At 40.0% G+C, this 72,089-nt stretch overlaps 1 protein-coding gene across 1 annotated transcript; it reads left to right on the top strand.

Moving 5' to 3' along the window:
• The first annotated feature begins 30,229 nt into the window (after positions 1 to 30,229).
• LOC134402240 (heparan sulfate glucosamine 3-O-sulfotransferase 1-like) lies at positions 30,230 to 68,466 on the top strand. Its single transcript, XM_063131605.1, has 2 exons — positions 30,230 to 30,346; positions 67,411 to 68,466. The coding sequence occupies exon 2, from the start codon at positions 67,537 to 67,539 to the stop codon at positions 68,464 to 68,466; it is 930 nt and encodes a 309-aa protein (XP_062987675.1). The 5' UTR covers positions 30,230 to 30,346; positions 67,411 to 67,536.
• Positions 68,467 to 72,089: the final 3,623 nt, after the last annotated feature.

The raw sequence follows: 72,089 nt of genomic DNA, 5'->3' as shown, positions 1-72,089 counted from the left end.
CTGACTTCATGGGAGTAACATAAAAAAACAAAAATCCTGTGAATATCCAATGCTCTAAAGAAATCCTTCTCTTATAGAGAAGAACTTGATATTTACCTCTGATAAATACCTCTGTGATAAATAACTGTTGTCATGGCCGGATTAATTTCTGGTTAGGGTTAGTTTCACGGCTATTATCCGCCCCTGAAGGAGTGGCGGACCTATTAAGATGGTACGCCCTCGAAGGCTGATGGATCTTCTTGGATTCCATATAGCCTTAGAGGGTTCTATGGCTGGTATTGTCGACGATCCTGTTGAAGCCCTGGTCAATAGATGGAATCAAGACCTAACTAGGGCTATCAACATGATCGCCCCCAAATGTCCTCTCCATGCGCTTCTAACCAGGCACCCTGGTATACGGAAGATCTCAGGGAGCTAAAGCAGGAAGGACGACAACTGGAGTGCCAATAGCGGAAAACTTGACTTATATCTGACAAGACATGACATAGAGAGCATCTTCGTTCTTATGGGGTGGCAATACATGCAGCGAAGAAAGCTTTCTTCTCTGCACGCATTGCGTCTGCAAATTTGCATCCAGCAGAACTGTTCAAGGTGGTGAGGGGTCTAACTCAGGCACCTTCCCCCGAACCTGATTTTAGAGCCTTCAGTAGTTTGCTGTGATGCATTTAACTATTATTTCACAGATAAAAACTTTTGGATAAGAGCTGGCTTAGATGCTATCATTATAGCAGAAGCTGACAATGGAGTGTCCAGCAACTTCGCGAGTAGGATTACACTGGATCAGTTTCAGTTGGTGAGTACCAAGGATGTGGACAAGCTGCTTGGCCAAGTGAGGAGGACAACTTGCCCTCTCGATCCCTGTCCTTGGCTGGTCCCCCCAGGAAGGAGATGCAGTTAGATGACATCTACAGCATATTATTAATGCATCTCTCAGGGAGGGGAGTTTTCCAACATGTTTAAAAGAAGCGGTAGTATGTCCGCTTCTAAAAAAGCCCTCCCTGGATCTTATTAACTACAGACCAGTATCAAACCTTCTATTTTTGGGCAAGGTGATCAAGAGGGCAGTTGCCTTCCAGCTCCAAGCAGTTTTGGATGATACAGATTTCCTAGACCCATTTCAACTCAGCCTCAGAGCAGGATACGGAGTTGAGACAGCTATGGTCACCTTAGGGGATGATCTACGCCTGAGTATTGACAGGGTGTGTGTGTCCCTACTGGTACTTCTTGGCCTCTCAGCAGCTTTCAATACCATTGAAAATGTTATCCTTCTGGAACGCCTGAGAGGATTGGGAATCAGAGGCACTGTGTTCCAGTGGTTCCGATCCTATCTCTCGGGGAGGTTCCAGATAGTGATACTTGGGGATAGCTGCTCCTCAAAGAAGGAAATATTGTATTGCGTACCACAAGGCGCCATCCTATCCCCAATGCTGTTTAACTTTTACATGAAACTACTGGGAGAGATCATCCGGAGGCATAGAGCGAGGTGCTATCAGTATGCTGATGACACCCAAATATTGTCTCTATGCCTTCAACAACAGCGTCAGCTAGTGATAGTGTGTCTCCTCTGAATGAATGCTTGAAGGTGGTAACGGGCTGGATGAGGAAAAACAAACTGAAGCTGAATCCAGACAAGACGGAGGTGCTTACTGCCAAAGCCCCCAACCTGGGTTTGGAGGTGTGTCAACCAGTTCTGGATGGGGTTACGCTCCTCCTGAAAGACTGCATTTGCAGCTTGGGGGTGCTCCTGGATCCGTCACTCCAAATGACAGCCCAGATAGATACAATGGCCAGGAGAGCCTACTATCAGCTTCAGCTGAAACGCCAGCTGTGCCCCTTCCTAGAGTTGGAAGACCTAAAGATGGTGGTGCACGCACTGGTAATTTCGAGGCTTGACTTCTGCAATGCAGGGCTTTCTTTACTCCTAGTCCAGAAATTTCAACTAGTTCAAAATATGGCAACCAGTTTGGTCACCGGTATATCTAGGGGTGACCATATTATACCAGCTTTAAAATCACTACACTGGCTGCCAATTAGCTTCCGGGCGAAGTATAAAGTGTTACATGGTTTGGGTCCAAGTTACCTGTGGGATCACCTTCTCCCATACAATCTGCCCTGCACACTCGGGTCCTCTGGGAAGAATTTACTCCAGTCAACAAAAACAAGGTTGACAACCATTACCCAGAGGACCTTTTCTTTTGCGGCTCCCAGATTGTGGAATGGCCTGCTGGGAGGGATTTGTCAACTTAAGAATCTTCTGGAATTTAAGAAAGCCATAAAGACTGATCTCTTCTGGCAGGCCTACCCAGCTGAATTTTAAGATGCCTTTTAATAATGTGCTGCTTTTTAATAATGTATTAGTTTTATATGTTATAATCAATTATATGTGTTTTATGGTGTTTTGCATTTGTACCCCGCCTCGATCCAGAGGGAGAGGCAGGTAACAATAAATAAAATTATTATTATTATTATTTTGCTAGAAGTGCCATCACACAGGGGGAAATCGTTGCTTCTCCACCCACATGTTTGTCCCTCATTTCTTCCTCTTTTGAAAGAGGAAGTAAACAATGTGCACATGGCCCCCTAGTGGGTCGTTTTAATCACACTGCTACTCCTGCAGGAGAGAGCAGCAACTTTTGTCTTTATTTTAAATTGGACTTATTGGGGTGCTTTTTTGTGGCGCAAAGAAGGCTAGAAGGGGCGGGAGGCAGACATCGTCATGAGAGGGACCCAAGAAAATCCGTGAGCGCCCATTAACGATCATGCAATAAAACACCCGTCTGATAGAGCTCTAGGTTTAACACACACACACACACACACACACACACACAGGAAGAGTGGAATAATGGAACTCACTTTTATATAGGAGAATGATTAATCATACATTACTGTAAGAATTGTTTGGGTGCAGATGGGGAAAGGGAAATTAAATAAAATTAGAGAAGAACAAGATACATTTAAAGCTGATTTTGAAGTAATTTGATCTACCCACACACACAGCATACAGAACTGACAGGGATCACAGCACCATACCAGAAGCTTTTAAAAAATCTTCTATACCACCTACGTTACAGATCTGAGATGCTCCTGCTTGTTATGCAAGAGCAACCTAAATCCTCTAACGTCTTGAACGTTGACTGTTTTCCCTATAAATATATATGTGTCACATTTAATAAAACAATACATATTATAGCTATTAAAACAAATTGGAATATACTTGTATTAATATATAGCAACGACAAACATAAACGCCTAAGGAATTCCTAAAGTTGGCCTTTTCTGCTCCCCAGACACATTATAGAACTGTTCTTAGAGCTTTGAAGCTAAAACCTTTAGTACAGCAATGGAACTGGCTCATCTGCGTCTGGTAATGAGTGCCACAAAAACTCCATCTCCTCCCCTTTTCCCTAAACTGGCATTGCCTTTCTTTTTGAAACACATTCACTCCGCTCACCCATACCAAGCAAAGCATAGGTTTTCCCAAGATCTGATCTCACATTGGTGAACCATATATGTGAACATTCCAACGTGGTTGGGGCTGATTGTGTGTGTGCTTGTTTATCAAGGCTTCCATGTGACTGGAGTGCTGTTCTTGATGTAATGGCCTAAATTACTTGGTCTCTACACTTCCTTTTGCCCAATATCAATACTTCAGACTGATCAAGAATGCCCACTAGATAATGCCATATGAGCAACAGCTTGGAATGATGTGGCTTTCTTATTAGCTGCTCCAAGATTGTGGAAGAGCAGCCAGCCCTGGACTTGTCTGTGAAGGAGACCAGTGCTAGCTTCTTACAGAATATAAAATGTGTAAACATGAATAGTTCAAACAGATAGGACAGAGTGTGCTCTCTCTACGCCACAAGCAGGGCACCTCAGAGGTTGAAGTAACCGTACTTTAATGGCAAGATATGGAGTCACTGCAGCAATAAGGTAATGTTAGACATCATTGTTCCTCCCTTGTAAAAATTAGGGGAATGTGCATAGCAGTGAGAAGGAAAGAGTTGCCTAGGAAAACCTTCTACCGCTCTGCCGAATTCAAGTGAAGCCTGTCTGAAGAACTGTCATCTAACCAAGGAACTTCTAGCATTAAATTGCTGGCAACTATTATTGATGGGACTTGGAGCATCACTCACTCACGGATCAGAGAATGTGCTCTGTGTTGGTGCGTGGGTACATAGCTGAACTGTAACTATCTCCATCAGAGGCCTTAGCTAGATGGGGCAAAATCCCGGGGCGATCCCTGGGATCGTCCCTGTGCATCCACATGATTCCTCCCTTGCCCCGGGATATCACCCTACACTTTAGGCCCACTTTTTCTGCAGTCTCTGGATCATCCCGAGACTGCGGAATGTGTGGGCAGGCTTCGTGGATTGTCCCGGTTCCTTGTGAGGAGCTGGGACCCCTTGAGGAGCTCTGCGCCCATTGGGGGTGGGGTGGGGAGGGGGGAAATTAAGTTTATTTTTTTTTAAAAAAACCTACCTTACTGTGCATGAGCATTCGTGCACTCTTCTTCTTTAAGGAAAATTTTAAAATGGCGGCCACGACATCCTTGCCTTCCAACATCATCACGCACCGTGTGTAAACAGAGTGAGAGATCTTGCAATAAAAATATCGCAAGATCTTCACACCTCTGTCTCGCTAGACCAGTAGGTCTAGCTAAGGCCACAGTTGTCCAAAAACAATGGATTTTTTAAAGTCTGTCCTGATATTGCTGGTTAAAGTTGAGTATGTGGGGATTATGTTAATGTACCTTATTTTATGTTTTACGTTTTAAAAAGTGGGGGAGGAGGAGATGCCTGTTGTGAGTCAATGGGATGGAGTACAAAATGAAATGCATTCATTTAAATAAGAGAAAGGAAAAAAGTTTTCATAATATAATTTAGCCCTCCCTAAATGAGCCAAGGTCCCTTGCCGACAAGCCTAACATTTTTTAGAAACCAATAACAGTCAGAGTAGAATGTGACAAAAAGATGTCATTCCAGAATTATCCATACTCTGACATACATGTGAAGATCTCTGATAATTAAACAAATGAATGATTCAGAATTTAAATTAGCATATTTTGAAGGGCTGCACTTCTTTTCACTCTGTCTTTGACACTTTCTCGTAAGCAGTAGGACCAAACACCTTCTCAGGATTGTTCCCTCATAACATCAGTACTGGATGTAATTTGTTCAGGGATCAAAGCATGGCATTAAGTACAGGATCTCATGCCTAGCCCTTGAGAAAAATAATACACAGTGTCCTCCATGATGGCCAAAGGGAAATGCAAAACTTAGTAGTTTTTCAAGTGATGCAGTATAGCAGGGTATGAAGAATTGTTCCCCATGAATTCTATTCTTCTACATTCAGGAGCTAATTCTTCTTAATTTCTGTGGACCTACCACAAAGCTCATTACATTCATGGATTTCGTTTGAATTGATTTTGTTGTGTGTTGGATAAGCATTCCTTACATTCTGTAAATGCCCCTTCTCTACCCACCCTTATTATTACTCATTAAAGCATAATAAATTCTCAGATTCTTTGAATAATTCATATTTTAATGAAAATGTATTTATCACTTCTAGCAGTTGTAAGCTCAGCATAGTGCTAATCCTCTTTCATATAAAAGTATTAGACCAGTTTGATCCATCTTGACTGCAAAGTAACCATATTCATCCAAATGACCTTGAGTGCTCATCTGATGGCAACTGTAAGGATTCCTTTTCTCATGCAAGTTCTAGCTTGCTTGGGTGCATCTTCCATTAGCTCTCATCTACACATCTGGCATCTCTGCCCTACCTGACATAACTGTCATGTTTCTGCTTTGAATTATTCTACCAAAGTGGCCAATCAGAAATAAACTAATGCAGCAGGAATGTTGTAGCATGAGCTAATCCACATGTGGACAGAGATGGGTTAGATATCTGGTGTTGGTTGGGTGCACATTTCAGTTATGAAATCAACTTGCAGGTTTGTACCACTAATATTAATAAATTTGAGTTACCAAATTCCCATAAAAATCCATTATCAGCAGAGATTAATAGAAGGTTTTGTGGATATCATATTGCAGTTTATATAAGTAAGATGACTGGCTTTGCTATTGCTTCCTTGTAGAAAGATCTATCTTTGGACCAAGGTGACAAATAGTAGATTGGAATAAAGTTCAGGTGGCATTTATATATGCTTCCATACTTGCAGTGATTTAGACTGGATTCCTCTTGTAACTCAGGATAAATGGCTCTCACCTTTTCATTTTTATCAGGCTACAGTTGTTGTTTTAATAGCATAGCTTTCTCACTGGCACATGACTTCAGATGTGTTCAGACAACACAATAGGCAATGCTGAGGTATTAATCAATTCAGCAGTTGTTTATCTAGGGGGTACTCCCCACGCAATATGATAATAATCAACTGTGGTGTGGATTAGGATCAGCGCTGAGTTAACTATTAGTCCACGCTGAGTTGACTCACTCCTCCCCTGCCCTTTCTTCCTCCCTCGGCCCTCCCACTAGTATCCCATCAGTCGTTGCTGCTGAAAATCTATCCTGCTGGCTGGTCTAGAGTGGCAGCCCCTGCTTTGACTGCTCTTGCCTTGAGACTCTGCAGCTGACGAAATAAGCAATGGTGCCCAAGGAAATAACAATGGTAACCTCCACACCACACAATAACCAACAGTGGTTCAAATAGCCAACTCTGCACTGGATTGGTTATTTGTGTTGGTTATTTCAGCCAAATAATCAACCATTGGTTAAAAAACTCCCACACAGCCGAATAACACATTATGAGGTAAATAATGAACCATTGACTATTTAAACCATTATTGGTTATCGTATTGTCTGGACCCTGTCTTCATCTGTTCGCTCTTGGTATAGCTTCTCAAACACTTGGGTCAGGAACTTGGAGTCTCTCTTGGAATGGCTCCTTTTCTCTTCCCTGCTTTACAGGACTTGGTGATCTCATTCTGTAATGATGGTCAAATCTGCTTTTCTTCTTCTGACTTATTTTATCACCTGCCCAGTTCCATTGTTTCCTTGCTTCTACCCTGAGGATTTATTGTGCCAATCCTCACTATTTGTGCCAATGTCTTTTTTTTTTTAATCCCCTTAAGTGCCTATTTTCAGCACACCATTTCCTTATTATCCCTGGTGGTGTCCAGACTGTGCTTCTGTTACCACCTGATCTTTCCCATCCTGTGCTTACTATCCAATTGTCATCCCCTTGCGAGTTGCCTTTTAGATGTAGATTATGACCACTCCAATGGGAGACTGTGCCATTCCGTTGTATACAGCAAGCAGAGACTGCTGATAAATAGATGTTAAATAAAGGGAATAGGTGTTTGCCATGTGATGAGCAAAAGGAAATTCTCCCGAGTCACTTCAGTGACCAAGCTACCCCTTGCCAAGCATGAATGAAAGTTTTTATTCTGGAGAATCACAGAATAAGAGTAATTGAGTAGTGCTGGTTCTTGTATACTTTCTTTCTTGGCTTAAAGGGTGATAAATGAAATTGAGGGATGTCCCAAACATTGAGTCTTCTTGCTATAATCAGGTTAGCTGAAGTATAAAAAGATATGCTATGGGAGAGCATAGCACTGGCAAAGCTTCTTGATGATAGCATGTCTGCTGGCAAGGATTCATCCCAAAATACAGGATTTTGAAAGCAGATTGTCAGTGCCTGCTTTCAGGGAAATGTGCCTGGAACAGTGTTGCAGGGACAGTGGGCATATAATCAGAGGCAAAGGAAAATTCCCTTTCAGAAAAGAAGCTTCTAATCCTTGATTAGCTGTCTAGCAAGGTTGCAGACAGTTAATCTGTTGCCACCATTAAGAATTATGTTGGCTCTGACCTTCCATTTTCCTTTAGGGTAACTAGAACCATGAAGTTTGGCATGTCACACAAAGCTACATCCCTGGCCAAAGCAGCAACACCAGCCACAGTTTCCTTGAGGGATATGAATGGTTCATTAGAGAATTGCATTTCTGCATTCAGTACACTTTACAGCATCATTCCCTTCAATGTTTTTAGGTTGTAATTTATTTGTACACAACACGTTTAGTTTTATTTATTGTGCGTGGTCAACGCTAAGGAAAAATCATCATCACATGGTTGCATCATCTGGATCCAGCACAAACAACACTCTCCCCCGTCCCCAACTAATGAGCATCTACTCAGCAATCCAGCATACCACTGATCCAATTATGTTTAAAGGACTAGAGAGGAAATTTTGCCTTCAGTTACTCTTCTTAAAATATCGGAGACTTATACTCACTATAAAATTGGCATGTCTCAGTGATATAAGCTGGTTGGTTTTCTGATGTGTCTCAACTGCCTCTATGAAATCCGAGTGATCTGCAGTTGAAATGAAATCTAAAAGGCCACAAATCTCTACTTTGCTTTCTTCTTCTTTTTTAATGATGGCTTAATCTCAGATTGTGCCTTTCTTTATTGTAACTTGTTCTAAGATGACATACATGATGAAAACCAAAATCCACATCTCCCTGTAGCTTAATAACACATTTTAAAATAGAGATTAGCAAAACAGTACAAAATTTGAAGGGCATGCTGTAATTGTCTGAATCTTATTCTGTAATGTGTCACTAGGTTAGAAACATTTGAAGTGTGGGTTGGTGTAAGAGTGACGGGCTTGACATTATCAATCATTAAGAAATATTCAGTATCTGCAGGTTACTGCTATGGCGGTGGAATTTTTCTAAAATAACAATCATATAAAGAAAAGAACTAAACAATGATTTATCTCTGATATTAGCTGGCAGAATTTATACAGAAAGATTTCAGTGAATGTTGGCAGTGTTTTTAATTATAGTTTTTTTGTTTTTGTTTGTTTGGTTTTTACAAATACACATTTTCAACCTCTCCACCCTATCCCTTTTACTTTAATTGTCTCATTGTCCAAGAAAAGGACATAAATACAGATACTAACTATAATTATACTAAGTTATAATATTTTCTCTTATTAGTTCTGTCTAACTTGATTCTCTTTCCAGAATTATTTGTTTGTACTGCTTTCCTTTACTTTTGAAGGCTAGTTAACACAGGAATGTTAATATGATGGCTGTTGTTTCAGGTGGTGTCAGGTCTTGGCCTAGCTCCAAGGGGAAACTGGCATGTCAGCTAAGGCTATTGATGTTGTGCTAGCATCAAGTACACTAATGTAATGTAATTTATGTTAGCAGTTGGTCCCAGTTGGATAGTACCCAATGTAACTTGGCTCCCTGCCATAAAGTAGGTCAATCCCAATCATCCTATACAACCTACAATGCAGTATACCAAAACAGAGAGTGAGTAACCTGTGACAGATACCTACAGAGCAAATAACAAAAGGCAGCAAGACACAAACAGACCAGAAGTTGCCATGTAGGTTTCTGCCATCTTACGCACTTTGCATGCAGCATAACTCTATCTGGCGATATACACTTCTGTATACTCTAAATCATGTTTTATATACTACAAAATGAAAATTCATATCGTATCATTTGTTAGGGCAGTTGTCAGAAGCATAACCATTTTGGTTTAGATAATTCATTTTGAAAAGTGAATTCCTAGCTTTCGTGGTTGGCAAGAAACTGAAAAATGTGTGAAGTTTGTGCCCTAAGCAATTCTTCCCTCAAATGCAGCACTTGGGATATAAAATGTCACAAACACAAGACAGACAATAAGTTAAATACAAATTTGATTGTAGCTTTAATCTATTGATATGCACTTCTTCAATTTTATACATACTTTCTGACACTCTGTGTCTTCTGGTGTGGAACTGTAGCTACATGGCATCTTCAGGATTTTTTCCACGATGGGAAAAAGTAACAGAAGATGTGGGAAGGCTGAACTGGGACCCACAAATGATATGAGGCCAATGTGCGTGTGCTGCCATAATCCAGCCCAGTACAATGTGTCACAAGCACAAAATAAAAGCTTGAAATACATGCAATGCCAATAACTATGGGACATGATCTCATCTGTAGACTGAAAATCAACTCACAAAACATATAATGTACATATATGTAGCATGTTACCAAGGAATGAATTGAATATTTGTAAAAAAATTAAATGTTTACCCGCTTTACAGATGGAGTATACCAGTCAGGCTACAATGTGGCCGTTTATACACCTGCATTTTTCCCAGGATAATCCCTGTGCATCCAAATGCCTCACAGGGGATCACAGGAGCAGGCAGGGATGATCCCTCCATTTTCCTGGGATAACCTGTAGGTGTAGAAAGGGCCTTAGATTCAAAGATAGTGAGTGAATCATGACATAAAAGGAGTCAAAATATTTAAGGAGCAGTATATCAGTAAAGAAAAGTAAACTAAGAAGCCACAAGTTACAACTCAGGTTCACACACATGGATTTGGTCAAGGAGTCGAGCATGTAATTCCAGAGGCAGGATTGTTAGGGCTAGTGAATCTGCCCCAAACTTCTTATTTCATTGGTGCATCATTTTAATGGAGACTTCTCCTATTATATATACACACACACGCTGCCAAAACACTAGCACTCAACTGCAAAATTCCAGTAACAATAATCCAGCCAGGAAGGATTTAAAATGGAATGAAATGTTTTGTTAGGGTCATAATGAGGAATGGCTATACAAATTAGGGATGCAGAAATTAATGGTTTTAAAATGGTCTGATGTTAAAATGTTAAAATCCTAGTTTTCTGAATTCTTTTCTATGGGGCAGCAACAATTTCATCACCAGGAAAGATAAACAAAAAAACAAGAAGTTCCTTCTCCATAGTGGATGTATCAGTCATTGTTTGTGACTTCATTCATTGGCTAAAAACATTGAAAAGCAAGAGCAGGTTCATTTCACACAAAATGATTGGGCACAATAAGAGCCCGCACATGTTGCCTTGTGTCTCAATTTTTGCAAGGGCTAAAAATTTGCTTTTGAAAGCTGGAAATCTGGGGATTATGGTTCATTCAAGAGAAGTCTGTTCCCCTTGCCTCCCTGTAAACACCCATGAAGAGATTATTCCTCAGAAATATAGGGCATGGCTAAACCTCCCAGCGTTCCGAGAGGGAGGGCCACATGGGCCACACGACGTCCTGGGCATCGGGCCCATCATGGCAGCCATTTTTTTTAAAAAAATAAGAATTGCTGGAGTGCACGAGCACTCCAGCAAAAAATAAAAGGTAAATAAAAAACCTTCTGACCCCATTCCCCCCATCCCACCCTGATGGACACGGAGATCCTGAGAACTCTGTGCCCGGATCCTCACGTTTACTTGCAAGGAGTCGGGATGAAACCAGGATGGCAGCCCACACCTCCCGCGATCTCGGGATGATTCCTAGACCATGGGAAAAGTAGGGATTAAAGCCATCCCGGTTATCCCGGGGAAATGGAGGGATCATCCCTCCATGCCCCCAGGATCCCCTGTGCGTCATGTGGATGCACAGGGATGATCCCAGGGCGATCCCCGGGATAAAGCATTGTCTAGACATACCCTCAGTCTGCTAGGTCACCAGAACAACATGGCATCTGCTCAAGATATTCTTTAACTCATATTTTTGCCAGTCCTTACTTCATTTTTAATTGTGTTCTTATAAGCAGTAAAATTTGGGACATACTGATGTCTATGTACATATATGCAAAATCAAGATGATCAGGCCTTTCTGGTTGCTGTCAAAATTAGGAATCCTCCATTGCAAATGAAAATCTGGGCTTTGATGTACATGGAGTCCAACGGATCCTTATTAGTAGTAAAAATTGGGCATGTTTATCTTTCTCCCTTGACATGAAACAACAGATCTATATGACAAGTTGATGTATAGAAAGAAAAGAAATCCGGCTACAAAAGACTTGACAGCATCAGATATGGGAAAGGAGAGCTAGGAGTGTAAGTGAGGAGGAGGAGGAGGAAGAAGAGGGCTGATATGTGTAGGATTTTCCCTTTCACATGCCTTTCTGAAATATTCATATTGCAGAAAAGCAAGATTTTGTGGCAGCCAGTATTATACTTGCACAATATAAATTTAATTTACTGATATACAGTAAAACTACAATTGTGTCATCTCTCTTAAAATATAATATGTGCAATTTTAATTTAACAGTATTTGTTGGATTTTAATATCCATGCAATTATATGAATAATTTATACAAGTGTTTAAATGCAGTCAGACAAACCTCTGATGCTTTTACATTTTCTTCTAACTTTGATCTTTGAAGGAAACTAATAATAACATTGTTTTTGAAACACCTTGCTTTTAAAAGAAAAAGAAAATCTAAAGCAAGCATCAAAGACTGGAAAATATTTGTTTGTTCACATAACAGCATGAAAATGTTGCTCAATTTACTGCAAAAATACTAAACATACCTTTCAGGTGATGCTAGTTTAAAATATGTCCATTAAGTAAGCATAGAAATTTTATTTATTTGTTTATTTATTTATTTATTGCATTTATATCTCACCATTTTTCCTCCTTAAGGAACCCAAGGTGGCGTATATAATCCTTGTCCACTCATTTTTATCCTCACAACAAAAACCTTGTGAGGTAGGTTGGGCTGAAGGTCTGCGACTGGCCCAAAGTTACCCAGTGACCTTTCATGGCTGAATGGGGACAAGAACCCAGATCTCCTGACTCCCGGTCCAACACTCGAACTACTACACCACACTGGCTCTCTATAAAAGAAAACAGGAAGTATCAAGTCAAATCCAAGATGAAGCACATTAGAATTCAAAATTAAGTTCTTTCAATATTGGATTGAAGTCCATAGGATAGAAATTTGTAATTATTAGCTCAGCATCAAATCTGAGCAACCCAAACACAAAACCTGGGTTTTCAAGAGGGCTTGCTTGAGAAAAATAAGCCATACTGCATGGTTAACAAGCCATCCTTTGGAAAAAGCACTGTATTGAGATAGCACAATAACGCATGGTACAACAACAACCCTCACTCAACTACTGAGTGTGGGTTAGTGTCACGTGTGAACCCAGGCTGTATTTTTCTACTGCATGTGTACTCACATTTGCCACCACATAATATATAAGAAGCAGTGGCAATTCCTGTGGAAGTCATTCTGTTTTCCTAGATGCCTGGAAACAGCATAAATACCTATTTTGCATTCTTAGCAACAGTCATCAGGTGGAGTTGTCATATGTCCATTATGCAATATCATTATACAATATCTTTTCTCCAGGTGTTAAATGCTGGAAAATGTGACCTAAATCGAAATAGACTGGGAAGAACTGTTTCCTCATTTACCAAGACAAGTAATTCAAAATTAGTGGTAAGAGTGACAAGAAGTAAGCATTTTCAGGATGTTCCGAAATAAAGTTGTAGAGGAATAAATGTGTCAGCCATATTAAATTTTCAAGAAAGATCCTTGTACAAGATATTGGGTTCTTGCCAACTCCTGCTTATGATCTTTCCTTTAACAAAAAAAGTGTTTTCCCCTTACTTTTCATTCTTACGCAACACCTTCAGCTGAATTCCTCTCTGTACCTTTGTGCCAAAGTTTGCCCTAAGGTTACATAAAAGGCAAATGTATTCCAACCTGACATTTTCCTTGATTGCAAGCTGGAATTAAGAGCCTAACTAAACATTTCATGCAAATGCATGTAGCAAAACCCCAATGGCCCTTTTCGGATAGATGGTGAGAGAAACTAATTTTGAAGGGGGCAATCTGTAAAAGAAAAGTAGGTGCGTGGGTGGGTGGAGGAGGATGGTGTGATCCAGAACCAGTGTCAGAGATTGGCATTGTTCAGCACCTGCTGAGACCATGCGCCAGCAGGGGGCCAACTGCCAATCCCTGAGGCTCCCTGTTCCTTCTCTTCTCTGTTGTCCCTGTTTCTTTACCTTCCCTCTCTGAGCAAACAAGCAATGACAGGAGCAAAAAGAAGGAACAACTGCTGCTGCTCATCTTTCGCTATGGGTAGCAGTGTGCATTGGGCCCAGAGGAGAGGGTCAGTGAGTAAGAGCAGCAAGGAGTTGGTCCCACTTGAGGCCATCTTCCCCTTGTAATCTGGAGCTGGCTTGGGCATGCGCGCTTGTTTCTAAAAGAACGGTTACAAAATGAAATGAATACACATCCATTTGTTTCGAATATAAGGGTGGAAATGAACAAAAATCCTTTTGTTTCATTTATTCCATTCTTTTTCTCATATGAGTAACTCCTGAAAACTGACAAGAGACATTGTGTTGAATAGGTAAGCAAATTAATAGTATTGTTATATCCTGTAGGGAGGGGAGAATTTTGGAGTGCTCTGAAAGTGGCTTGTCATGAAAACTAAGCACAAAGCAATGAGAAACGTAGAAGATGTCCCTCCCTTTAAAATTTGTTGTAAAATGGAGACCATTTTGCCTGATTTCTCTGACACTTGGCAGATCTAATGCCTTAGGGCATGAGTGCAGTACTTCAGATCCAGGGGTCTTGCCTTTGCCCTAGCACCTTTCCCCCAGCCACCGATTATTTGGTGGGTTTCCGGCTTTAGTACACTTGTTGCCCTATTCTAAAAGGTTGAAATGCCTCTCCAATGGCTTAGTTACTGGCTGTAAGTGCTGTAAGCAAAAATATGCTGGTAATATGGGCCTGCCTCTTTTGCCTTCAGCACTGCCCATTGCTGGAAGGCAGCACCCAAGAGCTTCTCTGAAATGGAATTTGGCCCTCAGAGTGAAAGGGGTTCTGCATCCCTGCCTTACGGGCAATAGTACAGCACCAGAAAATATCATGGCATTTGGGTGGAACATTCTAAAGTTATAGGCATCAGAAAACAGGGTCTCCATTGTAGTCAGTGTAGAAACAAAACAAATAAGAAACAATAGTGAAAGAAAGAGCAAAACATGAGATTATGGCCCTTTCTACACCTGCCATTTTCCCCAAGATCATCCCTGTACGTCCAAATAACGCACAGGGGATCTCGGGAGCAGGCAAGGATGATCCCTCCATTTTCCCGGGATAACCGAGACCTCAGTTATCCCAGTTTTACCCACAGTCCCAGGACATTACTGAGGATCACGGGTGGTGTGGGTGCCTGTCCTCTTCCCTCCTCTTCACAAGTAGCTGGGGTCAGCAGAGGGAAGGACTCGGGCTGGGGGAAGTCCAGGTACATCAGGGGGCAGGGGGGTTGTTTCTTTTTTACTTACTTTTTCACTGGCGCACAAGTGTGCTCTGGCTCCTGATTATTATTATTATTAAAAAAATGGTGGGCGTGACAGGCGTGACGTCCCTCTTCCCTTCTAGGATGTCACATTTCGGTTTAGATGCCCAGGGACGATCCTGGAAGCAGGTAAGTCTGGGATTGTGCCCCTCCCTCCCCAAAGATTCTTAGGTATAGAAAGGGACTGTGTCAAATGGAAAATGAAGCAAATGGGGTTCCCAAAACCAAAAGAATAACTGAAATAAAAACAAAATTATTTAACTTGCATGTTCCTTGAGCTAGCACCATTAAATACTTTCCTTGCTGCTGTTTCTCCACCAGAAATCTTCAGTCAAGCTGCTAAAGCGCAAGCAGGGAGTGGGACTCATGGAGCTTGTTTGTATTTACATAAAGCCCCTCCAGGTGTACCTGCATAGGGCTTATGTGGTTGCAAAGATGTGTTTGTAAACTTTCATTTGAAACTCTGTAGGGGGGAAAGCAACTGGGCAGCTAGTGGCATTCTGAGACTCAAAGTAAATAATTTGGAAGATTTAGCTAGCAGTTAGGTCTTACTTACTCTAAAGCAAGGGTGGGCAACATCTGGGAGTTGGGATGCATTTCCCCCTCCCAAACCATCTGGGAGCTTCACTGCCACTGAATTTGCTGTCATGGTTGTGCCAATTTTGTATTGAAACAAGGGACTCCGGATACCTGCACACACCTTGTTTGCAAGTAGAATCACACTTCTGGAAGGCTTCCAGAAGAGCAATTCTGCATGCTAACAAGATACGTGCAACCCAAGAATCTCGTTTCAATACAAAAGCAACAAAAGCACCATAATTTTGGCCACAGTAATTGTAGCAGCAATAGGGGAAGAGGAGAAGAGCTAGTGCACGCCGTCGCCCCTAGCTAGACGTAAACACGCGACGCGGCAAGGGAAAGCCCCGTTGCGTGCTCCAGTTTTTCCTCTCTTAAAGGGCCATGTGCGCAGGAGCGCACCCACAAAAAAGGTAAGTGTTTATTAAAAAAATAAAGGGTTCCCCGCTCCCCCTGATTCCCCCCCCCATGATGTCTGATGCCCCCCCTGCCCGCTTGCTCGCCCGTCCTCCCCCGTCCGCCATGCCCATCTTTTTTACAAGGGGCGTTACTTCATAAACCACAGTGTGGAGGAAAACTTTGTGTTCTAATTTCTCATTTAACAGGAACCTACCACTAGCACCACTTTTCTTAGTATGCATACACATTCCAAAACACCCTTGGTATGTGATCTATGTAACTATATACCATAGATGTGCATATTCCTTTCCCTACATATTATGTAAAGTACTTTAGGAGACCTTGCTAGACCTTTTATGCCTTACATTTTCTTAAGTAAGGCATTTAACAGAGTACCCAAAGTGCTTTCAGCTTGAGGCATTTTTTTCTCACAAAAGACAACATTCAGTACCCATTTGGGGGTTTGTAATTCCAAGACTATTGCCTTTATTTTGACAATTCCTCTATTTCTTCCTTGGTTTGTGTGCTGTGTAAAAAGTGTGATGTCGTACCATAGCCTTCTTCTTAAACATATAGTGTGGATTTAAAAGAAATCAACTTCTAAATTTAAAAGAATTTAAAAGAAATCAACATTGTTGACTAGAATGTTACCATGGGGGAATTTCTGGGCCATCTTTGAGCATCATTTGGTAGAAAGTACAAATTTAACAAACAAATCTTTATCAAGAACAGCTTTAGTAGTTGCAACTGTAACAAATGAGAAAAAGTGTTTTTTAAAAAGATGTGACTGCTAAATGGAATTCAAAGGCCCAAAAGATCATATCACCAAATAATTTAAGTCACAAGAGGCAAGCAACACACAGTGTAAACTTGCTAATCATGGGCATTGTAGCTGTTGTGGGAGATCATTGTGCAGACTCCTTTTTGTCTTAAGTCAGGATCCTAAAAAATATAGTGGTGCCTTCAATCATGACTTAGAATCGGTAGCGACATCAGCACAATCTTGTAAGTTTTTTCTGTAAGCTTTCCACTTCTTGAACCTGTTGGGGTCCTTGAGGGACCAGCAGTAATAACAGCACCAGGGCCCCAAGGGCAGGAGGAGGCAGGTAACTGTCAAGGTAAGTGTAGGACAGAGGCAAGTGGCATGGTTTAAGACAGGCAGGTGTCAGATTCCCGAAGTGGAAGTTAGGGCACAAGTGGACCAAAGTCACGTGATGCAATTGAAGGAGGGGGGGGAGTAATGTTCCAGAGGAAGCATCTATTGTTTTTGTGTAAAGGGCTGCATGTGAAGCAGGAGCTCAATCCAGAGCAGCCTGGGAAGTGGCATGGGGTGTTGTTGGGGGAAGGGGGAATCAATGGAAATTGCCTCTCCCCCACTTCTGCCAGTAAGAGCTTCTATTGGATCAGAATCCCTTCTATGAATAGAAGGAATTCTTTCCATTTGTAAAAGGATCTGAGCCTCTGTGCTTAATTTGTAAGAAGACTTAAAAATAAGGGTGCTAAAATATATATAATAAACTTGGCTGAGAGGAAAAGGGTATTAATATTGGGTGAGACATGGCTAGTTAGAATCCCCTTAGATCAGGAAGTTAAGGCAGTATTTTAAAGAATACTGAAAGCAGTATTCTGAAAGCAGTGAAAGCAGCCAGTATTTTAAAGAAGTAGCAAGCAGCTATGTCTTTTGTTCACTGCAGTTTAAGAGCAGGAGGTCTGATCCAGATTGGGGCTTTAGCCTGGGGTAGGGGGCTTTAGCCCTCCCCCACTGCAGTTCCAATCCATTGCTCCTGTGCCTGAAATTTATATTACCAAGTAATGACCCATTTGGCTTAAAGGAACACTATTTGGCAATATAAATTGCAGACAATGGGCCTTAATCTGGATTGTGACAATATTGAGGGGAAAGGGTTAAAGCCAGTTGATACAGTCCTGTCCAGATTGGGGGTCCTGCATTTACACTAGAGTAAAAAAATAACAAAAGATGGAGCTGCTAGATAAGTCTTTAAAGTAATGTCTGTTTGGGGTCAGATTTATTTAACAAGAAGGTAGGTTTATTAACAAACACACAGAACATACAATAACCATCAAGGAAATTAAAAAGAGCAAAAGGGTTCTAAATAAATATACCTGCCCTGTCTTAAATGATAGACAGGTAGATTATATGTTATGTAGCTACAGCAAGATACATAGCCAAAGGCAGTAGTTTTGAGTTGCTCTTAGATGTCTTGACAGAAGATGCTGTGTACAATCCAGGGCATGAAGTCCCATCCAACTCCAGACAGAAGACCTTTAGCAACGTCTTGAGTTTATATTAATAATAAATGTGGATGTGCAATTGAAGTCATGACATAGCCTGATGGGATGATTCCTTAGTATAGGAAATTTGTCAGGGTAAGCCTGGGCTTCTCAGGACAACTCATGTAGGCTTATTTTAACCAATGCATATTCAGTGTTTGAGGTGGAACACAAAACAACAACTGGTAGCTACGTGACACATTCCTCCTAAAAGTTGGGGCGGGGCAGATTGACCCATTCAAATTCAGGTTTGGAGAGGAATATATGTATTTTCTATAATTTCACATTTTATACTCCATGGCATGCACAACTTATGATAATTGGCCGTTTTCACATAATGGTCATGGCATTATGTATAGACTTAAGTACTTTTCTTCATTTTTATTCATTTTCTGATACACATTTTGCAAAGGGCAATAGTAGTCAAGAAATATTCCATTCAGCAATTAAGGGAAGTTTACCATTAACAAATACTTTTCAGAGATGGAATGGCATATGTTACACTTTTCTTGACACTTTCTCTAGATTAACCGTATTGAAAGAAAGTAATTAACTGACTACAGTTTGCAACATGATGTGCTTATACATTCTACATTTACCAGCTTCTTTACGTTGCATACTAGGATAAAAACTCTTTTGTCATTTCCCATTAATTGCAAACATAAATTATACATTTTCATGTGGATGACACCCAGCTCTACCTCTCCTTTTCATCAAACCCAGGTGAGGCAGTGGCTGTTCTGAATCAGTGCCTGAGCACAGTAATGGACTGGATGAGGGCCAACAGACTGAGACTTAATCCAGACAAGATGCGGGTACTGTTAGCAGGTGGTTCATCTGTCCAGCTAGGTGATGTTCACCCTGTTCTGGAGGGGGTTACACTCCCCCTAAAGGATCGGGTTTGTAGTTTGGGGTGCACTTGGATCCAAAACTGTCATTTGAGGTGCAAGTGAACTCAGTGGCAAGGAGCACCTTTTATCAATTTATGCTGATTACCAACTGTGCCCTTATCTGGACAGAGATAGCCTAGCTACAGTTATCCATGCTCCGATAACCTCATCTGGATTATTGCAATGTGTTATATGTGGAGCTGCCTTTGAAAATGGTCCGGAAACTTCAGCTGGTACAAAACAGGGCAGCACATTTGCTAACATGGACTGGCCAACAAGACCATATCACACCAGTCCTTTTTCAGCTTCACTGGCTGCCAGTCCAGGTCCAGGTCCGATTCAAAGTGCTGGTATTAACATTCAAAGCACTAAACAGCTTGGGACCAGGCTATCTGAAGGAACACCTCCTCCCATATGTACCCTAAGATCATCCTCAGGGGTCCTTCTCCATGAGCCCCTACCAAAGGAAGTGAGGTGAGTGGCTACCAGGAGGAGGGCCTTCTCTGCTGTGGCACCCCAGCTGTGGAATGAGCTCCCTAGAGAGGTTTGCCTGGCACCTACGTTATATTTTTTAAGATGCCAGGTGAAGACCTTTTTATTTTCTCAGTATTTTAACAGTTTATCAACTTAATTTTTTTTAACATTGCTGTATTTTAAATCTGTATTAATCTATGCATTGCTGCTTCATTTTATCTGGTTGTGCTTTATATTGTATTTTATACTGTGTTTTTATTCTGTTGTTTGTTTTATATTTTGAATGGTTGTCATGGTTTTAATTTTTGTGAACTGCCCAGAGAGCTTCGGCTGTTGGGCAGTATAGAAATGCAATAAATAGAATCATAGAATAGTAGATTTGGAAGGGGCCTATAAGGCCATCGAGTCCAACCCCCTGCTTAATGCAGGAATCCACCTTAAAGCATACTTGATAGGTGGTTGTCCAGCTGCCTCTTGAATGCCTAGTGTGGGAGAGCCCATAACCTCCCTAGGTAACTGGTTCCATTGTCGTACTGCTCTTAACAGTCAGGAAGTTTTAATAAATAAAGCACAAATTAGGAAAAGCTTCTCATTATATTAAATAATGTGAAATGTCATTTATATCCTAGCTTTCCTCCAGAGTCCTCAGAAAAGTGTACATGGTTCTTCTTTCTCTGCCCCACCTCCCCATTTTATACTCTCAACAACCCTGTGAGGTAGGTTAGGCTATGAAAGAGAGAGTGGCCCAAGATCACCCTTTTAATCTCCTCTGTACTTCTTCTGCACTTTGCAGATGATGTTAACATATCTTACAGGTATGTTGTTAGAATGATTGAGCTAATGTTTACGATCTGTGTTGAACATTTGAAAGTGCTAGATAAATATTCTAAGTTTCCATCTGTTCAGGAAGAGAAAGAGGGTTTTACCCTTAAAGGCACCATAAAATAATTTTGAATAAATAAATAAATATGTCTTCATTGGCTGTTGAGATGTGCAAATTATCTCTGTGAAGTTCACCAGGCAGCATAAACCCTCAGAGCAATCCAACACAACTGTTCCTGACTCCAGATATCAATAAAAATAAAACAACATGAATAGTCATGGCAATCCTCATAGAGTCCTGTTCTGCCCACAAGCTGTTGTTTCATTTTACTACACCCACCATTGTGTGTCAAGTTAATTTTGTCACTGAATGGCTCTTCATTTGTTTCTCAAAGACAATTGCTGATGGTTCTGGAGTTTGAGTCTTTATTCTTCACACTCTAATGGTATTGGTCTGATTCAGAGAATTCCCTGCAAAAAATGCTTTATATATAGAAATGAAATTACACTAGATCATTATGTATTTTCTTAGGACAGTATCCAATGCTGCTGCCATGCTAGCATGAACAATAACTATTGCAATGGCAAGCAAGTGCAACTAAAAACAAACCAAAACAGTAACTCCTGGAATGGGACAAATCAACGGATCTCACAAAAAGGACCTCTGCTGACTTGTCCCATTCCAGAAGCAGTAGGTTTGGCTTGTTGCCTGGGTTGGGCTAACAATCTCTACCTTCCTGTTTCACTAGTGGCAATTCCCACTCACAGTGTATTTAGAGCAGGTAGATTGCCAACACTGGATACTGCTCTTTGCCTGCTTGATTCAGTTTTGTCAGATTTTGGAATCACAGGAATCCAATATTAGTCTAACTTAAGACCCATTCATTTCAATGGGTCTATTCTAAGTAGAGTTAAGACTGGCTAAAACCAATTTAAAATATTTTTATTTTCAAAACAAAACGAACTTAAACACAATACAAGAAAAAGAAAAGAGAGGAAAAAACTTATACAAAGTTAAAAAAAACATAATTTTCTCCACAGCCCAAATATATAACCCTATTTTTTCTTAATCTACCATTACAAAAATCCTGATTCCCTTCTTTCTTTTATCTTAATTTTTTCTTTTGAATCATTGAATCCACTTGTTCTTGCAAAAAGTCTATAAACGGTCTCCATTCCATTAAAAACATAGATGTTGAGTTTTCTCTAATTATTGACATAAGTTTTGCCAAAACCCATGGAATATTTCTCAATTTGCTCTTCTCTAGGCTCGCTCACATGGTGATGATGTGAAAATGGAGTGCCTTTGTGGCGCCCTTTGTCTCATGTTCTTTCTTTTTAAAAAAAAAAAACAAATCCAGAGAAAGAGGCCTTAGCTAGACCTACCTCATAGTCCGCGACAGAGGAGGGAAGATCTCGCATTGTGATTAACACGAGATCCCTCCTCTGTTTACACATGAGGCACGACGACCTCAGGAGGAGAGGTGTCGCGTCCACCATTTTTTATTTTTAAAGACACAGGAACGCATGAACAGTTGTGCGCAAAGGTAGGTGCTTTTTAAAATTTGAATTACTTCTCCTGCTCTCCCCCACCCCCAATGGGCGCAGCTCCTGGCTCCTCGCGCTGAGCTGGGTCAACTCACGGCAACGGGCCACACGTTCTGTGGTCTCGGGCTCAGCCTGAGGCCACGGAAAAACCAAACCTGAAGTGTAGGGCTTTATCCCGGGGCAAAGTTCACCCTGGGATAAAGCCCCATCTAGCTAAGGCCAGAGTTTCGTATAGATAAAGACTGGGTTCACACAACATGCCAACACACGCAGTTGAGTGTGGGTTGTTGTTGAACCATGTGTTGTCTGAACGCAGTGTGTTTTCCACAGGGTGGCTTGTTAACCATGCAGTGTGTCATGTTAACCACCCTGAACAACCAACAACTTATGGTTTCTCACATCGGTGTGTTCGAGAATAATCAGCCACTGACTTGTCCCATTCAGGAAATAAGCGTTTCTGTTCATTTCCAGAGTTGCTGTCAGAAGCGCTAGATCGTGTAGTGTTCTTGTGATGGGTTCTGCTAGCTCAACAGAAATGTGGGAGCACAGCAGCAGTATTGGATATTGCTCCTAGTATGTATATTTTGTTATGACTTGTATTGACTAAATCAAACTGAAAAAGTGTGCCATGTTGATTTTGCATACTGTATAAATACCTGAAAAGTTTTCCCACTAGCAGAGAGTGGCTGAACTAAAATATTTGATTAGGAAAAATAATTAATGAAGTGCTCTTGAGGTGATTTAATTAGATGTTCCACCGAATTCAAAGCTTTAAGTGAAATTATTTTTATTGCAGTACTTACAAATATCTTGCAAATAACAACATAAATAGCATACACTTCCCTTATATTATTTAGATTTTCATTTTTTTAAAATGAATTCAGGGAAAAAATGTTAATGTACAAATAGTAACATGCATGAAGAATTGTGTACATATATATGGTAGTGATAGTGAACTGGAAAAAAAAGTAAATTGCAATTTTTAGATTGTATGTGCATGCATTCATTAAATATTATAAATTTTATAAAATGTGTGTGTGGAAAATATCAGCCCAGAGCACTAATAGATAGCTAGGGGTAACAATGAGACATGTTGTATTTTGTGTTATAACTTTATGCCCAATGCTGTGTGTCCGCCACCCCAACAAATCTCTATTGAAGTCTGGGATTCATTCTGGCATTTAAGCTCACATAAGCCTCCTGTCTCTTGGATTTTAGTTATTTGAGATCATAGACTGTAGGAGTTGATTAGGAAGTTTGAAAGCTCTGGGCTCAGCATGGAAGGGAGTGAATAGGCTAAAAGGCACATATGAAACTGACACAGAAAATTCAGTTTCTGCACATTCTGTCCTGCATTAACATTCACAACTGACAAAACTAGCAAGAGAGAGCCTCAAAGGCAATTTTTATTACTGACTTCAAGCAACAGCATGAAACCTGGTTAGACTATTCAGATTTTCTTGTGTTTCGAGTTGCCCCAAGACTGACTCTGAATGGAAGTAATGTTTCAACTTTGCTGGTCCAACCTCTTCTTACGTCATATGCACTCTCAAATCACCTGGGACTGCACTTACATAGATGATGTTAACACAGAGATTAAGGTTGCAGTAGAATTTCCTACTACACTGAATGACAGGGTAAAATTAAGAGCTGAGGTACATGATCATTGAAATTACATGATCCAGCTTTTGATGGCAGGCAGCTAGTAAAGTGAGACTGGGGGTTGCATGTTAGTATCATTCATTTTATTAAATTTCTGTACCACCCAATCCTCTTTAAAATACAATATTATACAAAGTATACATAGTATACAATAGTATACAATCGTTTAAATAGACAGAACACATAAATACACACACACACACACCAGTTTTAAACAATCAACAATAAGAAAATCCAGGACCTGATTAAAACCTGAATGTTTCAGCCTATTAAAAAACAAGATTCTTGCATATAGAAAATGTATATAATAAGAAATTGTGTTATGGCCTAGCCTTCTTGGTTATATGCTGGGGTGGGGCTCTGGGACCGATTCATGTGAAACAAGTATCTTATGTGGGAGAGGACAGTGCACTACAGGTGTTGAATTGCAGCTTGAACTGCTGCAGCACATTTATTTATTTATTTATTTATTTATTTATTTATTTATTATTGCTGAAGTTCCCTGGGCAGTTTGACTCTCCAGATCATATATCAACTCCATTTTTATATTATTTCAATGGTCTTGAATCAGGCAAACTGTCAGACATAATACTCTGTTCTTGAAAGAACCAGCCATGTTGATTGGGGAATGCTGGGAGTTGTAGGACATTTTTTCTGTCTAAACATGCATAGGATTGCACCCTAAGATAATTTTTAATTAGGATGATGCAATTAAAACTGTCACTGGTAAATTCCCTTAGAGTTTATTTTTTTTATGATTTGTTAATACCATTGTACAGTCACAAGCTAGATGTGTTACGTTGTCATAAATGACCACAATGAGAAGCATTTTTCAGATGAATATTTGCATTTACCCAGCTTTTCAAGATATTTGACTATTTGTCCCACTTTTTAAATAGTTTAATCATTGATTTGAGGCGGGAAGTGACTTTGGTTTTGTTTGGGGCAAAGTTCTGGCCTTTTGCTTGTTTTGGGTTTAGTCTTCATGGATTTATCTATCCAGTAGAATTTTAGGATACTTTTAGGATGCTTTTAGGATTTTTTTTAACAGTGTATACTATGTTTTTAATCAGTATTTTATGTATTTTATACTTGCTGTTGTTCCCCGCCTGGATCCAATTGGAGAGGCGGGTAAGAAATATATATATATATATATATATATATATATATATATATATATTATTATTAATGTTTTCTCTTTTTAAGATAGCCTGGTATAGAGTAATATCTGTTTACTTAAGTGTCTTTATTCTGGCACTTGTAGATAAATAACATCCAAGAGTCAAAGTAACTTTTGAGAAATAATCACAATATATATGCTATTATACTTTTTAAAACCAATCCTGTTGGTATAGAGTAAAGAAATCATCAAATATCATTTTCATGTCACATGATGTTTGAGCAGAAATAACTGGCATCTAAATATTAAAAAAATCAAGTACATCCATATTAAATTGAAAGAACCTGCTTTCTTAAACCTATCTCTTTCAGAAAATAAAATTCAGTTTACAGTTGATTTGAAATTTTTTAATATGACAGCCATGCTCTTGCTTCTTGTAAATCATACCTGCACCAGTTTTTTTGTAATTTGCTTGCATTTGAATTGGTGAGTGGTACATAAGGTAAATAACAAAAGAAACAATCCAAAACCATCACCTTTACCACATTGGTTACTTATAATTTGCTTGTAACCTTTGGTAACATATTGCATTGTTGCAAATTCTGAATATAACTTCTGGCAGTATATTCCTTTAAACTGTAAGATCTCTTTGGGAGCATATGATGAGTGATTGTACCACCCCAGAATTCATGTGGAAGATAATTTCTTTGAAAACACCTTTACCTCAAAATCTCCATGGGTGTAGAAAGTTGATATCAGGGTAAAGCTTTCAATCAGGCATTCTGAAATGTTTCACTTCTGTAAATGGCAAGTGTTGAGGTAATTATAACTGCGTGTACGTTTTGCATTTCAATGCCTTCTGACCACTTGGTTTACATTACCACTCCCAGCATGTGTATATAAATCTATCTTAAAAGTGTGGCTTGCTAATAATTGAAAAAGTGGCAGAAAAAGTTAGTCATGGGGGCATTGAGCAATTACTGAAGGGAACTGACCTGTATCAGAGTCGTTTGGGTTAGTTAAATAGGGTCAGCCACTTCAGTACCATGGAAAGCTCCCAGGGAAAGTTGGCTGCATTTCAATAATGGTCTGAATAACTGAGCTTCTTTTAATAGTAGAGTGGCTGGGGAAGAGGCGGGGTGTCTGCAAGACAGGCACGGCGTCATGTAAGTACTATGCTGCAAAACCGCACACCAGCATGGCGAGAGTGCATTAAATCACTGGTGTGATGGAGCCCTACTCTGATCCAGCGTGCCTCTTCTTATGTTCTTAAACTATTAACCCTTTTTATATATCTATGCTCATTCTACCACAATGGGGAAAATGGCTATAATTCTCCAAGATTTGCCTTTGTGTGTTGAATTTGAAGCAGAAGGAAGTGTAGTCCATGTAGTTACCCAACCAGATTCAGCGTCTTTCTCCCATCCCCAGTTGCTGGGATTGGGGTATGATGGTATTGGCTGTAAAGAGGTTCCCCACACATGACCTGCTTGAAAGATGGCACATTTTACATGCTGTAACAGAGCACTTGAAGTTGGTGAGATCCATTCCATGTGTCTTCTTTTTTTGCAAATAGTTCTTTCCTGGCACTGTTTACGTCTTCTTTGCTGCTAGTACGATCATACATTGTTTTCAATTGCTGCTGTGTCACATCAGAGACTGGCTGGGATAACTCTACAAATATGGCAATTGCTTCAGTGAAAGACTTCCATGTCTCCCAAGCTTCAGCTTTACCATGCCACATGAAGAAAGACACATTGTCGCAACTTGTGAAGCTGTGGAAGAATGGGAGAGCTTGAGTCTTACTACCTAGTGATGTTGCTATCACATGTATTGGGGTGTATATGAACTTCCTTCCTGTGCCAAAACCTACCCATAGTTCTTCCGTTTTCATTTCCTTGAAAAAAGTAATTGCTAATACAACTACATCAGTATCAACTGTGTGTATGAGTATTTTTATGTCCTTTTTGAACAGCTTCAGCAGCATGGAGAATCAACCTTGTATCAGCCTCCTCATAGAAGCTCTGAATTAGTAGTGAATGATCACGGTTGTTCTCTCTGACAATATGGGAGCTATTGGTTGTGATAAGTTCTTTTTCCTGCAGTGGCATCTAGCAGGCACACTGATCTGTGAGCCAGCATACTGAATAGCTGCTGCTTGTCATTGTCATTTTTCAGAAAAGAGTTCCAGTCTTTGGGAATTGGGGTTCAAGGAAGAACGTGATGATGGATTCCTGAACCTCTGCAATCTCCTGTAGCTTTTCAAACTATTAGGTACATATGTGTCAAATACTAAGGGCTCCATCATACTAGTGATTTAATGCACTCTCGCCATGCCTAGTGTGCAGTTTTGCAGTACGGTACTCCCATGATGCCATGCCTGTCTTGCAGACACCCCGCCTCTTCTCCAGCCTTTTCTATCTTTTCCTAGAATGGGGAAAGTCCGGATTATTTTCCCCAAGTGAATTTAATGCACCCTGAAGCCTCCGTGTAGTGCTATACTCTCGCTTTTTCCTTTGTTGGGGTGTGTGTGTGTGTGCTGTAAGAGAGAGCTTGCTGATGAAAGGGGAGGGTGGGGCGGTTTTCCTCCTCCAAGCCTTTCAAACCAAGGGGCTAAGCTGGTGTAACATACTTTTGCTGCTCGAACCCTACCCCCTCCTTGCCCACAGCTCCCTTATTTTTAAAGATAAACAGATGAAACTGAGGACCCTGAGAGCCTTTAAGTAGGGCTTTGGGTATGCTAAGCTTGAATCAGAGCAGTTCATCCCTTGATTTTTTAGGATTTTTTTTTAAATTAAGCCATTGTCCTGATAGTCCACTAATGCAAAATTCCACCTGTTTGCATCTGTGGAGGATTGGTTTTCCTTTACTTTGATAATGTTGGAAAATGTGTAAAATGTGACCTCTGAAAGTTTCAGGCTTGCAACACAAAGTGCAAGATTGGAATGAGGGTGAGATAGTACATCTTGTTGACTTCCCAGACAAATGGGTAGGAATAAAACCTTTATATCTCAACGAGTGTTGCTCCTATGAAAAGATTGTTAATGACTTTTTTGTTACAAATTTTATGCTCTTTAATTTTGTACTGAGACATCTTTTCTGCGAGATTACAAATAATAGTTATTGTGCGAAAACTGGATTTTGGCTGCTGTTTTCCAAGATGGCGTCCATTATGATGATTTCCCAAGATGCCCCTATATCTAGTTTTAATCTACATGGTCATAAATGCCACCATACCAAATTTCACACTTGTATCACAATGTGCACGATTTTTATGCTAAGCCGCTCTACTATAAAGGGCTGTGAGGAAGTCCTGAAGGTGCTCTAAAAGGGCTTGCACATATCCTGCAGGACTCTTGACTTTTTCTCCTTGAACAAACTCCAGAACTATCTTCACTTTTGGAATTTTGGGAAGTTTTAAAAGGTTTGCCATATGTTTTGAATAGAAGTGGGAAGAGGCTGTTGTTCAAATTAAATAAGTGAAAAGCCCCATGTGACTCACCTAGTTAGTCCCGTAGCTATCTGGATTGTGGTCTATGTTGGAAAAAGATCACAAATATCATTTGTTCCTTGGCATTTAAATGGGACTAATTAATGTGTAAGCCACACCTCAATAAAGATTGCAGGATTAGACAGTGCCAATACTTCAGGTCGCTTTTTGAAAACATCCTGGAAAGGGATAGTCATACATGAAGTAAATAGTTTCCAGTCTGACATGGGCAGCTACTTGGAGGGCAGCTCTGGCCTTATTATTGAACTGAAGTATGAAATGCTTTGAAAAGGTTTCCTTGGTAATACTTTGCAGTTAAACTTCACAGATGGAACTGTAGATTCATCTACCAAACACTTATGTTAGCTTCCACAACCCTGTAAGTAACATTTCAAATGGAAGTCACTGAAATAACTTTGGTTTCATTTACTGCAGATAAATAACTGCGCAAATATTGTAATACAAACTTCCAGGAAAAAGCTGCCTTTGATAGCTTTTAAAATCTTTGAACTACTCCCGCTTTTTAGATTTTCTGAACTGTTGGTCTTCGAGGAAAAGCCCAGCCGTGTTCTAGCTCAGCAACAAAGTGATGTAATTTGTGCGTTATGCTCCTAAATGTTTTCTTTTAAGTTCCCACCCACCCAGAAAAGATAGAAACCAGACATTCACTCAAAAGAGCAGAATCTTCTGATGATATATCTGATCCTTTTTCATGATGTGTTCCTTTCTTTCTTTTGAATTGCTGGTACTGAAATTTTCATTCTGAATGGCTATTGCCATGCTTAATTAACAAGCACATCATAAGAAAATCTGCTTTTCCACCTACTGTGACCAGCAGGTATTGACAAGAAAGGCATGTAAACTCTGCAGATGACTACTGGTGTGCTTAAAGCAGCAGAAAAACACGTCCTTTTCAGCATCCCAGAGGTGTTCAGCTTTGTATATTACATGGCAACTTTTTCTGGAGATGCCATTTAGGAGATTGCTGAAATCTATTACTAATTCTCCAGCTGTTTTATAAAAATATCCCATCAACCCCATGTTGTCAGTACTTCAGAATTGCTAGTATTTAAAAAGCAATAATTTCTAGGAAACTCCTAGATGTGTAAAAAGAAACGTCCATTAAACAGCTCTGGGAAAATAATGTGTATTTATAATCTTGCTGTTGTGCAGATGATTTTTCATACATCATGGCTGTACCCTTGAAGCCATCGTTTTCCCATAACAGCGAGATTCTTTCTTGCCTACCTCAGTTGAAATTTTAATTGGCCTACTAAAACTTTCTCATGGGCAGTGGGGAAAACACTTTTTTATATTATAGTAATCCTACTTAGTCTTGATTGGCCACTAAAATGTAATGTGGCCTATATATAAACTTCAGAAAAGGAAGCTCTAAAAGCTTCTTTTAAAAAATACATGTTAAATGAAATAAAATTTTCAAATCAACACAGAAATTGTTTGGATCAACACATTTGGATCTTACTCTGTATTAATATCCTATAGGTTAATATCCCACTGTCCCTTACCATTGGCCATGCTTGTTGGAATAATGGGAGTTGTAGTCCAAAACACCCGGGGGGGGGCTCCAGGTTCTCTACAACTGTTCTACGGCATATTTTAGCATGGTCCTGCTTAGTTCAGGAGATATTGGGCATTAAGACAATGTGCTTTCTGAAATAAAAAGTGCTGAGTTGGGTGTTCACATACTGTCCTAATCACATCACTTGGAGGACTCTTTGCATTTGCTCTCACCCAGGATTCAGTTTGAGCTTAGTGTGTTCACAAGGGCAGAGATTGTTTGGGTGTGTGTTTTTAAAAGGATTTTATGCATTTTTATTTCAGGTTTTATTACACACAAAAAGGAACGTTATTGTATGGGATGATGTTCTGAGTCCCTCCTGTCACAGTACAGTTGCTGGAACAATTGTCCATTATTTCCAAGCATTCTTGACTACTGCTACTATATAAATCCAGGTAAGTGTAGTGTGATCCAGCTTCCTAGCGTCTTTAGAATTTTTTTCATGGAGTCACAATTATTAAAGAGAAAACATTAATAAAAAGCAGATTCAATGTCACATATAATAGTGTACTTATTTGGTACATTCCTTGCCCATCTCAATGGGTGTTATATTGTTGCAGGGAAATTTATTTATTGGTGTCTGCTCTCCCTGCCCCCTTCACCCTAATCTGTTCCAGAAATTGGGGACCCTCCAGACTAGATTGGGGGGGTAGGGGTATGGGGGGGGAGAAAAGGAAGAGGAAGTCCCATTGAGTGAGGAGTGCAAGACCATATGTGTCATGCTGAAGGTGGCACAGCATTTGTAAAGCAGACCCACTGGTAATCTAGGGTTGCTCCACATATTCAGATTAGAATATCTAGGAAAAACTGTCACGCTAACTAAATTTTGAGATGCTTATACTAGCACAATGTAATTTATGTTAACACTAGTATCAACTTGTGATACTTAGACTTATCACAGTCATTAAGACATTAGGTGAAATCCAGTTCTGCCCATCCACTGATGGAATAGCATCTCCATGTGGAATTAAATGCCCTATCTTCTGCAGTCTCCAACATCTACCTGAAATCTGCTCTGGAAGATTGGGGACACTTTGAAGTGATTTTGGAGGGTCATGGGGAGGTAGAGCTGCAAGGTAAAGGAGAGGAAACATCCATTGTTTGAACAGAAGTAGCCCATTGAAACAATTTAATTACATGCTTTTTTATACAAAGGGCCCAACCATCTAATTAGCACACCATAGTTCCAAATGTTATATTGTTCTGTTCTGTTTGTTTGTTTGGGTAAAGTGGTGGTGAGGAATGAAATACATTAAAATAGCATTGGGATGTTAAAAAAAAATATTGGCTGAAATCTAAGCAAGAATTATGCGTGTATACAGAAGGAATCAAATACTTAGATTAAGTTGAATTCAAATGATTCTAAAAGAAACTTTTGTAGACACTGGCCCTTTTACAGTAAATACTTAAAGCAGGGTTGGGGACCCTCTGGCCTGCAAACCAAATTTGGCTCATGAGGCCATCTCATCCAGACTGCGGGGCCTCATGTGACATTCCCCCCTTCCCTGAAGCCCCCACCCCCTTCAGGGAGAAGTGTGAGGAGAGCAAGTGCCGTGGTTCAGTCAGCTTCATTCCTCCCTCTGATTGGAGATGGGGAGGGAGCAAAATTGGCTTCAGACTCAGCCATGGCATCAAGAAGCACTCTTTAAGGCCACAGCTGAGCCTGCTTCACCACTCCCTTGCCTTCTGCAATTGGGGAAGATGTGGAAGAAGCAAAGCCAGCTTTGGCTCCTCCAAGTACTGTCCAAATACTTTTTGGAGTGTAGAGAGAAGCTCAATATAGAAAATGGCAGCGCTGTCTTGATATCACCTGGCCCATTGGAATGGTCCCAGAGGGCAGTCTGTCCTCCTCCCTCCCAGAACCAATCCAATTGCCCACCCCTGACTTAAAGAGTTGCAGATATTGGAGAATCTTGGTTCACCTCATCTCTGACATGTTTATAGAATCAATGAGTGATGAACAGTTTGAAGTGAATTCAAAGCAACAGTTGTGAAAATAGGTATTTAAGAGGGCCAATAGGTATTTAAGAGGGCAAATGGTAATATAGTAACAAGAGAAATACTTCTGGAGTATTTGGCTTATTTATTATACTTTGTCAGATCTATACAGTGTAATTCAGTAGTATTTCTGTGCTTATGAATTCTTGAAATCCTTGAGCAAGCAGATTGATCAGGCTGGTGGGTAAATGGGAAGCATGTACTGGCACTCAAAGCTGATTGTAGCCTGGTGTCATGCTCAGTGTGCATGTGCTATATGTAAGGGGAAAATAGCACTCTGTTATGCCTTTACGAGGACCCCTCATTTATATACCTGTTTTTTAAGTTCAGATTGAGAAATGTTACCATATAGTATTTATTGTTACCAACACAGAACAAATATTTTTCATCTTTGCATGAATTTATTTTGTGTCACTAAGAGTGTGTCTTCACCGTACCACTTTGCTACTCCTTCCTCTTGAATCACCGGAGTATCACTGCTGCAGGGTGGGGGCAGGAAATCCCTATGGCAGCAGGAAGCGGGGCTTTCTGAAAGCCCACTCCCTGCCATTTGCCCATCCTCCCCATGCTTCTGGCAACCTATTAACGTTTGCCATCCACCCCAGAACACTCCCCAACTTGAAGCCAAAGTGAGGTCACACAGTGGAAGGACCATGGTGACCTTGTTTCAAAAAGTCAGGGTAAGTCCCCAACTTTTAAAATTCGCAGCCTTGGGGAAAAGCTTTGCGGTGGCTGCAAGTTGGCAGCTGCATCATAGAACTGACTCAGTGCCATTGCCCAGCCACCACGGGGTAAATAAGGCATATAGACAGCCCCTAAGCCTTCTTCTAGTATGTCAGTTTTGCCATTGTGGTTATGTTCCAGATTTTGGGGAGGGGGGGGAGAACTAGCCAAGATATCCATGGATCAATACTCTTTCTTCAGCAATGTGCTGCCATTAATAAATTAGTTCATTTTTCTATATTGCCCATTTCAACTATCTCTACTGAATAGCAGGACAACAGTTGTTGTTCTGAAATATATGTAAGGACAGTCTCTTGTAATATTTACAGTCTCCTGTAATATTTCCATGAGGTAATATTTGGTTTATGGGTGAGTAAACTAAGCTCCCATTGCAGTTGAGAGACATGTTATATAATTGATCTGTTTTTTTCATTACATTGTTAAGGTTCTGGGTGGATATATTAAAAATTACTTTCCATAATGTTCCTGTGGATTTATTTATTTATTGCATTTATATACCACCCCATAGCCGAAACTCTCTGGATTGTGGTTTAACCTTCTGCCTCTTTGGATTGCTGGTTGGATTTACAGTATTCTGCTTGGTTTTTAGTAATTTTCTTAGTATGGATACCTGCAAACAAATGTAATGATTCCTTTGTTTGCAAATGATGCAAACAACACATTGGCCTGGTTCAGACAACACGCTAAACCATGCTGCTTAACCACAAAATGATTAAGGGCATACCCTTAACCATTTTGTGGTTAAGCAGCATGGTTTAGTGTGTTGTCTGAACCAGGCCAGTATGAACTTGTAGGTATTGGCAACAGCTTATGTAATGGCGTGTGCAGGCAGAATCAAAGTAGTGGATTTGACACAAGCAGTAGATGTTTTGCACTAGCAAACTGGCACCACTGGATGCAACTCATCCTCTGGTAGGTGTATTTCTCTGGGATATTTTCATTTTTGCTGTAGTTTGTCCTTCCTCTTGGGATTGTTGCTTGGGTTTGCAGTTTTGAGTTGTTTCTTAGTAATTTTCGTAGTTTGAGTTCATGCAAACAAATTAAATGATCCATCTTCATTCATTTATTCCTAAGTGTGAATTATGCAACATATCGTTCAAAAATAGTTTCACTTCAGAAACTACTAAATCTGAGATAATTATCTTTAGATCTTTCAGTGCTATTCTTTTGCAGGTAAGAATTCTCTGTAGTAGATAAATGAAGGAACAATCTACAAAGCCCCTCCTTCTGTTAATTAAAAAGTAACAAAAAGTTGAACATCACAAATATGTCATGCATATTATAAGGAATGTTAATCAAGTGATGATGTGTTCAGCAGTGGTGAAGTGTAACAATTTGGAAAGACTTGTAACAGCCTCTTGGTGAATATCTCATACAACTAGCAAGAATACATTTAAACAATTGATATAATTAACTTTTCCTTTTTGCTTACACAAGCAACAGAAAACCAGTTACTGAAATAAGAAAGATCTGTCCATTTGATACAGTGTAGTGTGAATTTGAGGAAAGCTTTAAATTTTAAGTGTTAGTTGGGAAAACAAGGTCACAATAGAAATTTCCCTTCCCTCCTGCAGCCCCATGCATACCGCCCCCCAATCTGCACTGGAGGATCCTTGGTGTCCGTCCTGTTTGCAGAAACCTTCTTATGCATTTTTTAACTTCAGATCACAAAATCTGGAGTTCAAGTTTTGTATCCTTATGCTAATATACATTCAAATTGAGCTACATAAGAAGCATAATACATTGTAGTAAGTAACATTATTGAATGTGTAACATTATGTGTAATAAGAATTGTTGAATGGAAGTGCGAACTACAGAAACAAATTGGAAAATAGGGGCATGATCCATCCCTTCTTTTTGTGCAAGAGGGAATCCCCATAGAGCTCTTGGCAGAATGTGTTGCTACTGTGCCAAGCTCAGAGCAATTCATGGTTTGTTGTGAGCTACTGATAACTTCTATGAGAGCAGCCTGGAAGATGGGGCTTGGAGAGGAATGGGGTCTCTGGAAATCTCTGTGGGAAGTGTAATAAGACCACTTTTGGTCTGATACAGTCATGTGGTTGCTGTTCATCTAGCTTAGCAACAGCATTTCCAGTTAAGGGCCAGCATAGGAAGGGGGGCGGGTAAATACTTATTCACACAGTATTTGAATTCTTTCCTTTACACACAGATCTGCTGGTGCAGGTGGGGATAGATTGTGCCTTATAAACTGTCTTGTACTGCTGTTTTGGTTCTAGTGTTAAAATATGAAATGACTTCAGGAAATAAACCCAGTGGGGTTGTGCACACTGCTGCTGCTGCCTAGATTTTTTAAAAAATCAAGATAGTCATTATCTTAAAATTCTGAACAATTTTTGGCCTATCATTTCAGTTATAGGCTGTTATCTCTTTTTACTTGGATCTTCTTTCATGCCTGGCATCTTAGTGTTGTACATTAAGCTGCTTTTATTGTTGTGGGGCATTTTAATTGTGAACCACTTCGGTTATAAAAAATTCTTTAAAAATACAATCTAAGAGCACAGTTTAAAAGAAAAAAAGTGGTGCTCAGTAAAAGTAGGGAATGAAAGATTATGATGGTATAGTTGGTTCTTTTAAAAAGTTACTGCCCATGACTGAAGTTGTTGTTTTGAACATATTCTCCCCTACCAAGCTTCTCCATAAAATGAAAAAAATAAGTACAGTACCAAAGTGGCAGGTATAGTTGTTGGGGTGGGTAGTAAGTCTCTGCCTAAAGCTGAGGAGCATCTGTCTCCTCATTACAGCTTAATTTCTGTAATCATCAAATAGTTGGTCTATGTTCTTTAAACATTTATAATTATTTAGGAAGAAAATAATTACCTTCAGTCCTTGAAGTGTTTCACATGGGCTGTAGACTCCAGCATGGATGGTGGATTAAAACTATTATTATCTTGAATATTATCAATCAATCAATAAAAATGCTATTGGAGATAGGAATCATTCAGACTTTTCAAAGGGTAACTGCTGTATTTGAAACAGAATTATCTGGTTCCCTACAGTAAATTAATCCAAAAGGAATAGTAAAAATCAAAACAATTTATGCCAGCGTAGTTGCAGGGAGGAAAACCCTCTGGTATCCCTTGAAGGAGCAAATAAGAGGAATATTTAATTCAATAAGCTTAATAATTCTTGGACTGTTCTATTTCTGCAGTGAACCATCTGCAGTGAACCCATTGACACAATTACATGCTAATATATTCAAAAATTCAGTCTGATCTAATTGTTGAGCCTCATCCTGAATACTAAACATATAGCTTTGCTATACTTTGAACTGTATATTAGAAAATTATGTTGATTCTTCTCACTTGACATTTTGTACTTGAATTCAGGCCTTAGCTAGACCTAAGGTTTATCCCGGGATCGTCCCTGCCTGCTCCTGGGATCCCCTGTGCATCATTTACATGAACAGGGATGACCCCGGGACGATCCCAGGATAAACCTTAGGTCTAGCTAAGGCCTTAGATTCCAGAGTACAAAATCCATGCCTTGCATCTATTCTAAATAGTACACAGATGATTCAAGTGCTGCTTTTCCTTGCAGAATACACTGGTGGCAATCTCAGGAAAAGTTTAAGCTCTAGTTAAGTTGGGAATTTTGCTGAGAAGTGGCTATTTAAGCAAATGTAAACCATTTTAAAGTTGACACACAAAGGTGTTAAATGTTATTGGCAGCCCTGCTGTCATGCCTGTTTTGTTTTTGCTTAATAGACAAAGCAGTTTTTTGGACTCTCCAAAGAATGAATTCTGTTTCTATCACTGGCTGTTCAGTTAGATGAAATTAGAAAAAGAATCAACCTGATCAAATCCTGGTTCGTGGGATAGCTTGGTGCTATGGAAGTACATTTCACCTTAAAAATTATAATGGCTTCATCAATTAAGGCCTTAGCTAGACCTAAGGATTATCCCAGGCAAATGGAGGGGTTGTCCCTGCCTGCTCCCGGGATCCCCTGTGTGTCATTTGGATGTACAGGGACAATCCCAGGATATAGGCCTGGTTTAGCCATGGCCTAAGTTATGTAATACACTTTAATTACATAATGAGCATTAAGCAGTTAGTCTGATATATCTTAGTTAGACCCTGAAGGGAAAATGAGCTGCTTTTAAAAGGACAAAATTGGGGGAGGGATTGCTGATTGGAAAGGTGAAATTTCATTTAGAATTTTTTAGGATACATATATGTAGAACATTGAACAGTTTTATAGCAAATGGGCATTATCCAATTTGGGTCTGCTGCTAATATAAATTATGTTGTGCTAGCATAAGCCACCTCTTGCACAACAACAATAAGACAATGCCCTAGAAAACTCATCAACAGTGCCGGCTCCTGGTTTTGGAGGGCCCTTGGACAAGATGCACTCAATGGGCCTCATTCCTTCAGTGACCCTGTTCAGATGATGTGCAAACTCACAGTGGTTAAGCATTTGGAGCTAAACATTATGGCTTAGTGTGTCACATAAACCATGACTTAGCATGTTGTGTGAACCATTGTTTAAACATGCTCACTAACCATTTGCTACAAAAGGGTTAGGGCCTAATCGTGTGTGTGTGTGTGTGTGCGCTTGCCAGGCAGAGAGGCAATGAGCAAATAGGCTGCGGCATCTCCTGCTCCTCTTTTATCACTGTTGTCTGGCCAAGGTGAGGAGAGTGAACAAGCAATGGTGAAGAGAAGGAGCAAGTCCAGGGGGCTGTTTTCAGTGTGGGGTGTGGGCCCTTGGCAGGTGGCCAACTATGCCAATCCTTGAAGCCCAATGTGTAAGCAAACACTATTGGCATTGTGCTAAAAGTATCTTATGTAAATACAACATTATTTACATTACCTGTAGTGTAAAATTATATAGTGCCCAATTATTCTAACGAGTGAAGGGTTAGGTGTCTCATAATTCTAATAAATGAAAGATTAGGTGTATATATATATAGATGGCCCACAATGCAGACATAAAATGTACTGGCCTGTTACAGTGTGAACCCCCCACCCCCTGGTTTAGTTTATACCCTACCTGTAAAATAAAATAAGCTGCTCAATGTCAGATGAGAAGTAGCCTTTAAGCCATGAAGCAAAGAAGCCAGTTTCATAGATGGAACTACACATGCAGCAAGAGTATTCTCTATAGTTCACACTGATAGAGTTTCTATAGCCATGTCAGTTTTAAAAGCAGCTTATCTTATCTCTTTGCTTGGCACTATGAGCTGCAGTGATGAACAGTACAAAGAAAGTTCTGAATGGGCAAATAGTTCCCTTATATACATGTAAATTGCTCCTTGGGGTTACAGCCTTTCTCTCTGTAGGGAACTCTAGTGCATGTAAACACTCGTTATATGGTACACTGTTGGTTTTATGTTATGGTTCATGATATAATTTATGCTCCCAAAATAATGTTTTGTTTCCTTTCCTTGGCCCCTAAATATAGTGTCAACATTTCTATAGTCTGTATATAACAAATATTTGGGAGTATTGTAATTATTAAATACAGTATATATGGATGTTGCTGCCTACACAGTCACATAGAGACTCATTTTGAAACTGGCAGCTATATAATACTCAACTATAATTGGAATAATTACTCTTATTAAAGTCCTATAATTATGGTTCCTGATGCAGTCGTATTATTGTGCCATCTTAATAGAAATTCAAGGCACAATTGCCTTTAGTTTTGTGGTGATGTAAAAATAGTTCACTTCAAACTTTAGTTCTTTGTCTCTGCAGTGCCACAAAATAAGTAAGTGGTTATAGAAATTTCATAGAAAATATGCAGTGTGATCTTTTCCCAACCTAGACCTACTAGGCGGGATAGAATTACTCCCAGGCCCTCTTCTCCCAGTCCTTTCTCACTGCCAAAAGGGAGGACATGTGTTTAAGTAACTGAGAACACAAACGTGCATCTTGTCCAAAACCACAGGACTGCTATAAGGGTAAAAGGCGACAACCCAGCAGCTCAGTGTTGTCCTGACCCTCTGAGATTATTGAAGACTCCCAAGCAGTCTAGTGAGGGTGAAAGTAAAGATGTATTACAAAGGTTACTGGGACAATAACCATAAGGTAGTACAAGTCAACCAAACAGATATGTGAGAAGTATGTCTGGATCAGGTGAGGCAGATTGGCAAAGAAAAGGGATCCTGGGACGTTGTTGAGTCAGATACCTGCATAAGGCTATTTGTCCATGTGCTATAGAAAGAGATATAGAGCCTCAATACTATACCGTCTCAGGTGTAGATATCTCTTTCCAGTGTTTCTCCTACAAGTCTGTACCTAGCAATAAAATATGGAATTCCTTCCATGCTAAATCCGTGCTTTCCAATGGATCTACAGCTCTGCATAATGTGCCTTATATATTTGGCATTCATGGGACTGAGGGCAAGGACAAAGGTATGTCACAGAGATTTCTTGGAAAGTTTGTGAGCAAAGATATTAACTGATGATGAAAGTAAAGATACAGTGTAAAAGTCTTCTGGAAGGAATGGTTTGAACTGTCATTCATTTGCAATTCTAGCGCTAAACAAGAAATAACTAATTGTATCTGAGTGAACAAAGGGCAGAGGGAGAAAAAAGACAAACTCATCGCAAATTGCTGATCCTCCAATCATGGATTGGAGGATCAAGGGTGTTATACCTGAGCCAACCCAGCAAGTTTTGTATTGTGCTTATCTTTGTGTTTCCTATTGACCACAGGGACTAGTAGTTTATCACAGGTACAATTCAGGAGATGCCATCCTGTATCTATTTCCTATCTTTTATGTTCCCTAACTACCTGAGTTTTGCAGTGTGAGACAGCTGGATCATACTTAACATAGTTCTGCAAGTGTGAGTGGCTCTTTACAAGGCATGAACTGTTTTTCCCTACTTGGGCTCATCCTTGCTATTAAATTGAAAACCCACTATGTTTTATTTTAGTTAGCTGCACATTGCAAATTAGCTAATCCTGTTACTGAGAATGCTTCAAATGTATTCTCAGCTGGGGTGAGACATATTTGGGCTTCAATGTTTCATTTGTGACTCTTTTGGCATTACTGACCCTTCAGAAATCTAAGGCAATATTTCTTTCCAAGTGCTGTCATAACAAGATAACTCTGCAGGTTCTCTTGTGTGCTCATTTCAACATTTGAGGGGCAAGCATCATTCTTGCAGTTAAAATGGTTCCAGTATTTTCAATTGATGCAATTCCTGATAGCAGATAACACTTCTCAACATGGTAAAAGACCTTTTAAAACATTAAAGGCATTGATCTCTGTAATTTAGTGAAGTATAAGGGCTCACTGACAGATATATACTGCATTCTGATACAGGGAATGCAACAATAAGTTACCCAGCATGTACATTTAGGATCTACAAATGAAGCTGAAGGTGAAAGAGTGGTGTAAAATCTGAGAGAACTGCCCAGTTCTTTTGTTTCTCTGCTGATTCAGAAGTTGTATTACCGAATACATCAAACACATACTTTTAAAGTAGGATTAGAAGAATGCCTGGACTGGATGGGGTATAAGGGGACGGGGAGGCAATTCTTTCCACATATAGAAATGAGAAAATCATTAACGTCTGGCTTAATATATTGGGCCTGACCACTTTACTAATAATGTTCCTGGCTAAGATTTAGCTCACATTTTCCTGCCTTGTGATAGCAGTTGTGGTGATACCTAAGTCGCATCTACCTTTATCTCCATCTTTATTGCTAGCAGCAAAGGGTTTAGAGATGGTTCCCACTCTTTACTAGCTTGGAAAAGTGTGAGCTTTCCTCATGGCTGAAAAGATTACACACAAAATAAAGTCGGCATGGGCAGAGCTAAACTGGAGGGCTTTCTCCTAATCTGAAGTCCATTTATTCCTTCTGCTGGAGATCTAGTTAGCTCAGCACCACAACCTCAGAAGTACTATATTAATGCTCCAATTTCAAATCTAGATTGTGTCTTAACTAATGTTTGTATGTTGCTATACAGTGTATTTTCTGGGCCTTCTGCAGCCAGTTAGAGCACTGATTTTGTGGGGTTTGATACTTATAATTTTAAGTATTTGTTTAAACTATTTTATTAGTGCCTATATATTTAACGTATGTTGAATTGATTTTTATAAATCTATGTACTTATGAAAATGTTTTACAAAGCTTTAAAAAGTTAATTTAAAAAAACAAAACACAACTGCCAGAATTTTACGTTTTTGCAAGTGTTTAAGGTACAGGAGCCCTGTAGCTCACTGCACTGCCTCCTGGCTACTTAGCCCAAGATATCAAACCCTTGTAGCCCCTATTGGATTTTATTGATCCTGTTCAGATGACGATGGGCATGTCAACACCATAGGGTGTGGAAGGAGGGAGTGGGGAGGATCACGGGCTACCAGCTTCCACGATCCTCCCCCAGCATCTTGACAGCTGCGTGATGTCCCAGAAGACATCGTAGCTGCCATTTTTCCTGAGGAGGGAGAAGGAATGCAGTTGCGCTTCTCCGCAAAAAAGGTAAAAACCCTCAAACCTGCTCCCCCTGCAGCTCCGTAGCCATTTTACAGTCCCCATTCCACGTGGGGACGACAGGAGGACCCGGGAGCAGCGACCACACAGCCTGCACTCCACAGGATGGATCCGGGAACATGGAAAATCAGGTTTTTGATCATCCCAGGTTGCCCCCAGGATCCCCTGTGCGTCATTTGGACACACAGGGATGATTGAGGGACTACCCTGGGATATAGAGCTGGTGTAGACATGCCCATAGTAAGCCACAGTGTCTAAGCATTTTGAGCTAAATATTATGGGTTAGCATGTCGTGTGAACCATGACTTAGTGTGTTGTGTGAAGCATTCCTAACTATGGTGACTACATAACCATGGTTTAAACACACTCACTAATCATTTTAGCAGCCTGACCATGCTTAGCGTGTTGTCTGAACAGGTCCATATTTCACACATTGGGTTTATTCAGACAGTATGCTAAGCCATGGTTAGGCAACTAACCATTTTGCAGCAAATGGTTCGTGAGTATGTTTAAACTACGGTTATGTAACATGACATGCTAAGCCGTAATGTTTAGCTCAAAACACTTAACCATCGTGGTTTAGAGTAGTGTCTGAACAGGGCCATTAACTCTGAATAGCAACCAGGACCTAAGTGTAAACCATTTTTACTATGTGTAAATAGACATTCTCCACAAATGTATTTCTGGGAAATACTCATTTTTTTCTAAAAGAGCTGCCATCATTAACTGATAGTCTGTATTCTTGAGTTTTGTTGCTTTTGAGAAGGTTATAAAAAGAAATAATTCTTCCGTATTTGTATAACTTAACATTCAGTTTCAAATCTAAATTTATTGTCCTCCCCAGATATGTTTCAGAGCTGTGGGGACTGTACATTTTATAAACAATAATTATGAAAGAAAGAGTTGGTGATCACAAAATTCAACATAGCATCATTTTAAAAGAATTATTATTAGGAGATTATCAGGTTAGCCCACAAAATATGAAACAGTTTTTGTCATTCATGGGCATGGAGCGGATAAAACAGCAAAAAGAAAAATATTGCTAGATAAGAAGATCAATGAAGATTTCTAAGTATATGTTTTTTACAAAAACATTTTTTACATTAGTCTTTTTAATGTTTAATGATTCACCTTCACCTTTTGATCCAAAAAAGACATGAAGACCCTGTGGAACACTGCAGTATTTGAGAATATATTTAGCTGACTGTTAAGCTTTTAATCCTCACATTTTTATGTCCAAGAAAAGAGATACAAAAAAGGAAGTTTATCTCAGAAAGGAATATACTCAAAAAAGTTTTAGATGAAACAGTAAGGTAAATCAAACAACAATAAGTCAATTTAGAAAGCTTAGGATTAAAAGGAGCATCAATATGGGTTGTTGAGAGAAGAAGGAAACTATATTACCTTCTTGAAAGAACACAAGGGGACTTGTTGAAAGTTACTAGCTTCATCACAAAACTTTTTCAGACATTACACAACTGATCTGTAGTGATGACCAGTTTACTCAAATGGGTTAAGTGAAAAACTGTGACACTACTGCTTTATAACAGTATTAAAGTGCACTGACAACTGTTGGGGCCCATGACACACATTCCATATACCGTTTTCAAACTGCTTTTCTAATGTTATATCCTGCTTGGTGTAGATCTCACCTAAGATGGATAGGGTACTTTACCAAGACAGCCAAATATGTCTTCTTGCATTTGAACTGTTGCGAAGCTTTGGGCCATATCTGTACCTTACGTATTTTGGGGAATTGTCATGATGTGGGAGAAAAGGGGATGTGGTGTGGTGATGGTGTTGTATCTTTTTAGCAACGGAAAGGATGTATTGCCATGACACCTTAGACAAGGCCAGGGTCAAAATGTTTTGATGCCGTAAGCCATTGTTGGAACCAATGAACTATGGATTCTGGAGAAAAAACTGTGAAATCAAGGACGCTGTGAAGGAACGTTCCAAAATGTTGCAAAAGTCTGAAACAGTTGACAGAGCTGTATTTCCACTCTTCATTGGTTGACACTCCAGACTGCTCCGCTGGGAAAGTAGTCACATGGGGTTTAAGCACCATGAGAGGAATTAGTTTGCCATGACTCAGTGGAGCAAAACCCCAAGAATAGTTGACATCCAGCTGAGACTCCATCTGGAACATTGCCTGATACCTAATCATTACTATCATTTAGGCACCAGACAAAATTGTTTCTGTTTGCTCAAGCTTTTCAGAACTGCTAATGTTAGCATTTAAAAAAAATAAAAATGTAGAGCCATTTTGATTTTACTGTCTATCTGAATAGACATTTTATTTATTTATTTATTTATTTCATTTCTATACCGCCCAATAGCCGAAGCTCTCTGGGCGGTTCACAAAAATTAAAACCATGAAAAGCATAATAAAACAACCAACAATTTAAAAACACAAATACAAAATACAATATAAAAAGCACGACCAGGATAAAACCACACAGCAAAAATTGATATAGGTTAAAATATGAGATTAAAACAGCAGAGTTTAAATTTAAATTAAATTAGGTGTTATAATACCGAGAAAATAAAAGGATCTTCAGCTGGCGACGAAAGGAAAACAATGTAGGCGCCAAGCAAACCTCTCTGGGGAGCTCGTTCCACAGCCGGGGTTACACAGCAGAGAAAGCCCTCCTCCTAGTAGCCACCTGCTTCACTTCCTTTGGCAGGGGCTCACGGGGAAGGACCCCTGTAGATGATCTTAAGGTCCGGGAAGGCACATATGGGAGGAGGCCTTCCTTCAAATAACATTGGTGTTGTAATTTGTTGTGTGTGTGAAATTACATTTTATTTTATCTCTCCCCCCCCTATTTTTTTATTGTTTCTTACTACTTTGTTAACTGCCGTGGGAATGAGCATTTACGTTGAAGGTGCAGGATATCAGTTATGAAAGTGACATAAATAAATGAGTTATATGAACTGAGAAGTGCTACCCATGATCCCTTTACATGTTGGAGGGTATACTAAGGCCAGATCTACACCAAGCAGGATAGAACTCTTTGAAAAATCATTTCAAAACTGTATATGGAGTGTGTCCTGGGCCCCAACAGTTGTCACTACTGTTATAAACTGTTTTAAAGCAGTAGTGTACATCTAAGATGCAATTCATGAGGCACAGATAGACATCTGCAATCTGAGAAGGGTGATCTAGCATCCATTTGAATAATGCAATCAGGAGTACCTCTCAAATTCCACACTTCCTCATCCGTGCCCTTGAAAAAGCTTTCCCCAAGATGGTGCCTTCCAGATGTTTTGGATTTTCACATCCATCAGCCCCAGGAATGCTAGGAGTTGTAGTCCAAAATATTTTGAGGACACCATCTTGGGGAAGTCTGCCTTAAAAACATTGAAAAATCACAGAAACAAATGTTCTTTACTAGGGCCAACTGAAATGTCCCAGAGTAGTGAACAAGGTTTGGAGTTCTCCACAATTCTTCAACAATTTTAAATGGAATGCAGAAGTTGTTACACAGACTTACAGCACAATCCTATGCAGGTCTGCTCAGAAATATAGGAATTATTCTCAGGTAAGTGTTTATATAATTGTGGCCTTAATTATGTTAGAACTGCTAGGTTCTAGTCTGAGACCGGCTGGGAGAAGAAAGAGCAGTAGTTCCCCCCCATTACACACACACACACACACACACAGGTTCTGGATCTGTCTCCAGCATGAAGAAGAACACATGGACCCTTTGTGATGTAGAAAACAGAACTAAAGAAGAAATATGGTAGTTCTTATATTATAATGACAGAGATTAATTTTACGTGGTACACTAGAATAAGAATCCACAGAAGCCAAGTTGGGTAGTAACACTTCGTAGTTAGAGGGCATGCAACAATTATTCTCCCCACTCCCATGCCCAGCTTTTTTATTTTCCCACCCTCCTGTGATTTTGCTTAATTTGCAATCTGAAGAAGAGTTCTCACCAACTCGTGATGTTTAGTTGGTCCTAATAAAGGTATTCTATTGTCCATTTGAGATATTTTCCTCATGGAACAGAACAACTAACTGCATTTTTGTGTGTTCTTAAAAGCGTTGGTTCCCCAAGCAACACATTTCCATCACTTTTACTGTTTGGCTGCTTGTGGCAAGGTAGAGATTGTAAGTCATTTTGACTTGCTCTGTCTTATACTGGGTGGTTGCTCCAGCTCATTCACCTCTGCATAGGTGCCAGGTTCATTTTACTGATTAAAAGCTTGATGCACATGAACAAGTGTGGTGTGGAGGTCACTGAAATTGTTCATTGTGGCATCTGCCTCCATGCAGTAAACAGTATGCATGACACAAGACACAACATGAAATGAGAGGAGGTCTTCTCTCTCTCCCTCTTTGCACCGTCATTAATCCATACTTTGGTTCACAAGATTCTGCCATGCAATTCTGAAAAGAATCTAGTATGAATAAGTGTACATGCAGGATGCTGGCTGCTATTTCAGTATAGCTATAACCACGAGGTTTGGTACCCCCTGCCCATATGTGCATCCCAGTACACACCAAGTTTTTGTCAGTGTGATCCAATGATACAACAGCACTTACCTCCAAGATGGTTTGACAAGGGCTCAAGGGATCATAAAAATAGTAAAACTACAGAATACTGATTCTGTTTTTTCTATGTTGACATGAATAAAACACCATAGCTCAAAATTTAATTCCTTGTATATCTGATTTAGTTGGTGCCCTTTAATTATTATTTTTAATTGTGTCTTTCTGATCTCTGCTTGTTGCTTTCCACTGTCAGCATTATCTTCTCTCTTGTGTTTTCTTTCCAGAAATACAGCAGTCTATTTGTATTACTGGCATCTATGACATGTGCATTTGTCTGACCCGGCTGCTTTTCATCCACTTGTCACCTTTTCTGCAGCTTCCAGATTAAATAGTCTCCCACCAATTTATCACTTTCCTTAGCAAAAAGCCTGAGTGTATGTTAGTTGAAATGGATTACAATAGTGATTCTTTCTTTCTTGCTGTGTTACATAAAAGAAACAAAATTAAATGCCATCCAATGGCAGTCCAAAAATGCATTGTTCAGTGTGCTGACTAGAAGTATGAAATAAGAGGCAGTTTATGAGAAAGTTTCAATACAACCACTTTAACTAATAAATTGGAGTGAAATTATTAATCTTAATATTTTAGCTACCACTTTGCTTCTGCTTGTTATACACAGATATTTCTTTAGTGCTTACTCGACAAATGTATACTGTGTTCAGTGCCACACATCTACTTAGCCTGGAATGTTAGGATATATTTTTCTGCCACTTGAAGGTTTTGTAGCAATCATGAAGTGTTAGTTCATGCCTAAATGTAGTAAATTTACACTTTACATCTACAATTTGTACTATAACACCAAAATAATTTTGACCAAGCTATCTAGCCCCAACCATATACAGCTTGCAGCTTCTGACATGTCCCCAAAGGAATGTGACCCTCACCATGGGGAAAAATGATTCCCCATCCCTGGCATAGACATTACTGAGCTAAGTGTACTAATCGTCTGACTATGTATAAAGCAGGTTACAATGTTCATCTCCTGCCTGTGGCAGTTAAAAAATCCCCTTGTTCCTCCTTTACTTTAAGAAACAAAACATGAGATTGACAACCAGATTTTACTGAGATAAGGAATCTCCTTGCCCAAGACTGCAGAAAAAGCGGGCCCGAAGTGGAGAGCTCTATCCCGGGGCATGGGAGGGATGATCCCTCCCTGATCCCAGGATCCCCTGTGCGTTATGTGGACGCACAGGGACAATCCCAGGGTTCCCCCTGTGATAAAGCCCGGTCTAGCTAAGGCCTCAGTATGATTTTAGTATGAAAATTGAAAATAATTGAAAACAAGTATTTTTGCCCAGCTGCCGCTGCTCTTAGATTGGGTTTGTCCATGTTCTGGTAACATCTTGAATAGAGTACTGCAATGTGCTACACATGGCGCTTCCCTTGAAGATGGTCTGTAAGCTGGAACTAACACAGAATGCTGTGGCCCAGCTGCTGGTAGGAACAGCTAGGAGAGATCATACTACACCTATTTTGAAATAGTGCACTGGTACCAGTGATCTATCAAGTTCAATTTAGTGTCTTGAATGACTTGGGACCTAGATACATGAGGGAGTACCTCCCCATTACCAGCCAGCTAGGGCGCTTTGATCTGTAAGTGGTGCCCTGGTCATTGTGTCCTCCTTCTCCGCCCACCATAAATGAGGTGAGGGTGGTGTGGATGAAAAATAGGACAGTTCCATTACGGAAATCCCTCCTAGGAGGACATGAGTTTAGCTCCCACTCTGAATATTTTTAACTGTAAGTTAAAAACCTTTTTGTTTACACAAAAGGTTTGCCTCCCGACTTGTTTGTTTCTGTGACTCTGTGATAGATTATTATTGTCATGTCTTAATGGTTTTATTATCTTAGTATGATTTTATTATTGTTTTATTGATACTTGGGTTATTAATATTTGTAAACTATTATTTGAGCTCCTTCTTTGGAGGAAAGGTGGGATAAAAACTATATATAAATAATTCATCTATTGTCAAAAAGATATGCTTTCTCCAAGTCTAGATGTACACTTCATTTTAAAAGTCCCAAATCTTTCAAGAGAGTTCTGCCTTAATTCCAAACTTCTCCAAGGTTGTCTGTCCTAACTCCAACAGAGGGGCACTGGTCCATGTATCTTCAAGGAGATCAAATATTTAAATACAAAATAGAATAGTCATATACAAATGGGTAACAACTATTGTGACATTTCTGTGTCCATACTAGGTAGAAGCACTAATCTGTCTCCTTAACTGAAATGTCACATTGAAGAATTTCTAGGCAATCAGGCAGAAATATCCCATTTCTCATGACTTATGTCTTGGTCTACAGGAGGAAACATGGCAGATAAAACTTACAACTATCCTTTTTATATAAAGTCAATGAAAGACAAGGGGCATGTCTAGACGGGGTGATATCCCGGGGATCGTCCCTGTGCGCCCACATGATGCACAGAGGATCCCGGAAGCAGGGAGGGATGATCCCTTCCTTTCCCTAAGATATCACCCTACCCTTTAATCTCAACTTTTCCTGCAGTCTCGGGATGATCCCAAGACTGTGGGACATGTGGCTGGCTGTCCCGGTTTTGTCCCAGCTCCTCGCGAGTAACCGTGAGGAGCTGGGAACCAGGCATGGGGTGCGGAGCTCCTCAGGAGCTCCGTATCCATCGAGGGTGGGGTGGGGAGAGCGGGAGGGGTTTTTTTCTTCCAAAACCCCCTCACATTTTCGTAGGAGCGCTCCTGCACTCTTTTTCGATTAAAAACAAAACAAAATGGCGGGTACACCGTCCTCTTCCTCCTGGGATGTCACGTGCTGCATGTAGACTGAGGGGGAGGATCTCGCGATCATCATATCGCAAAATCATCCCCTTCCACCTCCCTCGTCTAGGCATGCCCTAAATTCCTTCTTTTAAAATATCTAAATATCTGGATTTTGTGAGAATGAATAAGATGAAGTTTGTAAAGCCCTTTGCATCCTAAAAGGCCTTAAGCACATGTCCAAAATGTGGGTTTGTGGAAGCATGGTGAAAGGGAGCTTCTCTACATGGCAGGTCACTGCAAATAAGCAGTTCTCCACAGGAAGGCAGCTACTATAACAAGCAAGTTAAAGCAGGCTCCATGTAGCTGTTTGTTCATGTGCATCAGCTTTTAAAGTGGGAAAGTAAGAGTAGTGGAGCAAGAGCCAGCAGTGTGTTGATCGTTCAGTTATTTATTATCTTAAATACAAATAACTTTGTCAGAAGCATGGACTTGCTGTAGCTGTAGGTGGTTGTCAACAGCTACCTGTAGACAGTAAGAACTTTCTATAGTCTACCAGATTATAAGATTTTATTTCGTTTGTTTGTTTAAGCATCAAATGATTAGCACACGGAAACTAGTGGACATTTTTGTAACTTTTGTGGATCAGTTGGCAAGATAGCAATAGACAATAGAGCCTGCTGTGCCAACTTATGCAAGTCTTTTGTTCTAAGAAGAAGAGACAGAATGGGAAAATAATGGGATATGGGGGAGGAGAGAGAAAGACCAGGAGAAATCACTGTTACATGCAGAGTATATTGATGTAATCATATCCATCTTACTCTGGGGTTGCACTCTTCTTGAAGGACCAAGCACTTCGCTTAGTGGTGCTCCTGGACTCAACATTGTCTGGTGAGTCACAGGTAATCAGTGTGGCTAGGAGTGATTTTACAAGCTCCAGTTTATACACCAGATGCAGCCCTATCTGGAATGGTAGGACTCAGTAGCACATGCACTTGTTACCTCCAAACTGGACTACTACATTACAATGTGCTTTACGTAGAACTGATCGTTCAAAAACTTCAACTGGTATATTTGTTGCCTGCATGCTGGTGGAGACCAGGGAGTTGGAAAACATAAGCCTGGTTTTGTGGCAAGTCACTGGTTGCCAATAAACCTCTAGTTCCAATTCAGAGTGCTGGTCTTCATCTTAAAGGCCCTAAACAGCTTGAGACCATTCTATTTGAAGGACTACATTCACTCATATAATCTTGCCCATGCAGTAAACTGGTCTGTTTTCCTTCTCATGCTTGCCATCAAGACCAGTTAGCGTGCTGTGCACAACATTTAGGGCTTTCTCTGCTCTGGCCTCAACAAGGTGGGACTCGCCTCCTATTGACAGGTATTTAGGTGAACAGCAAAGACCTTTCTATTTAAAGCTGCCTTCAACTAAATTAGTGTGTTCAAAGCTGCTTTGCAAAGTTTGCTAAATGCTTGCTACTGTGACTGCTGTTGTGTCTTGTACTAGACCATTTTTTTAAATAATATTATTACATTTATATCCCACCTTTTTTCCTCCTAGGAATCCAAGGCGGCGTACATAATCCTCCTCTCCATTTTACTCCTCTAAACAACAACCCTGTGAGGTAGGTTGGGTTGAGAGTCTGTAACTGGCTCAAAGTCACCCAGCAGGTTTCCATGGCCGAGTGCGGATGAGAACCTAACAACTCCCAGTCCAACACTTTAGCCACTACACCACACAGACCATGCTGTTGCTTATACACCATTTTGTGAGGGAGAGCATCGTACACCTCAATGGATACCAACTTATGTACTCCAGTGTATAACACGTCTTCCAAAGGGAGGGAATGGGGCAATCTGCCAGCTCAGGGCCAACCTAGATCAGCAGTATCTATTTGTACATACACTCCTACTAGTATTATCCAAATAGAGTAGGGTTGCAATCTAAGAATGTAATACTATAAAAACAGAATCATTAGGAAGTAAGTGCCTCTGGATAAAATGGGGATCACTTCTGAGCAAATATGCATAGGATGGTGCTTCATGTGTCTAAAAAAATGGTTCCCTTCCCTAGTCCTGAAACCATCATTTAGAATCCAAGAGATTGAACATCAGTGGTTTAATTTAGTCTATAACTAGTTTGCAGGATATATGTAACTATGATGAAACCTCCCCAGAATGTCTTAATTCTTAGGTTATGCTAGCATAAACTTGATCAGTCACCACCACTGTGTTTTTGGTAACCAGATAAATAAGCCAGTGCGGTATTGTGGCTAAAGTGTAGGACTGGGAGTTCGGTGATCCAGGTTCTAGTCCCCTCTCGGCCATGGAAACCCACTGGGTGACTTTGGGCCAGTCACAGACTCTCAGGCTAACCTACCTGACAGGGTTGTTGTTGTGACGATAGAATGGAGACGAGGAGGATTATGTACACCGCTTTGGGTTCCTTGGAGGAATGCAATAATAAGTAAATAAGTACCCAGATACTGAGAGTTACAAAAGTATAAATGCTGCCTTGTTCAACTCACAGTTTCACTCCAGATTCTCCCACCTCAATGTTAATATGTATCAGTGTCAGCAGAATTATTTGTCATAGCGAAAAATTTCCCAAGCTCTAATTATATGACACCCCATGGATTTCATACAGCTGGAGGTCTTTTTTTTGTCATTTTATAAACTCAATTTCTAAGTGTTTTAAAATTCCATGGTATTCAAATCAAACTGAAATTCAGCATATAAAGTAGTTCAACTGAGAATGTTATGAAGTGAGGAAAAACTCCAGAAAGTAACATAAGAGTACAGGAAGAGAACACACACAACAGCTTTCTTCAGGAATTCGTAGTAGACACAAGGGTCTAAAACACCACAATCTACGTTAAAGTAGGTTTAAACTAATCTCTGGATGGGGAAATGTTAGTCTGTGACATTAAACTGATAGCATAACCTTTAAGATCCCCAAGTACTACTTTGTATAATGTTGCAAACCAAGCCCTGCATTCAGCACTATTAGGTGTAGGAAACTGATTGTTTGGCCTCTTACAGCCAAGTACAACCTAGTTGAATTGAGGTCTTGAGAGTTACGATTATTTATTTTAAATAGGGTAAAGTTCAGAACATCAGCAGTCGTAAGGCCAACTGAAGTGTCCAATGGGACTAAAGTGTGCAATTATGCACGAGTGCCAGACTTCCTCTAGATTGCATCTATTGACTTGAGAACTAAATATAACTTCAGCTTCGGATGTGTCTGTCTGCTAGACTTCAAGAAAGAAAGATATAGCATGTGTTTTTAATACTATTAAAGATATGTTTAAAACTGTTTCTTCAATGTGATACTTTTTAAATTTTCATTCAGGTGCATGGCATGGATGTAGTTTTATGTTGTGTGGTTGGTATTCTAGACTTTTTAAAAACATACACGCATGATTTTTAGGACTATTGATGCATTTAACCATAGGCTACTTGAAGTAACTCTACACAAAACTACTGAGAAAGATTTTTGGTCTCAGTGCTTCTCTTCTATTAACCCTTCTTATTTCTTGCAGTAGAGAGATTTCTGGGATACAACACAGTGTCAGAAACATTGATTTCAGACTTTAGAAATAAAGTCCTGTGTATTCTCTTGTCCATTCACTCGCACTCTACGTGGTACGTATCAGCAACTACTTAATCTTAGTCAGTTAAAGCTGACAGTTGACTGATAGGCAAGGGCTCTGTTCAGAGAAAAATCCAATCAGAAAAACCTCTGAGGAGGCATCAAGTCTAGTTTAGGAGCCAAATGTTATTCTACGGCAATTCCATGGAGCACAAATGTAAAGGTTTGCCAATAGTCCATGGATCTGATTAGAGAAAGAAGGGAGGCATCCATCAATCGTCATGTACTAAAGATGGGTCAAGCCAAGAGTATTACACTACCCCAATCTTCTTAGCTCAAAGAAATCTCAAAGTTAGGAAACATGTTGAAAAGGAGAGTACCAGAGCACCAAGACCAGTCAAATCAAATTTCATTTTGAATAAGAGACTATTAATATTGGCAAGTTTGTAAGCTACATCTCAATTCATCAGAATGAGACTATATATTGGATGTAGTCATGACGGCAAACATAAGTTATCAGTTATAGTGCAGAAAATCTTTGACACTATCTTTGACACTAGTTTTAGAACCTCTTCACTGGCTGCCAATTAGTTTCCGGGTGAAGTATAAAGTGTTGGTTATCACCTTTAAAGCCCTACATGGTTTGGATCCAGGCTACCTGCAGGATCGCCTTCTCCTGTACAATCCACCCCGCACACTCAGGTCCTCTGGGAAGAATTTACTTCAACCAATAAAAACAAGGCTGACAACTGTTATCCAGAGGACCTTTTCTTCTGCAGCTCCCAATTTGTGGAATGGCTTGCCAGGAGAGATCCGTCAACTTAATAGTCTTCCAGAATTTAAGAAAGCCATAATGACTGATCTCTTCTGGCAGGCGTACCCACTTGAATTTTAAATTTGCCTTTTAATGATGTGCTGCTTTTAGTGATGTATTGGTTTAAAATGTTTTAATTAATTGCATGATGTTGCATTTGTGTTGTGCCCTGCCTCAATCCGGAGGGAGAGGCGGGTAACTATTATTATTATTATTATTATTATTATTATTATTATTATTATTATTATTATTATTATATGTGACAGGAAAAAAACATTAGCAAACAATGAGGAAGGAAGTCAGACAAACCTATGCGGCAGGGTCTTGCTATTTACTGTTTTACTCTGTACAGAACCATGTACATTGATGGTGCTATATAAATAAATAAATAAATAATAATAATAATAATAATAATAATAATAATAACTTGCTAGCAGCAGAACTGGGCGTCTTGCACAGGTTCTCTAAAGTTGCTTTCTCTTTATACTAGAAGGACTCCCAGTTGGTACAGCGTTCCCTAACCTGATGCCTTCCAAATATGTTGGATTGCAAGTCCCATAATTCCCAACCAATGGCCATACTGGCTGGAACTGATGAGAGTTGAATTCCAAAACATTGGACAGCGCCAGGTTGAGGAACCCTGGTATACACAATATTACTAGTGGACATTGCATTAATGTGCCAAATTTAGGCATTTTTGCAGCTTGACAGTAGTCAAAATAATTTTCCCATCACACACAGGGCATGTCTAGACCTTTCCTTATCCCAGGGATCGTCCCTGTAAGGGAAACCACACTCAGCCAAACCGGCTGTCCACTGGATTTTGCACAGATCTTGGAATAAAGCACACAGCTCTCAAATTGAAAGGGTTAGGCCCAATCCTTTATTGAAATTGGAAGGGTAAGAGGCAAGCATCACATCAGATTAGCTACTAAAATTGATACAGAAATAATACCCTGAACCCCAATACCAGCAATACTAAAACATTGTTACAGAATATACTTCCCCAGCCAGGTGTCCTTCAGCTCAGGCGCCAGGCCCCACGTTTGGTAGACTTTTTATGGCCACTCAGCTACTCTACTCCCCCCTCCCTCCGGATGGGCCATTTTTTCCCTTCACAGATGCAAATTGCCCCAAGGCCACTTCTCTCGCCTTGACGGAGCCAGGAGATGGCCTCACGCCCACGGCCAGGTGGAGAGATAAGCGGTACTTCTGCAATTCTATAACAGACAATAGACAATGAATAAATATTCTTAAAAACAGCAATTCTTTGTACACTTAACTCCTTCCTTACAGTCCCGAGATCATCCCTGTGCATCCACATGATGCACAGGGGATCGGCAGGGAGGGATGATCCCTCAATTTCCCCGGGATAGCTTTTAGCCCGATTTTTCCCACAGTCTCGGGATCGTACTGAGACCGCAGGAAGTGTGGGCGGCTGTCCCAGCATCGTCTCGCCTCCTCGCAAGTAAACATGAGGAGGTGGGAACCCAGCACGGAGCTCTTCAGGCACACTGTGCCCATTGAGGGTGGAGAAGTGGGATCGATTTTTTTTTTAAAAAAAAAAATACCAGTGACCTTTTCGTTGGAGCTCACATGTGCTCATCTTCAGTAAAAACAAAAAAAGAAAGAAAATGGTGGACGTAACATCCCTCGTTCCTCCCAGAATGTTGTGCACACCATCTGTCCAAAGGGGAGGATCTCATAATCAGAATATCGTGAGATCCTCCTGCCTCTTTCCCGGAACGCCAGGAGGTGTAGCCATGCCCACAGACTGGAGTTCATTTTTAATCACAGTCAAGATCAGGTGGGTGGCAGAAAAATGGCCCCTCCTTTAGAATCTGCCACCTGAAATGAAATGTTTCACATTAGTTCATGATAAGACACTATAGCACCTTTGTAAGAGAAACAAATGTATTGATGTCATTAAATCACCTGGAAATATTTCTATATATTTTATCTTACCAATTGTTAATTATCTGGTGAATTCTGTTCCTCAAACTGAAAATATGTAGTGTGCATATTAGATGGAAGCCTCTGAACTGGGAGGGTTCTGTGGATCCAGTGCCTTCCAGCAGGGCAAGAAGACTGACAGAAGTGGTTTTTGTGTCTCAGTGTGCCTGCTCCTGTGTTTTTACTCTAGATGGGACTCTGATCCAGTCTAAAGGAGGCAGTCTGCTGGGTCATGGCTAGAGGCTGGGGAAGCCATAGGATTCTTGGTGTCCTTCCTTCACTTCCCTGCCCACCAGCACATTCCCTTTTAGACCTCCCCGAAGTTTCTTTTGCCACTTTGGAAAGCAGCTGTTGCAGTTCTTTCTACTGAAGCGGGTGGGTGGGTGTCAGATATCGGAGTCCCCCATCCAAGGTCTGCAGCCTTGGTGGGCCGGGGGAACGACTCCTCCAAAGAATTCTATGGTCCCTGGGATGCTTTCCTCGGACCTCAGGAATAAATGGATCATGTCTATTTATGCTTTTAAAATTATTATCAGCTCTTTGGCCTTTTCTTTTTCCTGGATGTTTTTGTCTGCTTTTACTAGGAAATACATTATTTAAAATTGTTTCACATGTGAAACACCTTCTATTTTTAAATGGAGGATTTTCAGCAGCATTGTCCGTTTCTGCCAAAGTTTAAAATCCCATGTTTCTGGGAATTCAAAAACCTTGTTTTTGAGAATGTATTGAATTGTCCACTTGTCAACAGTCCATTCTACAAAATTTATTTGCAGTGAGTAGCTCTGGAACTAGCATATTTCTCCCAGTAGAAGGCAGGTGCTAGGTTATCAACATCATCATTATTTGCAATGTGCAAACCCGGTCATAACATTGCATCAGGCAGCACCCAAAACATTTGCGCCTTTATTGGGTAGCATCCAACGATGGAAAAATGCAAGCGCTATTGATGTTGCACTAGCATAAAACAACACTAGTACACCATCATTATTGTTTTCTTGTGCAAAGGGGAGGCAGCCTTCTGTGGCAAATCACTGCTTTGTCCCTTTGTACACTAATGACGTTGCACTAGCATTGCTTTACACTAGCAGAAAGTCATTAGCAGTAGCTCTGTACCACTATTAGAACAGTAAGGTGCATGTTTTGAAACTGACATCGTTTGGAGGAATTAATCTCATTAAGCCAATTTAGTTTTACAAGAGTATGACCTGTACATGGGAGATCTCACTTTTAAAATGCTACAGTGATAATTTGTTCTGGTAATTTGGTTGGAAAGCATAAATAAAGATTGAAAGATGTACAAGCACCTCACTTATGCTTATGAATTTGGTACACAATTCTGTGGGTGTGTATGTGCATGCATTTCAGGAGGGGTGGCAGAGAAAATGAGGGAAAAACCCTCACAGCCATACTTTCATCATGGAATTTTCTACCTAAAGTTATCAGAAATAGGAATTAGAAAAATGTAATTCTAGCCTTAGGAAAAATAAATCTTTTTAAAATGCCTATCTAGAAACATCACCTGCCAACCATTTAATGTACTTATAGTTTATGCTAACCTTCCGTAGCATTACTTTTTAATCTATTCTAGTCTGTGTACCTGGAAAGAAGGAAGCCTGGAGCCAATTGCAATTGCTTTTGCAACTCATATCTGTAACCACCAAGTAGCTGGCTTTCCTTTTTGTTCCTTGAGGTTGGTGACTTTGAGTTCTTAATGCAAATGAAAATGCTGCCTCATTAACACAAGCATCAACGAAGTAACTGCAGACTTTTAGTGCTTGAGTTTACCTTTTAACTTTCTCTGTGATTGTGCCCTGTGTGTTTCCAAGCTTTAAGTCCTTACCTCTCTTTTTTTTAAAGATAAAATACATCAACATCTTTGAAGAGTCCTTAGCTGGGTTCCAAAGAACTACACATGTGGGAGATTTGGAGCTTTCTTTTTTTATTTGAACAGCTGACACATAGCCCCCATGCAATGGTGCAGCTAGATAATTTTAGAATTGTCTGTCTAAATATGCTGAGCATATTTAGACAGAAAAAAAACTTAATGGTTTAATTGGGGGAGATGGGTTGACAGCCTTGTGTATTACTTCCATTGTGAAGCACACAACTAACATTTCTCTTTGCCCTCAACTCCCAAGTGCCATTCCACGCTTTACAACTGCTTCTATATTCCTGGTATGTTGTAGTACAATAACAAAACTGTTTGCCACACTTATTTAAATACAAATACTCTGGGTATGTGTATTTTTGCACCATCATGATTACAGAGATAAAATGGAGTTTCCTTCTGCTGACCTTTTCGTCTGCTGCTGTCTGGATGGTCATTTGTGGTTTCCCTGAACTTTGGCCCCAGGCTCTAGCCTTAACTGCACCATTGCCTCTGTGCCATATGACAGACTGCTTTTGAATATTTTTTAAAAAGAGACTTGCTGTGTGCCATTGGAAGTTAGAGAGAGACTGGTTCAGGCACTTCTTAGTCATTGCTGCTTCGGATAAGTGTTGACACATCATTCTGGCTTCAGTGATATTCCATGGATTTTTCAAAATAAATCTCTGGATTCTGGAGTGAAAACTTGTGGAAAGCACAGCTAATATTCTGCATTTATTTCCCCACTCTTATTAAACAAAGGCAAACCAAGCTTTAGTGATGCTAGCCAGAAACCTTCACTTCTCATCTTTCCTCCATGATATGCATACTCTGTGCTAGGTTGTTTGGCCACGTTGGTAAATATTCACTTATCTCATGATGAAGTGAATATCATTAATAAAGATTCTCGCACAGAAAAAAATGTATTAGATATAAATGTTTATCAGAGGCCCATAAACCTTGATCTGAGACAGTATGAGATGTCTCAAAGCAATGTCTTTCAGAATACCAGTTTAAACACAGATGCAGCTCTTCTTATCTACAGTAATTTCTTATGATCACTTCTTAGAACTCATTCTTTTAAACATTGTGACTCAAATTTTATTTATTTATTGTTTATTTATTTATTTTATTTATTTATTGCATTTTTATAGCTGAAGTTCCGTGGTTGGTTCATAAACTTTTTTGTCTGGTGTTAAAATATCTTGCAATTTATTCAGGAGCTTCACTTTCCTAATAAGCATTGCTTTTTTTTTCTATTTGTCTAATGCATACCATACCATTTTGTAACTAAGCAATAATGTTAACAAATAATAGAAAAAACATAACATGTAATAAGATGCTATAATTTGGATGCTGTATTCGGGGAGTTGGGGAGAAAGAGACAGAACTATTTTTTTTAATTATGCACCATGAAGCTATTACAAATGTTCAGTGAGATAGGGAAATGCAGTGTTGCAATTTCAAATCCATTGCTTTCCATATCCAAAGTCATTCATATTGTCTTTTAAAACTGTGCATTTAATTCCACAAAGATGGCGAAATACAAATATTATTTAGACAACATATCCCAATTACCTACTTTACATCTAGTTTAAACCCTCTTTAGGTTTATGTATCAATTATAGCATAACCACAGGAACTAACATCCCAAGCTTCATCAAAATCAATCAATTCTCTTAGGCTGAATCTGGAATGTTGTTCCGATGGAATTGCTCCCAAAGGCAATTTTGATGCATTTAGGCTTCAGTTCTATAATGCATTCTGAATCCGATTATCTGTTGCAATGTATTCCTAGGTAATGTTTTATTTTGACAGAAACTTCTGCTATATAGAATAATCAATGAGTCTGCAAACTTGCTGGAGTCCTCTGTAGCACGGGCAATATGTATTCCATACTTCCATGGTTAGCCTGCTCAAGCACAAGTCATATTGGAAATCTTAATTTAATGTGAAATAAGCAAGTGTGTAGCTCTTAATGTTTGCTTGAAAATGTGTGGCTAGTGTAACCTGAAAATGTGAACTGGAATAAAGAGCTGAGCAGGAATTCTCAGTGGTCAGTGAATGAGAACAACACTCTGAATACATCTCGTTCTGATATGGGAAACAGAATCAGTTCTGCAAATATGTGCATAATATATTTCGGTTCAGAATTCACTTGGCATTAAAAAAAAAGGCAGATAAAGAGTAAAGTGTAATGTCTTGGCTGTCTGCTTTGCCATGAATGTGACGACAAAGGTGCTTTCAGAAAAGGCTTTCATGGTGTCATTGCGCTGCCACATTTTATTGTGGGGGTAGTCCAGGCATTGGCTTCTTCCACTTGTAACTGTCCCATGTTTTTCCACCACTTCTTCCAGAAAATCTATTAAGGAAATAAGATGGAAATAGCTGCATAATGCCTTACCATTAGGAGTAGGGCTGTGCACAGCCACTTCAACTTGGCTTGGAGGCTGTTTTGCGAGACTCGGGGTGCTTAGGGGCTGGGCTGATCCCCCCCCCACACACACACACAGAGCAAGTCAGCACTTGCAGGCGCAATACTGAGAGTCCATTGGGCTCCCTGCTTCCACCCCAAGCCCGTAGGACTTAACTTTGCCATTCATACTTCTCCGTTAGAGCTGCGATTTAAAAGTAAAATGAGGGTTCGATAGTTTTCATAGATCTACATCTGTAAATTGTGGAAATAGCGCTTTACAGCTGCCAGAGTTTGCGACCATAGATCTATGAAAACATCAAAGCCCCCCCCCCCAATTGGGCGGTATAGAAATGTAATAAATAAATAAATAATACTTTTCAATCTTGACTCTAATGGAGGAGGAAGACAGACAGCAAAGGTAAGTCCTGTGGGTGTGCAGGGGAGTGGCTATGGGTTTCAGGGGGGAGTGGGGGGGAGTCCAATGGGCTCACGGTCAGCCTTCCACCAGTTTTCCCCCTGGGTGGCCAGGGGGAGCGACCCACCATCAGTCCAAGACACCCTGAAGCACTTCAGACCCGATCTGCTTCTCCTTGGAGTGCCTTGGTCTGGCCTCAGCTCAGATTCAGGGGTTCGGTCCGAGGCAATGCACAGCTTTAATTAGGAACCCTAGGAGGTCTCTACCTGGAAGCACTAGTAGCATGCAGATATGCTTTCCTATGATGATGCAACACAGGAGAGCTAAGGAATGGAAATAGAATGAATTGCACAGTGAGGTGACATGTTCCTGGCCACTCAATACCCATGAGAGGGATTAAGACTCATATTTTTATTTAGATACATCTTAAGCTTAAGGCAGACAGGAGGAAAGAAAATCCTTCTTCGACATGTTGCTAATTCTTTTGTTTATATTTTACTATTGCTGTGGAAATATGTTCTGGCCACTTGATATTTGACAGCATCTATACCATTAAATCTTGACAACTATACATTTGAGGTATTTTGGTGCATAGGCTGAGTAGGAACATACTTGGCCTTCATGCATAACACTTACATTCTGGGTTGCTGCCTGAATTTCTGTGTATATTCTTTAAAAAATTATTTATTTATTTATTTATTGCATTTCTATACCGCCCAATAGCCGGAGCTCTCTGGGCGGTTCACAAAAATTAAAACCATTCAAAGTATAAAACAACAGTATAAAACCATAATATAAAATACAATATAAAAGCTCAACCAGATAAAAACAACAGCAATGAAAAATTACAAATTTAAACAAATTGCACCTCTGGAGTGCAAATCTTCACTCTTGTGTAATGTGTGAATGTGAGTGTGAATATGAATATCAGTGCCATGTTTTGGGGACAGCTGTGTGGGTCTTTTGTTACCTGAATAATGCCAGGAGGCAGTGGAACAACTGGGTGAGAGCAGTGGAGTCTGGTGGCTCCAATTTCAGTGGGGCTGTGAATCCATTCTGGGTTTCACAGTTTGACACAGAACCCAAATTGGATTCAGCACCTTGGATTGCTCTTTTAGAGTTCTGGCTGGTTCTGACTGAAACCCAGAATAAATTTACAACCCCACCAAAATTAGATCCACCAGCCTCCACTGGGTGAGAAAGACACTCATAATTGCTGTCATCTGCCTGTCTCTGGTACTCACAAAACGTGCCATAACGTCATGACATTGCAGCACCTGGAGCTTCTCTACACCAGGCTTTTATCACATACCTTTACTGGGACTTGTGCTTCTGGATTCTTTGCGGGATTAAGATTGGCTCTTACATGTCCTTACGTGTGCTTTTTTGGGGTGGGTGGGTGGGTTTAAGAACATAAGAAGTGCCCTGCTGGATCAGACCAAGGGTCCATCTAGTCCAGCACTCTGTTCACACAGTGGCCAACCAGCTATCGGCCAGGGATGAACAAGCAGGACATGGCGCAACAGCACCCTCCCACCCATGTTCTCCCAGCAACTGGTGCACACAGGCTTACTGCCTCGAATACTGGAGATAGCACACAACCATCAGGGCTAGTAGCCACTGATAGCCTTTGCCTCCAGGAATTTCTTTCTCTTCGACTTGTATATGTTTCATTATACAGCCACTAGATGGCAATGTGATATACTTATGATGTAGCGGAATTGCACAATTACATGGAGCCATTGGAGTGCTATACAAAGAAAATTTTACCCATTAAGAAAAAACTCAGGATAAAGGTTATAAAGCATAGGAAAGGCCCTAGAGGTTAATGATGTTGTGTAAAGGACCCACAAACTCCCATGAGTGACCAATCACAGGTACACAATAAAAGCCTCATGTAGAGAAGGGCCCTGAGCAAGGAGGACTCACAGGGCTCTGGGTGCACATGAAGGAAACCTCAAGAAACGCTCAAAACTATTTTTAAAAAGCAATGCATTTACAGCCAATGCTTGCAAGTCAGCATTTCTTATGTGATGATGGGTCAACATTTTGTGTTAACATTCACAATGATGATGAGTAAATAATAATTTGAATGTTTCTAAAATGTGTGTTAAAGCCTGTGGAGTGGAAGTAAAATATGCCTTATTGCAGTGAGAATATTTACTCTGAATAAGAATGATTTTGAAAGGGAAATGTTTTCCCATGTGTACTGATTTGTCTTTCCATTGTCTTAATTAGGAGACTGTGAATCAATCTGAGATTAGATCTTGTTTACACTTAAAGTAAAATCATTGAACATTGTTTTCAGTGGCATTTTCCTCATCCTTTGGAATTTTTTCATTTAAACACACACAGAGAGAGAGAGAGAGAGAGAGAGAGAGAGAGAGCATTTATTTCCATTTCAAAGACATGTATTTCAGTTTTACATAAATTACAAATTTTCAAGCTGCACAGTCAAAAGATTCACTGCTTGACAGGCTGGCATTATCTATGGGCTATTGTTCAGGTGGTTGAAACCAAGTTAGCTTTTACCTCTTGCTATTTTATCATTTTACTTCACACCTTCAGCAGAGCTACAGTCTCAAACTGACCTACTGAAATTGAAAATGTAACCTTCCCAAAATAACAGATGAGGGATTCTTTGTGTTGACATTTTGTGTGGGTCTTATTCTCTGAGCCTGTGACCTACCACATGGAGAAACTTCTAAAAACTACCAACTTGCAACACTGAAGACAGTTCTATCCTCCTGGGGGGCCTAGATCCATTGAACTTCACTTGCAATGTTAACTCTAATGATCACAGAGGTTGAAAATAATAGGAGAAATGAACAATGGAACACAGCTAAATCTCCTAAGGAGTGTTGTCTTGACAGTTCAAGGTGCTGGTAACTTTGTTCTTACATTGCAAATCAAAATCACAAGACGAGGGATGGAAAGAATTCCCCTGGGATTCCAGCATGGTAGGTAATGAAAAATTGGTGAACATTCGAACTGTACAAAACCATAAAACACCATCCAGATATGTCTGTTATTTAATGCATTTAGTAGGAAACCAATAAATCTGTAAAAGGGCTCAGATGCTCAAGATCAGTTTGAATGATAAACTGTGTTGTTACAGTAATTGCAAACTCTGAAGGGATCCAAAGAACAGCACATCTAGGGTTTTTTTTTCCCATTCCAAGCAGAACGTTAAGCTTGAAGAGCAGTCTTCCACCATCATGCCACACAAAAAATACATTTTAAAACTAAGGAGTCTATCAAAAACAGTTTGTGATATGCTGTGGAGATCATATGGTGTGGAGATCACAGGGTCATGAATCCCACTGTGTATGCCCAACCTCTTTGGTGCACCTAAAAATCTCTGGATTCTTGCTTATGTATAATATGGGAATGCTCTTAAAGTTGTTAAATTTTGCAAACCGTTCAAAATTTGGGGGTTTTCCCAGTGTTTCGTCTGTTTGTCTGGGGGCTGTCTTAGGCCTTAGCTAGACGGGGCTTTATCCCAGGGCGAACCCCAAGATCGTCCCTGCCCGTCCACATGACACACAGGGGATCCTGGGATCAGGGTGGGATCATCCCTCCCTTGCCCCGGGATAGACCCCTACACTTTGGGCCTGTTTTTTCCGCGTGGAGGGAGCAGGGAAATTAAATTATTTTTTTTAAAACACCTACCTTTTGGCGCTCGAGCACTCATGTGCTCCTGCTGCTTTAAAAAACTGGCGGGTGCGACGCCTCTCCTCCTGAGGTCGCTGCGCCTCACGTGTAAACGGAGGAGGGATCTCGCGATAATCACATCATGGGATCTTCCCTCCTCCGTCGTGGAATAAAAGGTAGGTCTAGCTAAGGCCTTAATGTCGTCTTTGCCCCAGTGTGGCTCCAAATCTGCACAACCACTGATTTGGAACCACTCCAGGGCACATCTTATTTATTTATTGCATTTTTATACCGCCCAATAGCCGAAGCTCCATGGGCGGTTCACAAAAATTAAAACAATTCAAAGTATAAGACAAACAGTATAAAACATGATATATAATATAAAAGCAAAGAGCCACAGAAGAAAAGTCAGGGACTTACTTACCCCGACTGTTCCTGGGCAAGCGAGGGCAGCGCAGCTCTTCCCCATCTGTCTTCGCTCTGACCCTGTGCTGGGGGTGTTGTTCAGGGGTGGAAGGTGACCTCTCATTGGTTACCAGAAGCCACAGGAGCATTAGGGATCGGACCTGGTGAGCCTAATGACCGCCAGAAATCCCACGCTGCCTCCCTTCATGTAAATAACTTGCTGCCAGCCCTCAGCAGCAACACCACAGGATTTGGCAGCAGCGTGCTCAAAACAAATATTATTGCAGGCCAATATATCTGATACAGCTTGCTTTAGTTGAGGTGTGTGAGTTCAAAACCACACTTTGCCTGAAAGAATCCTATTTTTTGCCAGATATGTAAACTTGAGCTCCCGTAACCCACTCAAAACTATATAGGATCCTCAATCCCTCTCTTGCCCCACCAGGGCATAGGACGCCCATAGGACTGTAGAGTTTCACACTATCATGGGTTTTCCAAGGCAGCATGTAGCATCTGGATTTCAGAAAGACTGCCGCTTATTCAGTGCTATCACTGTTCTTTTGTATAAGCTCAGACTAATTACTTCATTTCCCTTTAGGCTGCGTTCTGTTCCTTTTCATTGTTTTGTCTCCCCCTTATTTTAACCCTTATGTAATTTGTAGGTTTGAAAAGAACAACAGTCCAATTCTCAGCTGAGTTCTTTAGACCATGCTGCAAAACAGAAAATTGTAGAGGTTGTTGTAAACATAAGGAAATTGGAATTCAACATCTGCTCATACAACTGTAATGTCACAGTAACTCCAAGCCCCCACTGAAAATCTGCTCCTCCAAACCTCCAGATCAGAGTTTGAGAGCATGCAGAGGGGCTGAAGGGCAGGACGGGATTTCCTCCCACCCTGCCGGTTCCGCTGACAGAAGTAGCTGTATCTTTGACAAAACATCATTGGATTTCACCCAGGATTTGCCTTTTTTTATTGTTCTTAAGTACATAGTTTTTGTAAGTCTACAAGCATCTTTTGAGTCACCAAGCACAAGTTACATTGGCACTATGGAATAAACTATTGTAAGACAGAATTTAAGGGCACATCTGCATGTGTTCGATGTGTATCTAATGGGTATCCAACCATCTGAAGCCCATGCTATACTCTTTCTTCAGCCTGTATGTATCCTTTCACTCTTCTGCAGCACAAATATAGGTAGCAGCGAAATCAGCTATTTTGCAAGCAACCTTTTTATTTTTCACAAGTGTGGACTAGTTTTTCACTAGCTTGGGGTCAAGGCAGTTGTTGCTCCTAAGAGATTTTGTACACTCACAAGAGGGGGTGGGACTGTACATGGAGGTTTGTTTGTTTATTTATTTTATTTATTTATTTAAAATATTTATATCCCACCCTATATCACTAAAATCTCAGGGCAGTGTACAGATAAAACATACAGTATCTATATAAATAAAAATGTAGATGTTCGTTCGAAACAGACGTTATATCTCCGAAAGTTCTTCACCGATTGCTTTGAAATTTTGACACAATGTTGCATTCGAATACGCGAGCGTTGTTATGTAACTATGTTCTATATGGGGTCAAAAGTTTGTCTTAAAATCGAAGAAATAGGCCTCCTCAAAACCAGTCCTGCTGATCATTGTGACATCACCAACTAGTAGGCCAATCCACTGCCTCTGCCTTCTCTCCTATTTGCATGTTCTCTCCTATTTGCTCTTATAGGTCATTGTGACATTGCCAACTAGTAGGCCAATCCACTGCCTCTGCCTCCTCTCCTATTTGCATGTTCTCTCCTATTTGCTCTTATAGGTCATAGAAGCAACAATCTTGACAGGACCTTTCAAAGGTGAAGATGTCCTCATTCCTCGCATTCCTATGATTCCAACAGATATGCCATTTCAATTTAAGAGATTGCAATTCCCAATTCGATTGGCGTTTGCAATCACCATCAACAAAGCTCAGGGCCAATCTTTAGAATTGTGCGGTTTAGATCTAGACACAGATTGCTGTGGACAATTATATGTTGCGTGTTCTAGAGTCGGCAAACCAGACAATCTCTATATCTACACAGACAATGGAACAACTAAAAATATTGTATATCCACAAGCATTGTGAAATTAAACATATTAGAAACATCCGCTTTGTCTTTTCTTTCTTTTCAATTTAACCAGACTGAGCCACAGCAACGCGTGGCAGGGTACAGCTAGTAAGATAATAAATATACAGTTAAAAACAAATTAAACCATGATCCAAGTTAAAACAATATATAATTTAAAAGCAATAGATACAGTTAAAACAATGTGCCAGTGAGTTTAACCATCAAAGGCTTTGTTAGAAAGCCATGTTTTCACTTTGCGTCGAAATGAAATCAATGTTGGCACCAATCGGGCCTCCAAGGGGAGGGCATTCCACAGTCGGGGTGCCACCACAGAGAAAGCCCTCTCCTTTGTCCCATCATAATGTATATGTTGCGTTGGTGGGATGCGGAGAAGGGCTCCTCCAACAGATCTAAGGTATCCCACCTTTTTTCCTCCAAGGAACCCAAGGTGGCATACATGATTGTCACAACAACAACCCTGTGAGGTAGGCTGGGCTGAGAGCCTGTGCCTGGCCCAAAGTCACCCAGTGAGCTTTCATGGCCAAGTGGGGACTAGAACCCGGATCTCCTGACTCTCAGTCTGACACTCTAGTCACTACACCACACTGTCTTTCAAGAGGTTGAAAACCTCTTGGAAGTTGTCAGTACATTTTCTGATGATAGGTATGCTGCTGTACAAGACCTTGAACATGAAACTTTTGTGGAATGTAATGCCAGCACTTTTGCACTTTCAGTGGAGGGAGGATTAAACTGGTATTGCTCTGTACTTGCTCTCTAGAACCAGGGTCGCATTATACATTGCCTTTTAACATGATCCTACTTTAATGTTTGAAAATGTGTTTGAAAAAGTGGAATTGCTTTTATGGGGCAGGGCCAAGGCTCAAATTGTTCAGGAATTGGAGACTCAAGGTGCAGTTTATCAGCCACAACTTTTATGAATTGATTTATGACATATTGGAAAAACAGAAGGGAGAAGGAAAAGAGAAAGATGGATTGACTCTTGTTTGGAAAGGAAGTTACAGACATGAAGTTACAAGATCGGAATAGGGTTGTTATAACAGATGCGAATGGAGGTCGCTGACTCATAGGGTCACCATAAGTCGAAGGTGACTTGAAGGCACATAGCTAACTAACTTATGACATGTACCTTTATACATATATGTGGTATGCAGGGGTGGGGAACCACAGGTGGCATGAATTATTAGGAAATAAAGGGCTCTACACATGTTGGATTTTTTAGACGGATTTCACTCAAACACTTGACAGAAAACACTTTTGCTAAATGAAGAAGAGACTATTTTGATTTTGCCTTTGTTGAACAGTTCCACCTCAACATGATTAAGAGTCTTGATTTCCCAATAAGTAATTGATCATACCTATGGCATTTTTTTTCCTGTGAAAATTCCTGTAGGTGAGTGAGTGAGTGTGTGTGTGTGTGTGTGTGTGTGTGAGAGAGAGAGAGAGAGAGAGAGAGAGAGAGAGAGAGAGAGAGTGAGTGTGAGTGTGAGAGAGAGGGGGGATGGGAGTCCATTTGGGGCAGCTGCCCATTTTCCATGAAGTGACAATATTTACAATTAAAAATAATTACAATTAAAAATCTCACTTTCTGGTGAACATACAGCTTCAGTAGTTCTGTGTGGTTTGAGGGTTACAGAGATGTCAGGCATCAGCTGTGAGTCTTTACCTTTCATACAGAAGGAATAGGATACTGATTACTGTCTTGTTGTTTTTCAACCCCCAGATGCTTGAGAAACCCATTGCTGCTTTGGCCAGAGTTCCATCAGCTGCCTCCCCAAGAGGAAACGTGCTCACTGTTTCATCAGCCAAGCACAATACCATTTTGCACTGATTATTCCTTCATCTCCACATGGCCTTTCTACTGGTGTCAGCATACCTTTTGCTGACTCGTGCCCATGGTGCTCCAGTTGAGAATGGAGCTCTCATGGAGACGCTGAAGTCCCAAGTCATCTTGTTCAGCAATAAGAGTGAACACTATTCAGCACAAGTGAGACCTCCTGGAACAAGCAGGCGAATACCTCAGACGATCATCATTGGAGTTCGTAAAGGAGGGACCAGGGCCTTACTTGAGATGTTGGATGTTCACCCGAACATTGTAGTAGCAGCTACCGAAGTTCACTTTTTTGACTGGGATGAGAATTATGTGAAAGGAATAGACTGGTACAGAAGCCTGATGCCATTTTCATATGAAAATCAAATAACTATTGAGAAAACACCAGGCTATTTTACCTCGCCACAGGCTCCCGAAAGGATTCATGATATGAATAGCTCTATTAAACTGCTGCTTATTCTAAGAGACCCCACAGAGAGAGTTATCTCTGATTATACCCAAGTCTATTACAATAGACTGGAAAGCCACAAGCCTGTTCAGCTCTTTGAAGACATTGTTATTAAAAATGGAGTGCTTAATACCAAATACAAGGCTATCCAGAGAAGTCTGTATGACATTCATATGGAGAGGTGGCTTAAACATTTCCACTTGGATCAGATTCACATAGTAGATGGAAATACGTTGATCAAGGACCCTCTTCCCGAATTGCAAAAAGTGGAAAGATTCCTTAATCTGCCTTCCAGAATCATGTCTTCAAATTTTTATTTTAACCAGACCAAGGGGTTCTATTGCATTAGGAGTGATGGAAGAGAGAGATGTTTACATGAATCAAAAGGCCGCCCACATCCTGTTGTGAACAGTACTGTTTTAGAACAACTTTACTCCTACTTCAAAGAGCACAATGCAAAATTTTACAGAATGATTAATCATTCTTTTGACTGGCATTAAGTTGTTTTGAAGGAAAGGGTGTATTTTTTTTAAAATGGTCCCACAGTAAATTATTTTCAAGCACTTCTTGATAAACTCTGGGTTGCATTTATCCTGATATGAAGACCAGAGTTTTCTTCCCTGGGGTATAACACTAGGGATTTATTGTATTAGTGACAGGCACTCTTTAGTGTGCAGGGGTAAAATAGGCTTAACATTGGTGTTTAACTACTGTAATGAACTTGATTGCACCAGTCCAAGTCCACTGACTTCAATGGAGTTATTTCAGAATTACACTTGTATAGCCGAACAGACTCATTTGTCTCTTTTTATTCAAATTTATGAACAAATGGAGTTACACAGAAAACCATTCTTTAACTGATGTTTAAAAAATGTGTCGCTGAAATGATATTATTCTAACCTTCAGGTTTTGTTGGCTGCTTTTATTTTTCTATCCAGCTCCATGACAGTGGGATTGATTTCTAGAACTTTTCATACAGTAAAAATAATTATATATTAGAAGAAAAGATGACTTGAAGTGGTTCCATTACATAATTTTGAATCTTTTTGTGAAATGATGATTGTAAAGTATATACCACTTAAATAAGCCTCAAGGCTGACTACAAGTTTGAACAGTTAAAAGTTTGCTCTCTGTTATGGCTTCCTCTGTGTCGGTTCTTTGTATTTAGTAACAAATTTATTACCCATGTGGGTACAAAACCGCTTAACCTGTTTGCACAAGTGTTAAGCGTTTACGATTTCCAATGCATACAAATGAGGGCTCTACAAATAATCCCATTTTACACAGTAGACATCAGGAATTACACAAGTGTCCATTTCATCACATAAATTATGAGCCACCTATTTAAAAAAAATACCCTTCATTCATACACAATTATTAGTCTTGTTTGTATTTTGTAACCATTTGTTCCAATAGTTTATATAACTAATTTGGCACAAAGTTTATTGCAAAAAAAAAAAGTTTAATTGCCTGCTCTCCGAAGTGTGGAGTAACTTTTGTAATCTATTTGCAAATCATAAGATGTACTCAGAGTGCAAAGTAACTTCATGTGGTATTGTATACTATACACACAATATTCAAAATATCAAGTATGGGTTTCTGATTTATCTATAAAACTATAAATCTACATGGATGCATTAAGATTTGTTTATTTATAATATATTTTTACTTGACAATGTAATGATCGTCTCTCTCTTTTTAAATATTTTACCTTTTCTTTGGGGATTCATAGACAGTTAATTGATCAATGTGTGATCAGTTGGTTTTCCTCAGTGTGTGTGTATATATATATATATATATAAAATTATATACACATATTGTTGATGGAATACGAAGATTGTACATACTGGCCTTCATTTTTTATTTTTTATTTTTTTTTACAGAATTACAGTCATGCCTTCAGACAAACCAGGCTCGTAAACCACTTGCATAGTCAATTTCCACTATGGGGAACAAGCAAGGAAACTTTACAAATGTGGATTTTCTTTTCTTTTTCTAACTGTAAATGGCTAACATGGAATCATAGAGTTGAAGGTAGCTGCAAAGGTCACCTAGTCCAAGGCCTTACCAATTCAGGAAATCCACTACTACAGCATCCCTGATAATTTTATTTATTGCATTTATTCATTACATCTCTATACTGCTCAATAGCCAAAGCTCTCTGGGTGGTTCACAACAATTAAAACCATAAAATACAACATATTTTATTATAAGTGGCCATCCACTTTAAAAATTCTAAAAAGGGGGAGTCTACCACCTTCTGAGGCAATTTTTTCTACTGCCAAATAGCTCATATGATCAGGATGTTCTTCCTAACGTTTAGTCAAAATTCTATTTCTTGTCATTTAGACATGATGGTTCAGGTCCTACATTTTGGAGCAACAGAAAATATTTTAAGATGGCCATATCACCTCTTAAGCATCTCTTCCACTAGCTAAACATTAGTAGACATGTTACTAATCCGGGCAAGATCTGACCAAAGCAGAATAGAGTAATGCCATTACTTTTATGTGAAAGCATCACCATGTAGAGATGGAACTGATAAGGACTCTATGGGTCTATCACATGATGATCACTGTTGCTTAGTTAGCTCTATTTTCCTACTGCTATGGTTATACTTTTGTTATTTGCTAGAAGAACATAGGATCCCAACTAGTTATGCCGGCCTAAGCTCCAGCATTGCAGTGACCAACTTAACTGTAATGCAGAATTGCCTTGCATGGAACCCACTGGCAAGAAGCTTGTGTGCATCTGTGAAAATGCTAAGTGTCTGTTTTTTCTAAAATTTACATTTCAAGGAATGCTGATCTGGATGGATTACTGGAGTATCATTCTACCTGATATATCAGTAGAGCCTTTATCTATTATTTGCACAGCAGGTCTGGAAAAACTGTTGAAAGAATGATCTCATTTAAACAGCTGACTGTTATGCTTAGTAGAACTGAACTGGCAACTGTTCCCAAAAACAAGTAAACAAACGAACACCTAAATCCCATAGATTGGATTTGAATCCAATTTCATAGAAGCAGTTTTAATCTCTAAATTACCACATTCCTTGGCAACATTCCCAAATTAACATTTCCTGCTGATTCTATGACTCGCTGTAATAATCCTGCAAAGGCAAACATGAGGAAAGTTACATTGGAATTGGTCCTCTATGTAACATTTTATAGTGGGATATTTATTTATTTATTGCATTATTATACTGCCCAATAGCCAAGGCTTTCTGGGCAGTTCACAATTAAAACCATAAAATACAAGAAACAGAATAAATTTAAAGCTTTAGAAGTTAAAAATGGCAGATAAAATGAAAATAAGTTACAGTCCAAGGAAAGCCTGTGCAAAAAGATATGTTTTCAGGAGGTATTTAAAAGATGTTACATTTTCCACCTCCCAAACCGCATGAGGTAGGGTTTTCCAGATAGTGGGTGCAGCTACAGGAAAGGCCCTCCGTTGGGGTTCTTCATGTCGACATTTCGGAATGACCAGCAAGGGGTAGACAGAAAGTAGATAGAACATGAGAAAAGCCTTGCTGGATCAGACCAAGGGCACATCTAATCCGTCACTCTGTTTACCCAGTGGCCAACCAGCTGTTGACCAGGAACCCACAACAAGGACACAATGCAACTACACCCTCCCACCCATGTTACCCAGCAACTGGCATATATAGGCACACTGCCTCTCCAGATACTTTGATCTTCACCTCCCAGAAGCCCTAGCCAGCATGGCCAATGGTAAGGAAAGTTGGGAGTTGACATCCAAAATATCTGCAGATCTTCCCATTCCTGTTTTGTAGGAATGAGAATCAGATTTTATAAGCAAAACTTACTTTTTAAAATTTTATTTACATCCTGCCTTTCTGCCAAAATGGCACGCAAGGCAGCTAAGAGTGAAATACAGCTTAAAAACAAAATCTTAATTAAAACATAACATGAAAACAAATGAAGTAAAAACTCACTTTCCCTGGGCGTTCGTTGTTTTCCTGTGTTAATTCTTTTAACAGGGCTTGGTCCAATCTTAAACTAAGTTGGGGCTCACCCTTCTGTTTTTAGTTCCAGAGTGCAGAGTACTAGAACATCTGAAGTAGCAATAAAAAGTGTCTTACAAACCACTTGCATGCAAA

Source organism: Elgaria multicarinata, chromosome 8 (genome assembly GCF_023053635.1).
Source record: "Elgaria multicarinata webbii isolate HBS135686 ecotype San Diego chromosome 8, rElgMul1.1.pri, whole genome shotgun sequence".
Lineage (NCBI taxonomy): Eukaryota > Metazoa > Chordata > Lepidosauria > Squamata > Anguidae > Elgaria > Elgaria multicarinata.
The sequence above is the reverse complement of the archived record's forward strand: the minus strand, read 5'-3'. Positions and strand labels throughout refer to the sequence as shown.

What these genes read in the sequence shown, in the direction of transcription:
- LOC134402240 (XM_063131605.1), top strand. Translation starts at nt 67,537, where the DNA reads ATGGCCTTTCTACTGGTGTCAGCATACCTTTTGCTGACTCGTGCCCAT.